Genomic DNA, 72,089 nt, shown 5'->3' on the forward strand with positions numbered 1-72,089 from the left:
ACGCTACTCGGTCCCCAGTCGCCACTATTTTTCCCGGTGTGCCGTCCCAGCCCTACACCAGCATGTCTCCCGCAACATCAATTTTGCCCTCACCAACGCGGTTACTGGGAAGGTCCACTTAACCACGGACACGTGGACAAGTACTGGCGGGCAGGGCCACTATATCTCCCTGACGGCACATTGGGTGAATTTGGTGGAGGCTGGGACCGAGTCAGAGCCTGGGACCGCACACGTCCTACCCACATCCAGAATTGCGGGTCCTTCCTTGGTTCTGGTATCTGCGGCGGTCTATGCCACCTCCTCTAAACCCTTCCCCTCCTCCTCCTCCTATGCAACCGCTACCTCTCAATTAAGAAATGTGAGCAGCACGTTGCCAGCAGTCGGTGTGGTGCGGCGCGGCAGCACAGTGGTGGGCAAGCGTCAGCAGGCCGTGCTGAAACTACTCAGCCTAGGTGACAAGAGGCACACGGACCCCGAGCTGTTGCAGGGTCTGACAGAGCATACCGACATCTGGCTTTCGCCGCTGAGCCTCCAACCGGGCATGGTCGTGTGTTACAACGGCCGTAACCTGATGGCGGCTCTGCAGCTCCGCAGCCTCACTCACGTGCCATGCCTGGCCCACGTTGTCAATCTGGTGGTTCAGCGGTTTCTGAAAAACTACCCGCACTTATCTGACCTGCTTGACAAGGTGCGCCGCATCTGCGCACATTTCCGCAAGTCCACCACGGACACTGCCACTCTGCAGACCCTGCAACATCGGTTTAATCTGCCAGAGCACCAGCTGCTGTGCGACGTGCCCACACGGTGGAACTCTACACTCCACATGTTGGCCAGGCTGTATGAGCAGCGTAGAGCAATAGTGAAATACCAACTCCAACATGGGCGGCATAGTGGGAGTCAGCCTCCCCAATTCTTTACCGAGGAGTGGGCCAGGATGGCAGACATCTGCCAGGTCCTCGGAAACTTTGAGGAGTCTACCCAGATGGTGAGCAGCGATGCTGCATTCATTAGCGTCACCATTCCTCTGCTCTGCCCGCTGAGAAGTTCGCTGCAAAGCATAAAGGCTGACGCTTTGCGGTCGGAACAGGAGATGGGGAAGAGAGTATGTCGCTTGATAGTCAGAGCACCCTGATGTCTATATCTCAGCGCCCACTGCAGAGGGTATCCATGCTGCTTACCTCCCATCTGTTCAGCGTGTATGGCCTGTGGAGGAGGAGGATCCTGAAAGTAATCTTCCAAGTGAGGACAGCGATGTGTTGCATACTGGTACCCTGGCACACATTGCTGACTTCATGTTAGGCTGCCTTTCTCGTGACCCTCGCGTTAGACGCATTCTGGCCACTACGGATTACTGGGTGTACACCCTTCTCGACCCACGGTATAAGGAGAACCTTTCCACTCTCATTCTCGAAGAGGAAAGGGGTTCGAGAGTGATGCAATACTACAGGGCCCTGGTGGACAAACTGATGGTAAACTTTCCATCTGACAGCGCTAGCAGAAGAAGGCGCAGTTCTGAGGGCCAAGTAGCAGGGGAGGCGCGGAGATCAGGCAGCATGTTCAGCGCAGGCAGGGGAACACTCTCCAAGGCCTTTGCCAGCTTTATGGCTCCCCAGCAAGACTGCGTCACCACTCCCCAGTCAAGGCTGAGTTGGAAGGAGCATTGTAAAAAGATGGTGAGGGAGTACATAGCCGATTTCACCACCGTCCTCCGTGATGCCTCTGCTCCATACAACTACTGGGTGTCAAAGCTGGACACGTGGCACGAACTTGCACTGTATGCCCTGGAGGTGCTTGCTTGCCCTGCCACTAGCGTCTTGTCAGAGAGGGTGTTTAGTGCAGCTGGGGGAATCATCACAGATAAGCGTACCCGCATGTCAACTACCAGTGCCAACACGCTTACACTCATAAGGATGAACAAAGCCTGGATTTCCCCAGACTTCTCTTCTCCACCGGCGGAGAGCAGCGGGACCTAAAGATTCTTTTCGCTGCAACCGCAGATAAAAGCACTCTTCTCTATCACCGGGAAAATGGGGCATTTATGTTTGACAATCTGTCTCTGACATTACTCCTCCTCCTGCTACTCCTCCTCCAGAAACAACATGTCATCGCGCTGAACAGCCAAATTTTCTGCGGCCCAAAAGGCTCATCTACCAATGTTTTTACAATTTTTCAAAGTTTCAAAAGCATTGAGACTGCAACATGAACCAATTTTTTCAACGGGGTTGCCTACAGGCTCTGTTACAAATTAAGCAACAGTGAGCTGTATCTTTAAAAAAATGTTTATGGGTTTCACCTGCCCTCTCGGTTGATAAATTTTTCAGAGGTACACTTGTACTCTCGGTACAGTAATTTTTGGGGCCCACGCCTACACTCTTATCCAACTAATTTTTCCGGCCTTCGCCTACGCTCATGGCATCCCACTGTTTCAGAGGTTGGCCTATACTATTACTACAGAAATTTTACTGGGGTATGCCTGCCTATACTTCTGCTACAAGAAAGTTACAGGAGTCTGCTTATACTGCTGCCACTTGAATGTTACAGGGGTCTGCCTATACTTCTGCCACGTAAATATTTCAGGGGTCTGCCTATACTGCTGCCACTGAAAAGTTAGAGGGGTCTGCCTATACTTCTGCCACGTAAATGTTACAGGGGTCTGCTTATACTGCTGCCACAAGGATGTTACTGGGGTCTGCCTATACTGCTGCCACATTAACTTTACAGGGGTTTGCCTATACTGCCGCCACAAGGATGTTACTGGGGTCTGCCAATACTGCTGCCACGTAAATGTTACAGGGCTCTGCCTATACTTCTACAACAGAAATGTTACTGGGATCTGTCTATAGTGTTACTATAGAAATGTTACAGGGGTCAGCGTATACTTCTGCTATAAAAATGTTACTGGGGTCTGCCTATACTGCTGCCACGTAATTTTTGCAGGGGTCTGCCTATACTGCTGCCACAAGGATGTTACTGGGGTCTGCCTATACTTCTGCTACAGAAATGTTACTGGGATCTGTCTATACTGTTACTACAGAAATGTTACAGGGGTCTGCGTATACTTCTGCTACAAAAATGGTACTGGGGTCTGCCTATGCTTCTGCTACATAAATTTTTCAGGGGTCTGCTTATACTGCTGCTACTGAAATGTTTCAGGGGTCTGCCTATGCTGCTGCTACATAAATGTTACTGGGGTCTGCCTATACTGTTACTACAGAAATGTTACTCGGCTCTGTCTATACTGTTACTACAGAAATGTTGCTGGGGTCTGTCTATACTATTACTACTCAAATGTTACAAATACTGGGCTCTGCCTGTACTGCTGTTACTGAGATGTTACAGGGGTCTGCATACACTGCTGCTACACAACTGTTACAGGGGTCTGCCTATACTGCTGCTACAGAAATGTTACAGGGGTCTGCCAAAACTGCTGCTACATAAATGTTACTAGGGGGTCTGCGTATACTTCTGCTACTAAAATGTTACTGGGGTCTGCCTATACTTCTGGCACGTAAATGTTACAGGGGTCTGCCTATACTTCTGCTACAGAAATGTTACAGGGGTCTGCCTATACTTCTGCTAATGAAATGTTACTGGGGTCTGTCTATACTGTTACTACAGAAATGTTACTGGGGTTCCCCTAGACTTCTACAACATAACTGTTACTGGGGTCAGCTTATACCTTTGCTACATGAATATTACAGGGGTCTGTGTATACTATGGGTGCACTAAGTCTTCCCATCGCTGTACCTATCTGGCCCAAAAAAACCCCGACTGACAAGGGCATGGATTGTGGGCCGAGGCCAACATGTATTTCCTCTCACGTAACCTCAGCTATCCGGGGCACTGCAATGGGATGTCTTGATGTACCGTCTGTGTGTTCCTGCTAGCCACCCATGCTGTGGGTGCACACAGACTTGCCATAGTGGAGTTGTACCTGCCTGGCACTTTTGAAAAAACCCAGAATGTCTAGGGCATGGAGTGTGGGCCGCAGCCAAGATATATTTCCTCTCACGTAACCTCAGCTATCCGGGGCACTGCAATGGGATTTCTTGATGTACCATCTGTGGGTTCCTGCCAGCCACCCATGCTGTGGGTGCACACAGACTTCCCATTGAGGTGTTTTACCTGTCTGTCCCCAAAATACTGACAGACTTGGGTAGGGTGCAGAGTGCAGATGGTTTACCCCTTGTGTTGTCGATGAGGTATCCGACACCCAAACAGAATGAGTAGTGTGTGGACACATGGATTCCCATTGCTATGTCACTCGCAGCACCTTGGGCCACACAAGGTGTTTGCTGGGACAGAGGCTGACCCAGGGCCTGCTCACATACTTCCCACACCGAGTATTGCTGCATTGTGGAGATGTGTAGAAGTGCTGGGCTGGCAGCGGAGTCCCCTTTATGCCCATGTTTGCAGCTCCTGACGGAGGAGGCACAGGATTGCAATGAAGATGGAACGTCAATCTATTATCAATTCTCAACAGCATTGTGGGCTATCGCCCCCCCCCCCCCCCCCTTTCAAAGAGGGTCGCTGCCTGGCCCTGCCAACCCTTTGCAGTGTGTGCCTCCGGTTCCTCCTCATCGCGGACGAACGTGGAAATAGACATGAGGGTGGTGTAGCTATGAAGTGAGCGTGTGGCATGAGGGCAGCTGAGGGCTGCGCAGGGACACTTTTGTGTGCGCTGCGAACGCAGGGTCATGCGGGGGGGAGAGGGGGTTAGGCAGCATGTAACCCAGGAGAAGAGGCAGCGGTGTGTCCCGCAGGCAGTGCTTGTGCTTAGTTGGAGGTAGTGTGGTGCTTAGCTAAGGTGTGCCTTGCTAATGAGGGTTTGTCCAAAGTAAAAATTGTTAGGGGGGGGGGGGTCACTCTTGCCGCTATTGTGGCTTAATAGTGGGACCTGGGAACCTGAGATGCCGCCCTGCATGTTGCCCCTCGCCTGCCCTATCCGTTTCTGTGTCGTTTCCATCACTTTCGTAGGTTTTGCAGATTTTCACAAACAAAAACCTTAGCGAGCATCGGCCATATACAAAAATGCTCGAGTCACCCATTGACTTCAATAGGGTTCGTTACTTGAAACGAACTGTCGAGCATCGCGGAAAGCTCGACTCGAGCAACGAGCACCCGAGCATTTTGGTGCTCGCTCATCTCTAGTGAGATTCCCTCCTTTTCTATGTATTCTCATACCGAGTTCAAAGCAATTACACCGTTCATACGCCATGTTTATTGTGTTCCAGCGGCAGGATGCATCCACTGACTTCCATGGAGGCCGTCCGTGTGGAATCTGAGTTAAAATAGAGTATACTGCGATTTTTCCTGTGTTTGCAAAATACACAATTCGTAACCGTGAGTGTGCCTGCGTTTTACCACGTATCCTCAGTGCAGACGGCGATTGCGAAATCCGCAATTGAAATCCTGCCGTGTGAGACCGGCCTGAGGGTCCGTCTATACGGGTCGGGTCTGCTGGGGGTCCGTCTATACGGGTCGGGTCTGCTGGGGTTTTTTTACAAACATCTCACCAAAGCTGTTTGTGATGTTTTCCCGCTGCTGCAGATTTCTGGCAGATATTCTGTATATCCCGTCCTGTATGGACGCTCCCTGAGGAGGGCGCCATTCTGCAGTTCTTACACGCTCTGCTATAATGTCCGTATCTATAGCAGCAGTTAGCTGCAGTACTTGGGTACTGCGGTGTGGTGACATCTCCTCCTACGGCCGCTGCTCTCTGTACAGGACATTACATGGATGTCAGCAGTGATTATACAGTAAATGGCGTCTTCAGCGATGAATATATCTCCGTGGTGACGGCGGTGTCCGTCCGGCTCTGGTCACACCGCTGTCAGGCTTCTGTCCTCACAGATACGTCACATTCATCATCATTCCCCTTTATCATCAGTCAGATATCGCTTGTTGTCGCCGGATGGAACCGCGGAGCTCGCCGCGCCATTCTGTCTTCCACAGAGCAATGAGAAGCTGATGAGGAGAGCGACACAATGGTGGACAGAGGCGTTATTATTACACATCACCATGGTGATCACAGCGGACCCCACAGACAGAGCAGACCTCCCTGCCGGGCTTACTCCTCATTATCAGCTCCTCACACTTCTCTAGAAATCTCCATTATTTCTGGAAAATCCCAACATCTTACTTTCACTTTCTCCGCCGTCTAACCTCTCTGGCCTCACTCTGCCCGGTAACTGATGACCAGCCGCAGATTTATTTTACTATTGGTGGAGAGGGTACCTTCCGTCCAATCAGAGCTGAGCTCTGCCCCCAGTCTGCGGAGTCACTGACTGACTGCACTAGTTGTTTGTCTTGGGAGAAGTTCTTTATGTTCTCGTCACTCGGGGTCTCCAAAGTTTTAGGATGATGAAGATGTTCCCCCTCATTGTGCTTCTCCTTCATTCATCTGCGGTGTATTCTGGTGAGTATGGAGGGTATCAGTTATTATATCACTTATCTGCAGTGTATTCTGGGTAGTATGGAGGGAGATCAGTTATTATACTACTTATACCATTCCAGTGTCTGGCACCATCATAACCCCCAGACGGCATGCCCGATGCCTTGGGGTCACACTGGACTCTGACCTCTCCTTTACCCTCCATATCCAATCTCTGGCCCAAACATGCCACATGCACCTCAGAAATATTGCTAAAATACATCCGTTCCTAACCACGGACACGCTAAAGACACTCGTGGTTGCCCTCATCCACTCCCGGTTTGACTACTGCAACTCACTACTCATCGGCCTCCCCCACACTAGACTCGCTCCACTCCAATCCAATCCATACTAAATGCAGCAGCTAGGCTCATTTTTCTATCCAGTCGTTATTCAGCTGCATTATGCCAGTCGCTGCATTGGCTGCCCATCCACTGCAAAACTAGATTTAAACTCCTCTACCTCACTCACAAAGCTCTGCATGGCGCTGCACCACCATACATCACCTCCCTGCTGTCAGTACACCACCCAGCGCGCTCACTTCGATCGGCTAACACCCTCAGACTAAACACCCCTGTAATACGAACCTCACATGCTCGCCTACAGGACTTTACCAGAGCAGCACCCATCCTCTGGAACGCTCTACCCCGTGCACGAAATTTCAGACGTGCCTTAAAAACGCACCTCTTCAGGGAAGCATACCAAATCTCCTGACCTAGTCCCTCGCCCCTCCCTATGGTGTCCCACCCTGTTTGCCTTATAATAAATGATCTGTACATGAAATTTCCTATTGCCTGTGTTCCCCACCCCCTGCACCTCCTGTACCACCCCCATCCCATTTGTGTCTAACCCAATGTACCTCACATTGTAATTGTTGTATTGTTTTGCATTTATCCATGCCTGAAAGCGCTGCGGAATAAGTTCGCGCTATACAAATAAAGATTATTATTATTATCTGCAGTGTATTCTGGGTAGTATAGAGGGGATCAGTTATTATATCACTTATCTGCGGTGTATTCTGGGTAGTATGGAGGGGGATCAGTTATTATATTACTTATCTGCAGTGTATTCTGGGGAGTATGGAGGATTGTCAGTTATTATATTACTTATCTGAAGTATGTTCTGGGGAGTATGGAGGGGGTCAGTTATTATATTACTTATCTGCAGTATATTCTGGTGAGTATGGAGGGGATCAGTTATTATATCACTTATCTGCAGTGTATTCTGGGGAGTATGGAGGAGGATCAGTTATTATATCAGTTGTCGGCTGTATATTCTGGGGAGTATGGAGGAGAGTCAGTTATTATATTACTTACCTGCAGTGTGTTCTAGGGAGTATGGAGGAGGATCAGTTATTATATAACTTATTTGCAGTGTATTCTGGGTAGCATAGAGGGGGTTAGTTATTATATCACTTATCTGCGATGTATTCTAGGGTATAGAAGGGGATCAGTTATTATATCACTTATCAGTGGTGTATTCTGGGAAATATAGAGGGGGATTAGTTATTATATCAGTTATCTGCAGCGTATTCTGGGGAGTGTGGATGGGATCAGTTATTATATCACTTACCTGTGGTGTATTCTGGTCATTATGGAGTGGGATCAGTTATTATATCACTTACCTGCGGTGTATTCCAGTGAGTATGGAGGGGGGATCAGTTATTATATCAGTTATCTGCGGTGTATTCTGGGGAGTATAGAGGGGATCAGTTATTATTTCACTTATATTATCTCACCATCTCCACTGGAGGCAGAAAACTGTCGCGGCCCTCTCGATGCTGCATTCCTACTGGGTATTCTGGGTAGTATGGAGATAGTTTATTTATTATATCACTTATCTGCAGTGTATTCTGGTGAGTATGCAGGGCGGTTATTATATCACTTATCTGCGATGTATTCAGGTGAGTATGGAGTGGGGGGTCAGTTATTATATCACTTATCTGCAGTGTATTCTGGGTAGTTTGGCGGGGATCAGTTATTATATCACTTATCTGCAGTGTATTCTGGGTAGTACGTAGGCGGATCAGTTAATATATTATTTATCTGCAGTGTGCTCTGGGGAGTATGGAGGAGGATCAGTTATTATATCATTTATCTGCAGTGTATACTGGGTAGTATTGAAGTGATCAATTATTATATCACTTGTCTGCAGTGTATTCTGAGAAGTATGGAGGAGAGTCAGTTATTATATCACTTATCTGCAGTGTGTTCTATGTAGTATGGAGGGGATCAGTTATTATATCATCTAACTGTGGTATATTCTGGGGAATATGGAGAGGAGTTAGTTATTATACCACTTATCTGTAGTGTGTTCTGGGGAGTATGGAGGAGGATCAATTATTATATCACTTGTCTGCAGTGTATTTTGGGGAGTATGGAGGAGGATCAGTTATTACCGTATATACCGGCGTATAAGGCGACGGGGCGTATAAGACGACCCCCCAACTGTCACCTTATACGCCGGTATTCAGTGGAGAAAAAAAAAAAATTTTATTACTCACCTCCCACGGCGTTCTGTCGCGCTCCGGCAGGATGTCGCTCGCTCCGGCAGGCTGTCGCTCGCTCCTCGTCCCCGGCGCAGCATAGCTTTCTGAATGTGGGGCTTGAAATCCCTGCTTCCAGAAAGCTAATACACACGCCGGCAGCCATGACATCATTGAATGGCTGTGATTGGCTAAAGCACACGTGGCTTCAGCCAATCACACTATTCAATGACATCATTGAATGGGTGTGATTGCTAACACGTGCGCCTTCAGCCAATCACAGCCATTCAATGATGTCATTGAATAGTGTGATTGGCTGAAGCCACGTGTGCTTTAGCCAATCACAGCCATTCAATGCTGTCATGGCTGCCGGCGTGTGTATTAGCTTTCTGGAAGCGGGGATTTCAAGCCCCACATTCAGAAAGCTATGCTGCGCCGGGGACGAGGAGCGAGCGACAGCCTGCCGGAGCGAGCGACATCCTGCCGGAGCGCGACAGGACGCCGTGGGAGGTGAGTAATAAAATTTTTTTTTTTTACACTTTTTTTTTTTTTGTATTACCGGCGCATAAGACGACCCCCGACTGCAGAGCAGATTTTTCGGGGTTCAAAAGTCGTCTTATACGCCGGTATATACGGTATATCACTTGTCTGCAGTATATTCTGGGGAGTATGGAGGAGGATCAGTTATTATATCCCCTATCTGCGGTGTTTTCTGGGGAGTATGGAGGACAGTCAGTTATTATATTACTTATCTGCAGTGTGTTCTGGGTAGTATGGAGGAGGATCAGTTATTATATCACTTGTCTGTAGTGTATTCTGTGGACTATGGAGGGGATAAGTTATTATATCACTTGTCTGCAGTGTATTCTGGGGAGTATGGACGAGGATCAGTTATTATATCACTTATCTGCAGTGTATTCTGGGGAGTATGGAGGAGAGTCAGTTATTATATTACTTATTTGCAGTGTGTTTTGGGTAGTATGGAGAAAGATTAGTTATTATATCACTTGTCTGCAGTGTATTCTGGGTAGTATGGAGGGGGATAAGTTACTATATTACTTATCTGCAGTGTATTCTGGGGAGTATGGAGGGGAGTGAGTTATTATATCACTTATCTACAGTGTGTTCTGGGGAGTATAGCGGGGGATCAGTTATTATATCACTTGTCTGTAGTGTATTCTGGTGAGTATGGAGGAGGATCAGTTATAATATCACTTGTCTGCAGTGTATTCTGGATAGTATAGAGGGGAGTCAGTTATTATATCACTTGTCTGTAGTGTATTCTGCGGGGTATGGAGGGGATAAGTTATTATATCACTTGTCTGCAGTGTATTCTGGGGATAATTGAGGAGGATCAGTTATTATATCACTTGTCTGCAGTGTATTCTGGGTAGTATGGAGGAGGTTCAGTTATTATATCTCTTATCTGCAGTGTATTCTGGGTAGTATGGAGGGGGATCAGTTATTATACTACTTGTCTGCAGAGTATTCTGGGTAGTATGAAGGAGGATCAGTTATTATATCACTTGTCTGTAGTGTATTCTGGGTAGTATAGAGGGGAGTCAGTTATTATATCACTTATCTATGGTGTATTCTGGTGAGTATGGAGGGGGGTCAGTTATATCATCACTTATCTGCACTGTATTCAGGTCCGTATGGAGGGGATCAGTTATTATATCCCTTATCTGCAGTGTATTCTGGGGGCATGGAGGGGATCAGTTATTATATTACTTATCTGCAGTGTTTTGTGGTCAGTATGAAGGGGATCAGTTATTATATCCATTATCTGCAGTGTATTCTGGGGGCATGGAGGGGATCAGTTATTATATCACTTATCTGCAGTGTATTCTGCGAATATGGAGGAGAATCAATTATTATATTACTTATCTGCGGTGTATTCTGGGGAGTATGGAGGGGGATCAGTTATTATATTACTTATCTGCAGTGTATTCTGGTCACTATGGAGGGGATCAGTTATTATATCACTTATCTGCAGTGTATTCTGGTGAGTATGGAGGGGATCAGTTATTATATCACTTATCTGCAGTGTATTCTGGATAGTATGGAGGGGATCACTTATTATATCACTTATCTGCAGTGTATTCTGGGGAGTATGGAGGGGATCAGTTATTATATCACTTATCTGCTGTGTATTCTGGGGAGTATGGAGGGGATCAGTTATTATATCACTTATCTGCAGTGTATTCTGGTGAGTATAGAGGGGATCAGTTATTATATCACTTATCTGCAGTGTATTCTGGTGAGTATGGAGGGGATCAGTTATTATATCACTTATCTGCAGTGTATTCTGGATAGTATGGAGGGGATCAGTTATTATATCACTTATCTGCAGTGTATTCTGGGGAGTATGGAGGGGATCAGTTATTATATCACTTATCTGCTGTGTATTCTGGGGAGTATGGAGGGGGCTCAGTTATTATATCACTTATGGCCGCCTGCAGACGAGCGGGTCGGATCCGGCAGCGAGAATTCTCGCCGCGCGATCCGACCCGAGAGCCTGCAGGGACGAGCGCGTACTCACCCGCGCATGGCGGCCTCGGCTCTTTCATGTGCCGGCTGCCGCGCAGCCGCAGACCGGAGCCGGCGGACAGGTGAGTGCGTGCCCCGCAGAAAATTAGGACATGCTGCAGTTTATTTGCCGCGCGAGATTTCGCGCGGCCAAACCGCGTCAGTCTGCATAGGAGTGCGTATTTTAATGCACTCCTATGCAAACTTTCAGCAGCGGAAATCCCGCGGCGGGATTTCCGCTCGTGTGCAGGCGGCCTATCTGTGGTGTATTCTGGTGAGTATGAAGGGGGTCAGTTATTATATCACTTATCTGTAGTGTATTCTGGGGAGTATGGAGGGGATCAGTTATTATATCACTTATCTGCAGTGTATTCTAGGTAGTATGGAGGGGGTCAGTTATTATATCACTTATCTGTGGTGTATTCTGGTGAGTATGGAGGGGGTCAGTTATTATCACTTATCTGTGGTGTATTCTGGTCAGTATGGAGGGGGTCAGTTATTATATCACTTATCTGCGGTGTATTCTAGGTAGTATGGAGGGGGATCAGTTATTATATCACTTATCTGCAGTGTATTCTGGTAAGTATGGAGGGGCCAGTTATTATATCACTTATCTGTGATGTATTCTGGTGAGTATGGAGGGGGATCAGTTATTATATTACTCATCTGCAGTGTATTCTGGTCAGTATGGAGGAGGATCAGTTATTATATCAGTTATCTGCAGTGTATTCTGGTAATTATTGAGGGGATCAGTTATTATACCACTTATCTGCAGTGTATTCTGGGTAGTATGGAGGTGATCAGTTATCATATCATTTATCTGCAGTGTATTCTGGTGAGTATGGAGGTGATCAGTTATTATATCGCTTATCTGTGGTATATTCTGGGGAGTATGGAGGGGATCAGTTATTATATCAGTTATCTGCAGTGTATTCTGGTAATTATTGAGGGGATCAGTTATTATACCACTTATCTGCAGTGTATTCTGGGTAGTATGGAGGTGATCAGTTATCATATCACTTATCTGCAGTGTATTCTGGTGAGTATGGAGGTGATCAGTTATTATATCGCTTATCTGTGGTATATTCTGGGGAGTATGGAGGGGATCAGTTATTATATCAGTTATCTGCAGTGTATTCTGGTAATTATTGAGGGGATCAGTTATTATACCACTTATCTGCGGTGCATTCTGGTCAGTATGGAGGGGATCAGTTATTATATCACTTATCTGCGGTGCATTCTGGTCAGTATGGAGTGGGGTCAGTTGTTATATCAGTTATCTGCGGTGTATTCTGGTGATTATTGAGGGGATCAGTTATTATACCACTTATCTGTGGTGTATTCTTGTGAGTACAGTTAGTACCCGACTTACGAACAGCTTTCGTTCCCGGAGCCGGTTCGCAAGTACATTTTGTTCATATGTCCAAACAAATGCACATTCAAGTAATAGAATCGTTGGGTGTAAAAATAGTAACAAAATTAGGATCTTACTTTGATAAGGTGACACAGCTGGAGTTCATGGACTGGCTTTCTGTGGGAAATTACTGACTGGAAGTGGAGGAGACGTTGGGCGATGGTGGAGCAGCAGAAATGGGAGACCATGATGCATCAACAATTGGAGAGGATGAGTCATCAGCACTTAGTAGTAATGGGACGTCAACATTAGAGGGAGGGTGAGAAGATGTTGGCGTGGATGCTGTAACACCTGACATCGATGGCACTGGTTCAGCGTCATGATGAGACTCCTCGCATCTCTCCATCCTCCTAAAGAACTGGTCTAAGGATGCCTGGGTGGTAGCCGCCTTTTCTCATCGTATATGGCGCGGTAGCAATGAAGTGCATCATGGACAGATGCTGCAACCTTGCTGTACCGTACCACATTTGGGTCCTGTGATTCAAAGAGTGCCAGAGAGTCTTCAATCATTTGAAATGCCTTTGCCATCATCTTGGTCTGGAAATGCTTCGGTGCTGGTTCCACTTCCAGTTCGTCCTATTTTTCTTCCTCCTTCCTCTGGTTGTCCAGTTCCATGAGATCTTCATTTGTCAGCTCCTGCTTATGCACAGCAAAATATTTATGGAAGTCCTGTTCCTCAAGATGAAGGTCAAGCTTACTAAGTTGTCGACTACATTTTGTTCTTCTGCCTGTAGCTTCGCTAAACTAGGGGAATCGTGGACAAACATGGGGCACAGTTTCTTCCAAACCCCATTCATGGTGGCCGTGGAAATTTCATGCCATGAAGCATCAATGTTCTTTATGGCATTATAGATAGTGAAGTTCTTCCAAAATTCACGCAATGTCATCCCAGACTCACCCTCAGTTGCCTTCAGTGCCTGACGAAACGTGCGACGGAGATAGTATTTCTTGAAGGTTGCAATGGCCCCCTGGTCCATTGGCTGGAGTAGGAAGGTAGTGTTGGGTGGCAGGAAAACTACCTTCACATTTGCATGAAAGTCATCTAGAAAAGGGGGGTGGCCCGGTGCATTATCTAAAAGGAGAAGAATGTTGAAGGGAATGTTCTTATCCCGGCAGTACCGTTCCACCTCGGGGATGAAATGGTGATAAAACCAGTCTTGAAACATAGCAAGAGTGACCCAGGCTTTTCGGTTACTCTTCCACACAACAGGAAGTGAGGCCTTAGCTATATTTTTCAGGGCTCTTGGGTTTTCAGCATGATACACTAACAATGGTTTGATCTTCATATCTCCTGCGGCATTTCCACCAAGCAGTAGCGTCAGTCTGTCCTTTGCGGGTTTGAAGCCAGGCATAGACTTCTCTTCCTTACTGATGTAGGTTCTGTCTGGCATCTTTTTCCAATAAAGGCCTGTTTCGTCAACATTAAATATTTGTTGAGGTGAAAACGCACCTTCTTTGATAATTTCCTTAAGTGTGGCAGGGAACTCCTGGGCTGCTACCGTATCTGCACTTGCCGCCTCTCCTGTCACTTTTATGTTATGGAGGTTATTACGTGCCTTGAAGCGGTTAAACCATCCATGACTTGCAGTAAAGGTCACATCTGCTGCTTCTTCCCCATATTTTGTCTTTACATCTTCAAAAAGACTTAAAGGGGTTGTCCCGCGAAAGCAAGTGGGTCTATACACTTCTGTATGGCCATATTAATGCACTTTGTAATGTACATTGTGCATTAATTATGAGCCATACAGAAGTTATCAAAAGTTATTCACTTACCTGTTCCGTTGCTGGCGTCCTCGTCTCCATGGTTGCCGTCTAATTTTCGCCGTCTAATGGCCAAATTAGACGCGCTTGCGCAGTCCGGGTCTTCTTCTCTTCTCAATGGGGCTCCGTGTAGCTCCGTGTAGCTCCGCCCCGTCACGTGCCGATTCCAGCCAATCAGGAGGCTGGAATCGGCAATGGACCGCACAGAAGAGCTGCGGTCCACAGAGGGAGAAGATCCCGGCGGCCATCTTCAACCGGTAAGTAAGAAGTCACCGGAGCGCGGGGATTCAGGTAAGCGCTGTGCGGTGTTCTTTTTTAACCCCTGCATTGGGGTTGTCTCGCGCCGAACGGGGGGGGGGTTGAAAAAAAAAAAACCCCGTTTCGGCGCGGGACAACCCCTTTAAAGCCTTCTCTTGAATCAGCATTAAGCTTAGTGGCTTTCTTTTCTGATGACAATCCTCCATCCAAATGCTCAGAAGATTTAGAAGTTCTTCTATCACTTTTCCACGTTTCTTACTAATAATAGTAGAGTGCCTAGGCACCGAACTTCTCACATGTTCCATGATCCTATCCTTGTTCTTGAGAATGGTACCGATGGTAGAACGATTCATCTGGTATGAGCGAGCAACATTGGACATCTTCTCACCACGCTCCACTCTTTTTTATGATGTCAACTTTTGTTTCTATCGTGATGGCCTGGTGTTTTTTAGAAGTTCCAGCATCACCACTTCCTTTGCGCTTGGCACCTGACATGTTCACAACACGCGTTGTACTGAAACCACGTGGGCACAGTAAGAGAGAGCTACTGTTTGCGACAGCCGTGGCTCCTGCTCGCTGCTGCCACCACTCTGCCGCCATGCGAATTAGCCTTTGGCGCTTGAGGACGACCTTGTTCTTATGTACCGAAATTCATAACTCGAATGTTCGTATGTCAGGGACTATCTGTATGGAGGGGATCAGTTTTTATATCACTTATCTACAGTGTATTCTGGGTAGTATGGAGGGGTCAGTTATTATATCACTTATCTGCGGTGTATTCTAGGGAGTATGGAGGGGGATCAGTTATTATATCAATTATCTGCGGTGTATTCTGGTGAGCATGGAGGGGAGTCAGTTATTATATCACTTATCCGTAGTGTATTCTGGGGAGTATGGAGGGGATCAGTTATTATATCACTTATCTGCGGTGTATTCTTGTCAGTATGGAGGGAATCAGTTATTATATCACTTATTTGCAGTATATTCTGGGGAGTATGGAGGAGGATCAGTTATTATATCACTTATCTGCAGTGTATTCTGGGTAGTATGGAGGTGATCAGTTATCATATCACTTATCTGCAGTGTATTCTGGTGAGTATGGAGGTGATCAGTTATTATATCGCTTATCTGTGGTATATTCTGGGTAGTATGGAGGGGATCAGTTATTATATCACTTATCTGTGGTGTATTCTGGTGAGTATGGAGGGGGATCAGTTATTATATCACTTATCTGCTGTGTATTCTGGGAAGTATGGAGGGGGGCAGTTATTATATCACGTATCTGCTGTGTATTCTGGGGAGTATGGAGGGGGTCAGTTATTATATCACTTATCTGCTGTGTATTCTGGGGAGTATGGAGGGGGTCAGTTATTATATCACGTATCTGCTGTGTATTCTGGGGAGTATGGAGGGGGTCAGTTATTATATCACTTATCTGCTGTGTATTCTGGGGAGTATGGAGGGGGTCAGTTATTATATCACGTATCTGCTGTGTATTCTGGGAAGTATGGAGGGGGTCAGTTATTATATCACGTATCTGCTGTGTATTCTGGGGAGTATGGAGGGGGAAAATGCAGCTATTTCCTGTGAACTCGGCGTTTGTTCTTCTGTCACTAGAGATGATGCAATCACTGTGTGACAGTATGGCGGTGTCAGGGCTCAGTCATACGGGCGTTTCTCCGCATGTAAAAAAGATCACACTAGATAGAACCAATGCTCTTCAATGTCAGCGGTCACATGTGCGAATTTTACATGCGGAAAACGCCTGCAGCAAGAATTATAGCACACCGGTTCGCAGAACACATGTAAGTGCGGCAAACCTGTGTTCTTGTGTTCTTTGTATGTGAAACCCCTGGATGCTGTCGCATCCAGGGGTTTCACCTTGCGCTCAATGGGGCCCGCGGCAGCAGCGCTGACCCCATTGAGAACATATACTTAAGATCGTTCTCCTCTGCCACAGCTGTGGCAGAGGAGCACAATGTTCTCCCAATAAATTTAATGGAGACGACAATACAGCCGGCTCCATTGATAGCAATGGACTGCCAATAAGCCCTTCACTGAAAACCATCCTAAAAATGTGTCAAAATTGAAAATAAATCTATACTCCCCTCTCTGCAGCTGCCGAAGCTCAGCCGCGTCCAGCCGTCTCTTCTCCTGCAATGCTGTGAGAAGCTTTCAGCAGGCAGGGATTTAAAATTCCCGCCTGTTGAAAGGGCTACCTATGATTGGCTGAGCACTGTGACCAATCAGAGGCAACTCTCAGCTATTGAATGACTGCTGAGAGCTGCCTCTGATTGGTCCTTGCGCTCAGCCAATCAGAGGCAGCACTCACCCATTCATGAATTCATGACAATGTTGTCACAGTGTTCAGTAACAAAGGGACTCCCCGCGGAGATGAAGAAATCCTCTGTCACAGCTGTAGCAGAGGAGAGCAATGTCTTCTGTATGTCAACTGGGCCGCCGCAGCTGCAGCCGGCCCTCTTGACCACAGGGGAAACCCCTGGATGTGACAGCATCCAGGGCTTTCACATCTAAGGAATCCCTTGCTGCAGCTGTCACAGCGGCAGCAGGGGATAGCAGCAGCACTCTTTTTGAGCAGATAAACGCTGCTAGGTGCATCAGTTATGCGCACAAAAATTTGCGTGTCAAAACCGCCCATGTGACTGAGCGCTTACTGCGCTACATGTAAATATTTGGAAAACACTGTGGGAGATTTACTGAGGAAAGGGAGGAAAAAAAATGGAGCACATGACGTGCGCCAAATATATTATATATTACAGAACATAGAAAATAGGGGAGCAGCTGAGAGTCATAAAATAAGCTAAATTTATTAAAGACGTGTGTCAGTTTGTGGTGCGAGTTATTGGTGTGTATGTACACCCGCTATGAGGGTGGCTGCACACAACCATGTGCGTACATAGGTGCGCAACCCTGTACGCGCAAAAACACATGTGTGTGCAGGTCCGCACATTGTCTTCAATGAAGCCGCGGCTGCTGACGCTCTTCCCTGAAAAACAAACATTTTAGTGTAAAGAAAAAAAAAAATATATATATATATTTAGATATATATATATAACAATATACTTACCTGTCCGCTGCTGCCGTGTCCCCCGGGGGGTTTATGAACACATCTGCCGCATGCGACAGATGTTTTCTTCATCCCCGCTAGGAATAAAGAATTCCCTACTGCACCTGTCACAGATGTGACAGATGCGGCAAAGGAATTCTTAATCCCCGCATGGAATAAAGAATTCCCTACCACAGCTGTAACAAATGACAGCTGCGGTAGCGGATCCAGCTGCTAGCACCTAGTAATTGTTTTTCAGGGAAGGGCTTAATTATAAGCCCTTCCCTAAAAAATAATGCAAATTAGTGTAAAAAAAAAACATACTCCCCTTCCATCAGCTGTGGGGGCTCAGCCACGTCCTCTCTGCGCTGTCCCCGACTCTTCAATGCAGTTCTTTGAGCGCTTAGCCAATCACAGGCAGCTCTTGCCTGTCATTCATTCAGCAAGAGCTGCCTGTGAATTGCTGAGGTGCTCAGTCAATCAGAAGCAGCTGTCTGTGATTGGCTGAGCACCTCAGCCAATCAGAGGCAGCTCTTTCAGGAGGCAGAGATTTTAAATCCCCGCCTGCGTAAAGAGCTGCTTTGAAGACCTGGGGACAGCGCAGAGAGGACACGACTGAGCCCCGGCATCTGAAGAAAGGTGAGTATGTTTTTTTTCTACACTATTTTGCTGTTGTAGGGAATTCTTTATTCTCTGCAGGGATGAAGAATTCCTTTGCTGCATCTGTCACAGATGTAGCAGGTACAGCAAGAAAACATCTGCCGCATGCAGACTGTAGCGGCGGACAGGTAAGTATATTTTTATTTATTTATTTACACTAAAATGTTTCTCTTTTTTCATAGAAGAGCTTACATTTAAAGCTCTTCGCTAAAAAATAATTTAGGGGTGCCGGCAGACCATTGTCTTCAATGTAGCCGCCGGCAGCAGCTGTGGCTCCATTGAAGACAATGCGTGCATTCCTTATGGTGCACGCAGGTCTTATCTTTACAGGCACACGTCTGTAAAGCACGGACATGTGCACACACCATAGGGAATGCATTGAGGCTAATAGACGTGTGTTTTTGTGCTCGTGTGAAGAAACCCTAAGGCTGTGTGAGGGGAGAAATGTATCTAACATGTCTAGCGACCTGCGCCAATTATATCAGATGCGCCATATCCTCTGCCGTATAACGTCATGTATCGTATAAGACTGATGATATCTCTCATCCGTACCCCACAAGTCCTACACGGCTGCGTCCTCCCCTCATCATCCTCACAGACTGTACATTATATAATGGCTGATTGATAGTTTGTTATATAAATGCCACAACTGGCGGTCCGTACCGCTCAGACCCCGGATGTAATGATCACAGCATCGGCCGCTGTGTGAGCTGACACTGGGGTCCAGCTGCTGCAGAACATCTTGTTGATGAAGCAGACAGAGGCTTCTTGTAAATCATTGCAGTTTGATATGAAACTTTCAAAAGAGGTTCTGCAGCAGGTGCAGTGTGTGCAAGACAGTAAATAATCCCAGCTGCCTCAGAACCTCTTTGAGGAGCTATAAGGTACAGTGGAGCGCACATTCTATCACATACAGAGCCCCCTTGTAGTTCTTCCTGGCAGCGCGGTGAGACGAGAACATAACATGTACAACAAGCAGAAAACTACATCATGTAACATCTGCTGCATCTCACATACATGACTGAGACCATGTAACCTACATGCTGTACATACATACATGACTGAGACCCTGTAACCTACACGCTGTACATACATACATGGCCGAGACCCTGTCCCCTACATGCTGTACATACATACATGACCGACACCCTGTAACCTACACGCTGTACATACATACATAACCGAGACCCTGTCATCTACACGCTGTATATACATACATGGCCGAGACCCTGTCACCTACATGCTATACATATATGACGGAGACCCTGTCCCCTACACGCTGTACATACATACATGACTGACACCCTGTAACCTACATGCTGTACATACATACATGACCAAGACCCTGTAACCTACACGCTGTACATACATACATGACCAAGACCCTGTAACCTACAAGCTGTACATACATACATGACCGAGACCCTGTAACTGACACTCTGTACATACATACATGACCGAGACCCTGTCACCTACATGCTGTACATACATACATGACTGACACCCTGTCACCTGCACGCTGTACATACATACATGACCGAGACCCTGCAACCTACACACTGTACATACATGACCGAGACCCTGTCACCTACACTCTGTACATACATACATGACCGAGACCCTGTAACCTACCTGCTGTACATACATACATGACAGAGACCCTGTAACCTACACGCTGTACATACATACAGGACTGAGACCCTGTCCCCTACACGCTGTACATACATACAGGACCAAGACCCTGTCACCTACACGCTGTACATACATGACTGAGACCCTGTCACCTACATACCATACATATATACATGATAACTCTTCCTGTGATTGTAGTATATGGCGGCTTCACATGAGTGTAAGCGTGGTGTATTTGAGTGTATCTTTCACATGCGTCATTCCACATGCACACGGGTCACGACCACTCCCGGATTCACATGGCTATTTAGCCTAATGAGGTCCAGATGTGTTCTTTCTCCCTCAAAAGTATGCTCAATCACGAATTTGCGGAGCTCTCAGACTTCTGTGGGGCCTTCGGTGCGCAAATGTGCACAAAAATACAGCGTGGCGCCAAAACGAGTAATGAGAATGAAGCTATTGGAATCAGTGGGTTCTATCCTCTGTGTATTGTGTGTGAACACGCTGGTGTGACTCCGCCCCGTGTGTGATATGTAACACTCTGTATCTCTCAGACAGTCACTCTCTGCGCTACTATCACACGGTGGTCTCAGCTCCGGGGCCCGGGATACCGGAGTACTCTTATGTTGGATATGTGGATGATCAGGAGATTACGAATTATAACTCAGTCAGCCGGAGGATGTTACCGCGAGCGGAGTGGATAAAGAAGGAGGAACCCGAATACTGGGAGAGAGAGACACAGATTGGTAAAGGAGCTGAGGCTGTATTCAGACATAATGTGAGGACACTGATGGAGCGCTTCAACCAGACCGGAGGTGAGAGACATATATACTGTATATACTAGTATACACCCGGCTGTATTTACACTGTATACACACAGTATACGCTATGTGCACTGATATATACACACTAATGTATACACACTAATATACACACAATATATACTACACTGTATACAGACTAATATATGCGCAATATATATACTACACTGTATACACACTAATGTATACACAATATATACTACACTGTATACACACTAATATATACACAATATATACTACACTGTATACACACTAATATATGCACAATATATATACTACACTGTATACACACTAATCTATGCACAATATATACTACACTGTATACACACTAATGTATACACAATATATACTACACTGTATACACACTAATATACACAATATATACTACACTGTATACACACTAATATACACAATATATACTACACTGTATACACACTAATATATGCGCAATATATATACTACACTGTATACACACTAATATATGCACAATATATATACTACACTGTATACACACTAATGTATACACAATATATACTACACTGTATACACACTAATATATGCACAATATATATACTACACTGTACACACACTAATATATACGCAATATATATACTACACTGTATACACACTAATATATACACTATATATATACTACACTGTACACACACTAATATATACGCAATATATATGCTACACTGTATACACACTAATATATACCCAATATATATACTATACTGTATACACACTAATATATACACTATATATATACTATACTGTATACACACAGAAATGCAGAATGAAAAAAACATCCCTCCTGTGAATACATTCATAGTAAATAATGGCTCCTCTCACTGTACGAGTTCCATCCGTGTCGCAGTCGGACAAACCCACGTGATAACATCCCCCTGTGGGGTGTGACCTCCGAGCGCCTCTGTGACTCTGGTTTACAACAGTTTCCCCCCAGTTTCCTGAGTGTGAATGGCGGTGAGCCGCTGCCGCCTGGTATAGTCACATGACATTCCCAGCGGTAACCGTAACGCGGGGGTCCTAATGTGAGCCGAGGGAGGAGAGAAACCTCCTGGAGCGGAAGGACGTGTATTCCCCACCACTACAGAAGGATGGCGCTATGTGATGACGCTCCCCTCCGTCTGGACCTCCTGGGGTTTGTGTTCGGGCAGGAATTCAGCTGTTTTAGAGTCGTTGCTAAACAAAAACAGTTCCCAGCGGTGCTCTGCGCGAGCCGCCTCATGTGTCTGTATCACCACTAACTAGAAGGTGGGAGGTCCGATGACATGACTTGGTACAACGGAGTCGTCTTCTGTAGCCCATTACCCCCGTTTTTCCCACTTATCTAAAATAACCACTGACAACTTCTTTTTTGGATTAATTTTTTTGGCCACAGCAGCCAATTTATTAAAACATAACAATATAACATAAATACACTTTTAAAACCTATTCCTAAACTATTTTGGAGAGATCCTTGGAGCTCCCAACTAAAAACTATCTGTCGCCTCACCAACCAAGGAAAAATAGGTGTAACTGTCTCCCTTCTCCTAAAACCTGACTCGGGAGACCCTATTTTCCTAAACCACGCCTCCCGTCTCTAATCACCTGACTCAGGAGACTCGCCACTTCGCCTCGAGTCGCCTACCTCCCGACCCCGGGGCTATCTAGCCATACCCCGGCTAGCAACAACAACCACTTTTGCAGGGAACCCCCTGTCAAACCAAGAGGCGACAGACCCACCTACTACTTAATCCAAACCGGAGGGGGGAGGAGGTAACTCTACTACCCCTGCCTCCCCCCCCACCCCCCACCTATATTGACTCCAAGGACCCCTCCCTAACCGCCACAGCCAGCACGGCTTGAACCCTCAAGCCTGCGCCGCCCTCCACAAGACCAAGGCGCGCTCAATCCCCTCCTGCACTGCCTCTAGCCACAAATCCAGCCCAATTTTGTTCAAATGAACCCCGTCCTGCCTCCAATAATTCCCAGTGCCAGCCTCCAAATCTATGTGTCGCACTGCCACTCCCCCATTCCTACCGACAAAGCGAGAAACCTCCCTATTGAGTTTGATTCTCGCCTTGTCCAAACCTTTTGCCGACCGTACGAATTTCCAAATCATCCTTGGCACTATCTCCGACCAAACGACTACCATTTTACGATGCGACGCCAATAGTCTTAAGATATCGTACCTGATATCTCTCGACAAGTCCCTAAATGGTCTCTTACCCAAATCATTGCCCCCGGCGTGCACCACAACTATGTCCAGGACCCTGTCTAGGCTAACCATCCTCTTGAATTTGTGCAAAACCTTGCACCCCGACATCCCTCTAATACCCATCCACCTCAACACCGCCTCCGACCTAGGGAACCTCAACTGCCTCCCATCTTGCCTAACACTGGCTCTCTCTGCCCCCCAATAAGAGTGCCCCATAATCCACACTAACGCCGATTGTGGACCTGCAATAAAAGAAAACAATATTGAACAGCTCCCCCTTTTAAAATTACCCCCCCCCCCACAATACTTTACAACAACTGAGGGCGCACATACAATTTATACCGCCCTGATTGCCACCTGCCTATCCTCCTAATAGATTCTCCCGGTAACCCTTGTAACCTTGCCTCCGTAGCTGCCCCCACTCTAAACGAGTGCGTCCCAAATTGTGACTCATCCAGACCCAACTGTAGCAGCGCCTTCTTAAAGACCGCTGCAAACTGGAATCGTGACAAAAACTGACCCCCCTCGTGCTGTAGCAACGGGCCTAATCTCTCGCCCGCTACCCTCATATAATTCTTCCACGCCGTCACAGGGCACATTGTTGCACCATGAACCCTCCCCAACCTAACCAACTGTCCCCGCCCAGCCTGATCTGTTTTTGATCGCCGAATAAACAACTCCAGATGGTCATCAGCTTCTCTTACGTCCGCCATCTGTAAGCCCCCCCCCCAATTAGTTTACTGGGTGAAACCAACTCACCCACCCTTAATGCCCCAAAAAAGGCTAATGAAAAAGCTAACCTGAATAACAATCTTTCAAATAATTTGTTACAAATGCCGTCCAGCACCAACCCAATCTTTTCTAATAATTCAAACGAAACTGGCCTCCGTGAATCAACTCTTCCCTTTCCTTTCTTAAAACCCTTTAACGCTTGCTTAACTAAAAAGTTCTTAGTTATATCCCCCAAGCCCCTTAATTTACACCCAAACGCCACCCCTGCCATAAAGCGATTAACACACGACACCGAAATATTGTCCTGCTCTACCTTTCCCAACCAACACAACAACGCCCCCACTCTATCCTCCTCCGATTCTCCTGACCTAAGATGACCCAGCCAACCTTCACACTCTTGCCATACTGCGATATAAGCAGCTCTCGTACCCTGAGCCAGTGACCTCTCAATCAGGTGCCCCACTGCTCTCTTACCACACTCCAGAGATGAGACGGGCACGTCCTCCCCTGCTCCTCCGCTTCCGGGGCCAGGGTCCTGAATCGCTCTCACTGAAACCGAGAAAGAGCATCCGCAATTGAATTCTTTATCCCTGGTACGTGCACCGCCACTATCCAAATATTCAGCTTCAGGCCCTCCAATACCAAGTGGCGTAACAAGTTCACCACCGGGGGGGATGAAGCAGTCAGGGAATTAATCACCTGCACCACCCCCATATTGTCGCAATGGAACCTCACCTTCATATTCTGAAGCCGAGCGCCCCAAAGCGCAATAGCCACCACTATTGGAAACAATTACAACAGCACGAGATTCTTTGTCATACCATCTACCTTCCAACTCTCTGGCCATTCCCCAGTGCACCATTGCCCTTGGCAATATGCCCCGAATCCTGCACTCCCCGCCGCGTCCGGAAAAGCTCATAGTCCAAGTTCTCACTCACCTCTGAGATGATCATGGACCTCCCATTATATTCCTTTAAAAATGACGCCCACACTGCCAAATCCCCTTTTACATTCCTCCCCAATCTAATGTAGTGATGCGGGGCTCGAACCCCCGCTGTGGCTGCCGCCATTCTGCGACAAAAAATTCGCCCCATAGGCATTATCCTGCAAGCAAAATTCAACTTGCCCAATCATGACTAGAGCCCTTTCAGCGTAATCTTCTGCAATCCCCGGGCTCTTTCCACCTCGCTTTTTAAGTCCTTCAGCTTATCCTCCGGTAACTGGCACACCATAGCCTCGGTATCAATCAAGATACCCCAAAACTGAAGGGAAGTCGTTGGTCCCTCCGTCTTCCCAGGTGCCAATGGCACCCCAAACTGCTCGGTGACCCACTGTAATGTTCCCAGCAAAGTCGCACACACTGGCGACTCCCCAGGCCCAATACACAAGAAGTCATCCAGGTAGTGAATTACTGACTGCAACTCTGCAGTGTCCTTCACTACCCATTCCAGAAATGTGCTGAAGGCTTCAAAGTAAGCACACGAGATTGAGCATCCCATGGGCAAACACCTTTCCATCCCAAAAGCAGCCCAGTAAGCGAATGCTATCTGGGGCCACTGGCAAGAGGCGAAAAGCCGACTCAATGTCAGCCTTCGCTAACAGCGCCCCTCTCCCATATCTTCTCACCCAGCTTACGGCCGCGTCAAACGATGTGTAAACCACCGAGCAAAGCTCTGGGTCTATGCCATCGTTCACCGATGCCCCTTTTGGATAAGAAAGATGGTGTATTAACCAAAACTTGTTCGGTTCCCTCTTGGGGACTACCCCAAGAGGAGACACCACAAAATCCGGCAAGGGAGGCTCCTTAAAAGGACCTGCCATCCTACCTAAACTGACTTCTTTTGCGAGTTTTTTCGAGACCACCTCCGGATTCCTCATAGCTGAAAGCAAATTTCTCGTTGAGAATGGAATTTTGTGCAACGGGGGCGGAATGTAAAACCCGTCCCGAAAACCCTCCAATAGCAAAGTGGCCTTCTCTCTGTCAGGATACCTATTTAGGAACCTGACCATCCCTTCCAGTTTCACCGGCGTCGTCCCTTTTTCCAAACCCCCCTGGGGCTTTTCCTTTCCCTTTCTTGAAGCATTTTGATGCTCCATGCGACCCGGCGTTACAATGGGAGCAGATATGCTTAAATCTGCAACCTTGCCCGAATTTGCATTGGCCATCATTAAATTGCCAACACAAACCGACCCTGTTACCCCCTGACTGCCCCCCTTGGTTTCCTCCTTGAGAGGTAGAGGCCAGGCCTGACGGCCCGGCTCCCCCGTGAAAGGACTGGCCATAGCGACTTGGCGCCATAACCCTTAGCCATAAACCGATGTCCTTCTGGTCCCATCGGATTGACGGCCTTATCGCCTTCCTTTGCCTGAACTGCTCATCGTATCTTAACCAGGTTTGACCCCCATAAACCCGATACGCTTCACCTATTGAATCTAAATAGCAGAAAAGGCCCGAGCAGTTATCCGGCGCCTTCTCTCCTATGACACTCGCCAAGATTGCAAAGGCCTGCAACCAGTTATTGAAAGTCTGAGGAATTAAACGCCACCTGCGTTTTTCTTCCTCCTCCTTTTTGTACTCCGTTCTTTTGCCTTTGTCCAAATTGAATTTTTCCAAAGGCAGGAGAGAGAATATTTCCACATATTCGTCCCTCCAAATCTTCTCCCTAACCTCCTTTTTTAAATGGGCCCCTAGGGGGCCCTCGAAGCACACATACACTTCACCCTTTGCCTTATCGTCCAATCGCACCACTTCCCCGTCTTTTTCTGTTTGCACCGCTACCCCCGACGCCGACTCCTCTACCACTACCAAGCTCCCACACAGAGTACTTACCCTACTGGATGCCACTGGCAGCGAGCTACTCCAAGCCGCAACCGGCGACGGTCCAATGCCTGGCCCCCCACTACCTCTTGCCTGATCTCCCCCAGTCCCCCCGGGGGGCCCTCCGTCACTGAGACCCCCCTTCCGGACGACTCACTATACGGCGTATTATACGCCGAAACAGGCAATCCGGCAGGCCCAATTTCCTACCTACGCAAAAATTCCCACATACAACCTAACAATGCCCTCATCTCACTTTTCCCCCCACGTGCCCCGGAAAAACCGACGCCACCACTACCTACCCCCAAAATCTCCCCGGCGGGCACAAATCTAGTAACCACATTACAAGTGTTTTGTAGAATGGGTAACTCACCGGGCTGCATAGGTGCTGTGGGCGAACCAGCCGCCGATCCGTCTTCCTGGCATCTCGTCCTGGAATCCATCTACGTCCCGCTTGGTCCATCTGATTCCTCTGCCGACTGCCGCCTCTCTGCTGCGCGCGCAGCCGCCGCGCTGAAACTCAAAAGACTGGCATTAGGCACATCTCCCGGACCAGCCTGACGCTTTCACCCTCTGCACTCCATCCTCTGCTCACCACGCTCCCTGGCCTCCTGGCCGGACCCCCCACGGAGTCCACACTGCTCCTCACCTGCAGCTCTGGACCCCCTGCTAACTACTTCCCCGGATTCTCTCGACGAGCCGGGGCAGGGGCGCTCCTCTCTGCTAACGGCGATGCTGGAACGGCCCCCCCCTCTCACTGCTCCTGGAGCCGACTGTGCAGCCGCAGGCCCCGCCCCCCTTCCAGCACGGGCACCTGAGCTGAACGCTGCGCCACGCCGCTGGGCAGGATTCCTCCCAGCCCTGCTTCCCCGCCTGCCGTTGCGGGGGGCAACACGGCTGGAGGTGCCATTGCTGGGATCCTAGTGCGGCGCCGGCGCACGGGCGCGTGTCCGGGGCTAAGCCTCTCCGGCGCACGCGCCCGACGCGGCCTCCTCTTTCTCCCTGGAACTGCTGCCGCTCGCACCTCACTGTCACTTGCCATCCTCTCCAGTCACCCGATGCCTCTCTCCGCCGCCGCCACCCGGATCCTCTCCAGCAAAGCCTCCATTGTAAACCCCGTCCTCTTCAGGCTCTTCCTACTCCCTTCTCCCTCAGGTCTTCTTCCAGGAAATCTTCTTGTTCCGGTCTTCTCTAGTACTTCTTCTTCCTCCGGTCTTCCTCTGTAAATCTTCTTCCTCCGGTCTTCAACTGCTGCCCTTCTCGCTAGTCCCGCTGGTCTTCTTCTCTTCTCTTGCGTCTGGTCTTCACTCTTCTTTCTGTCCAGGTCCAGGTCCTTCTTCTTCCTTTGCTGCACCCGGAATGACTCCACCCCCTCCTTTCGCGCTCTTTTTTACCCATAATCCTTCACTGCCCCCTTTCTAGCCCCTCCCCTTTTACCTCATACTCTCCTGTTTACTTTTAAAACTATTAACCCCTTCCTCCCCGTTAACCCCGTCATGTCCGCCTCCACCTATTGCCCTGCAGGCTCCAGTTCCGGCCTCCCTTCACACGTGATGTCACCCTGCAGTCTGATGACATCACTTGGTCACTGATATAGTGGAGTGTGAAGACCCGGCCGTTGGGTGGCTGTACACATAGCGGATGGTCTGTGGTATCTGCATGCAGGTCTCAGCACAGGTGGGGGGGCACCCGGACCCGTTGTGGTGATCTCACAGGGGGCGTAATTTTCACAGTGGATTTAACAGAATGTAAACGTGTATTTGTGTCGGGATAAAACCCACAACACGTCCGTGGAAGCATCTCCGTAGTGAGAATACCCCCCACACCGTTCTCTGCTTGTGTTGTGGATTTTGCGCTGTTTTTAGGCCCCGCCCACACTGGCAATGTCAGCTACATTTCTTGCAAGCGGAAAACGCACAGAAAGTGTAAGGGCTCATGTCCACGGGCAAAATGTGATTTAAAATCCGCAGCGGATCTCCCGCGCGTGGATCCGCACACCATAGGGATGCATTGACCACCCGCGGGTAGATAAATACCCGCGGATCGTCAATAAAAGGCATTTAAAAAAAAATGGAGCATGAAAAAATCTGGACCATGCTCCATTTTCATGCGGGTCTCCCGCGGGGACGGCTCCCGCGGGCTTCTATTGAAGCCTATGGAAGCCGTCCGGATCCGCGGGAGACCTAAAATAGGAATAGCATTTACTCACCCGCAGCGGGCCGCGAAGCTCTGCTCTTCCTCACGGCCGCATCTCCCTTGCTTCGGCTCGGCGGATGTGCCCGGCGCATGCGCGCGGCACGTCGACGACGTGCCGGCGACGTGCCGCCGGCGTCAGGAATTCATCCGCCGGCCGAAAATGAAGATCCGGCCGTGAGGAACAGCTGACCTTCGCCGGCCGCTACGGAAAGGTAAATGCTTTTAAATTCTTATTTTCAGCGCTCATGTCCGCGGGGCAGGAGGGACCCGCTGCAGATTCTACATGGAGAATCTGCAGCGGATCTGATTTTCCCCGTGGACATGAGGCCTAAACAACGCATTTTATAGGATACATTCGCATTATTACATCCTATGTGTGATATACATTAGAATACGCTATAAATGAGCAGCGTCCGTATTTACTGCAATCCTCATAAAATGTCAGGAAAGTTCTGGAACTAAATACAGAAAAACTGAAATCCCAGATAAACGCGCCGCGAGACGAGCGGAAACTAAACCCATTGGCTGCAACGTAAACAACAAATCGTATCAGTTATTATCCGCTGTATTTGCGGACAGAACGCGGCGCTTCAATCCCACAAAAATAAGAAACGCACAGAAACGTTCGCACGGCTTCACTACATTTAACCCCTTATGGCCTGCGGGTCAGTGAGACGCTACGTAATCAGACACTTTTTGGACTAAACCGCGTGCGTTTCCCGGATGCCCATATGGCGGTGAGGACGGGCGCTGACGCTACATGTAATCCACCATTATTGTATCAGTCGGTAGGTCCAGGCGCAGCGCAGATCCGTATGTGGTGACCGCAGATCGTCCGCAGCGAGTCCCGGGCCCTTATAGTTAGTGATCGCCGCCATGATTCTGCAGATTTCCTGCGTACGATGCGCAGTGATAGGTGTGAGGACATGGGGCATGTAATAAGTCTCCTTACAGTATTACGCTCCTCCTCAGACTACAAGGAGCCGGTGAGGCAGTTATATAATAATGTACAGAGAAGTGCAAATATGGGGGCATTAACCCCTTCCTCCCCCTGTTTCTCCATTACATCTATCAGTTAGGGTGACTACCCACTACAGTTGTTTTTCACTGCGAAATTCGCAGCATTTTCTTTTCTGCAGGGGTCTCTGGGGCTTGTAATGTTAAAATCGCGATTTCGCGGTAAATTGCGATTTTGCGTGAAAGCGATTTTAACATTACAAGTCCCATAGACCCCTGCAGAAAAGAAAACGCTGCGAATTTCGCAGTGAAAAAAAACTGTAGTGGGTAGTCACCCTTATAGACAACATGACGGTTACCTGCCCAGGTGCTGTATGTGGGCGGAGCCATCCACTATTACTCTAGCCTGTCAGTCACATGACTAGGGATGATGTAGCAGTACATACTGTGTTCAGCTCACTGAACTACAACCAGTAGCTGGCGGGGCATGCTGGGAACTGTAGTTCACACACAAGTGTTCACACCCGGCTGTTAATAAGCCGTGTTATAGACTGTATATAGTACATGTGAAGGACACGTATAACATCACATGAGGGACCTGTGTATATACTATGTACAGTATGTGTCATACACCTGTATATTACATGTCACACACATACACTGCACATATGACCCGTACATAACATACGTGTTCTGTATAACATGTTCTGTGATGTCTGCAGGTTTCCATTCCGTCCAGTGGATGATTGGCTGTGAGCTGGATGATGACGGCAGCATCAGAGGATATGATCAGCACAGATATGATGGAGGAGAGTTCATAGCGCTGGACACACAGACCTGGACATACACGGCCACCATGAGCCAGGCGCTGATCACCACACAGAGATGGAACAGTCCGGAAGAACGAGCGGGGGAGACAGTGAGGAATTATCTGGAGAATATCTGTATGGAGGGGCTGAAGAAATATGTGGAGAACGGGAGAGAAGAGCTGGAGAGGAGAGGTGAGGCTCATCATCATGTCATATGTGTGTGTGATGTATGATATGTGTGATGTATGATATGTGTGTGATATATGTGTGATATATATCTATGTGTGTGATGTGTTATATATGTGTGATATATGTGTGTGTGATGTATGGTATATGTGTGATGTATGATATATGTGTGATATATATGTGTGTGTGATGTATGGTATATGTCCCCTAATGAACTTTAGAATATTCTTCCTGCGCTAACATCGTCCTGTTCCTGCACCGCTGATCTCCGGATAAGCCGCCCGTCCTCAGGGTGATAGGCCGCCTGCAGACGAGTGGGTCGGATCCGGCGGCGAGGATTCTCGCCGCGCGATCCGACCCGAGCGCCTCCAGGGACGAGCGTGTACTCACCCGCGCCCGGCGGCCCCGGCTCTTTCATGTGCCGGCTGCCAGGAAGCCGGCGCATGCGCAGACCGGAGACGGCGGCCGGGTGAGTGACGTTTCTGTGCGAGGCTCTGTGAGCCCCGCACAGAAATAGGACTTGCCGGGGTTTGTTTGCAGCGCCAGATTTCGCGCGGCCAAACCGCGGCCGTCTGCATAGGAGTGCGTATTGTAATGCAGGCGGCCATAATGTGGATTATGATACGAGGCTCTTTTCTGCCTCTTGTGGCTTAGATACGGAGCTGCAGTGTGATTTATATATTAGTTTAGCAGTGTATTTATTATATAGCGATATTACAGTCCGGCCCCCCCTCTCTGCACTCAGTACAGAATACAGCCGGACTCTATCATAGCGCCATCTGGTGGTGCAGTATGATATATTCCGCTATTCTACTTTTATGGTAGTAACAGAACCGCCTCCATGCTCTCTTTACTGTAACTGATGTAGGCGTAAGACCAGGACACATTCTGACTTTTCTTCTGTTCTAGGCAAAAAGGTGAAATGACGCCCCACTAAGGCTGCCATCTTTTTCGCCAAAATGTCTGTCACCATTCTTATATTCCGGCGCTGTACTCTAAGGTCCATTGTATTAAAGTGCCAGCTGCCAAGGCCTCCTGTATTGTGTCACCAGTTCACCTTGTAGTGAGTCACGAGCAACAGACGCCCCTCATATTGTGGCTCTAGCTGCTGACACCTACATAATAATGTACAGGTAGTCCAGGGGCCCCCCATGACCTACTATAGTCAGGGGTATTACAGAATTCATGGGGCCCCTCGTGACCTACTATAGTCAGGGGGATTACAGAACTCATGGGGCCCCATTACAGAACTCCGAATCATTACCAAATAAAGCTTTATATATTTTTTCTAGTAAACAAGTTGTAGAACCCAGCAGACATAGCAGCTCAGCTCTAGTAGACCCAGTCAGATCCCAGCTCTACACAGTGATAGTGATTACAGTGCGGTTACCTCCAGTGGTTATAGGGGACGGCTGGTTTAGTTTTTCTTTCCTATATAGGATTACCATGAAGATTTCTCTGTAGACTCTTCCTGTTGTGTCGCTACTCCCTCCTCTCAGTATCCATCATAGTAATAGTGCCCCCACTAAATAAGTGCCCCCTCTGTGGCCTCATTTAGTAATTGTCCACACTCCCAAACCTCTGGTTGGACATCACCATTCTTACAAGCCACTTCTTTCTCACTCATGCTGTCAGTAGTGCTGGACGCAGTGCGAACCATGAAGAGGATAACCTGACTCTTCCCCCATGTATTAGTGCAGGAGACGGGGGAGGGGATGACGCTATCCTCTTCATAGAGCGCCTTGTGTCTGAAACTATTAGTAGTGTAGGAGGAGAAGTTGCTTGTAAGAGCATTGACTGGACATTCGGGAGTGGGTCTTGGCAGTTCGGTGGTAGGGTGGCACCATTCAGCCCCGTGCCCCACCCCGTCATAATTATTTTTTATTGGCAATTCATATTTTTGGTAAGACACAATTGCGGCCACTGGAGGTTTATGTCCGGCACCCCTGACACTTCCAAGCTGGATCCGGTGTTTGTTGCAGGGTCTCCAAGCCGTTACTGATCCAGATAGTCCCGGTAGTCTGGCTGCTGATGCTGCACTGGGCCGAGTCGCAGTACCCAACAGTCTGAACAGGAGTCTTGCAGTAATACAGGCTATAATCAGGGCCGGCAGCACAAGTGTATTAACGAGGTCCGGGCTACAATCAGGTCCGGCAGCACAAGTGTATTAACGAGGTCCAGGCTACAATCAGGGCTGGCAGCACAAGTGTATTAACGAGGTCCAGGCTGAACATCAGGGCCAGCAGCACAAGTGTATTAACGAGGTCTGGGCTGAACATCAGGGCAGGCAGCACAAGTGTATTAACGAGATCCAGGCTGAACATCAGGGTCGGCAGCACAAGTATATTAACGAGGTCCAGGCTGAACATCAGGGCCGGCAGCACAAGTGTATTAACGAGGTCCTGGCTACAATCAGGGCCAGCAGCACAAGTGTATTAACGAGGTCCAGGCTGAACATCAGGGCCGGCAGCACAAGTGTATTAACGAGGTCCAGGCTGAACATCAGGGCCGGCAGCACAAGTGTATTAACGAGGTCCAGGCTACAATCAGGGCCAGCAGCACAAGTGTATTAACGAGGTCCGGGCTGAACATAAGGGCCAGCAGCACAAGTGTATTAACGAGGTCCAGGCTGAACATCAGGGCCGGCAGCACAAGTGTATTAACGAGGTCCAGGCTACAATCAGGGCTGGCAGCACAAGTGTATTAACGAGGTCCGGGCTACAATCAGGGCTGGCAGCACAAGTGTATTAACCAGGTCCAGGCTGAACATCAGGGCCGGCAGCACAAGTGTATTAACGAGGGCAAGGCTGAACATCAGGGCCGTCATCACAAGTGTATTAACGAGGTCCAGGCTGAACATCAGGGCCGGCAGCACAAGTGTATTAACGAGGGCCAGGCTGAACATCAGGGCCGGCAGCACAAGTGTATTAACGAGGTCCAGGCTGAACATCAGGGCTGGTAGCACAAGTGTATTAACAAGGTCCAGGATGACCATCAGGGCCGGCAGCACAAGTGTATTAACGAGGGCCAGACGGAACATCAGGGCCGTCAGCACAAGTGTATTAACAAGGTCCAGGCTGAACATTAGGGCTGGCAGCACAAGTGTATTAACAAGGTCCAGGCTGAACATCAGGGCCGGCAGCACAAGTGTATTAACGAGGGCCAGGCTGAACATCAGGGCCGGCAGCACAAGTGTATTAACGAGGTCCAGGCTGAACATCAGGGCCGGCAGCACAAGTGTATTAACAAGGTCCAGGATGACCATCAGGGCCGGCAGCACAAGTGTATTAACGAGGGCCAGGCTGAACATCAGGGCCGGCAGCACAAGTGTATTAACGAGGTCCAGGCTACAATCAGGGCCGGCAGCACAAGTGTATTAACGAGGTCCAGGCTGAACATCAGGGCCGGCAGCACAAGTGTATTAAGGAGGGCCAGGCTGAACATCAGGGTCAGCAGCACAAGTGTATTAACGAGGTCCAGGCTGAACACCAGGGCCGGCAGCACAAGTGTAGTAACGAGGTCCAGGCTGAACATCAGGGCCGGCAGCACAAGTGTATTAACGAGGTCCAGGCTGAACATCAGGGCCGGCAGCACAAGTGTATTAACGAGGTCCAGGCTGAACATCAGGGCCGGCAGCACAAGTGTATTAAGGAGGGCCAGGCTGAACATCAGGGCCGGCAGCACAAGTGTATTAACGAGGTCCAGGCTGACCATCAGGGCTGGCAGCAAGCAGTACTACTGTCCAGAGTCAGAATGGTCAGAGTCAGGCAAGGATCAGCACCAGGATATACACAAATGGGGGCTTTACAAGAAGTGGCAGTAAGAGAGCAACTGATTAGGCATTCTCCATAAGGGAGAGGATGTATAATATAACAGGGAATGGCTGGTGATTGGTGGGGGATAGGATTCAGGAGCGCATATTACCCCTTTAAGAAAGGGGAAGGTAGGGTGTAGCAGCCCTATGGGCAGAGGACTGGGAGGTGGAGGTGCAGCATGGTGCATGCAAAAGTTTGCCGGACTGTAAACCTATGAATAGTTGAGCAGCAACTATTGGCCGCCATGACAGTTTATTACCGGCCAGGTAACAAGCCTACCTGCCATCGTGAACTCCCTGTTCCAGATGTTACAGTGCTGGAGGGGGTTCAAAGAAGGGCAACTAAATTAATACATGGAATGACGGGACTGGAATACCCAGAGAGGCGTCAAAATTGGGATTATTCACTCTGGAAAAAAGACGGCTATGGGGCGACCAAATAACTATGTATAAGTACATGAGGGGACAATACAAGGATCTCTTCCATGATCTGTTTATACCCAGGACTGCATCGGTAACGAGAGGACATCCGCTATGTCTAGAAGAAAGCAGGTTTCATCACCAACATAGAAGGGGGTTCTTTACTGTAAGAGCAGTGAGACTGTGGAACTCTCTGCCTGAGGGTGCGTTCACACGAGCGTAGGCGTATTTACGTTCGCACGAGCGCAGCGTATAATCGCCGGAAAGAACGTTTTTCGCCGATCACGACCAGAGCTAGAAAGCGTATTTTTGTTTGTTCCTACTTTTCAAACAGTCTTTTCGGCCATCGAATATTCGCCGACACGTATTTCGGTCGCGTATGTCCGTTTTTCCGCGGGTTGCCGTTTTTACGCGCTGTAAAATCGCTCATGTGAACGAATACATTCGGAACCATTGCCTCAGATGGTCACGTATATACGTTTGGTCGCAAAAACGTGCCGTTTATGCGCTCGTGTGAACGCACCCTGAGGACGTAGGGATGGCAAAATCCATAGAGGAGTTTAAGAGGGACTAGATGTCTTTCTCAAGCAGAAGGTCATTGCTGGATATAAACATTAGGTGACCAGCAGGTTGTTGATCCGGGTCTTACAGACAGGCGGGAACTATCAGAGGTTGATCCAGGGATTATTCTGACTGCCATTATGGAGTTGGGAAGGATTTTTTTTTCCCCGAAAGGGCTAATTGGCTTCTGCCTCTTGGGGTTTTTTGCTTTCCTCTGGATCAACAAGGAGGTTGAAACAGGCTAAATAAAGACAGTGTCCATCTAGTTCAGCCTAACATACTATGTTACTATGTAAGTTCTAAATCTGCGTGGCCCAACATGGTATTAGTGTAGTATTTAGAAAAAAAGATTTTTATCCCACCTTAGACGGCTTCTAGCTCCTGGTTCCATGCAGCAGGTGCGTCTCCAAGTGCTTGTACAGCCTTGCGGTCACTTTGGCTTTCTTTCACAAGTAAGTTCCATAGAAGGGGAGGCACTGGTATGACAAACTTGCTGCTTTATTGTTTAAAATATGTGCATATTCACAGAAAAGGAAGGACCGGTTTCAACTCTGTCAAGAGCCTTGATCACCTCATACCAGTGCCTCCCCTTCTATGGAATTTATTAGTGTAGTATGTCTACACCGGAATTGTAGGTGTGACCAGGCTGAGCTAGAGGTAATGCCCAGGTTACGCCCAGAGCTCCCGATTGGCTGTGGGATACATACACCTTCACCGAGCTGCTGAGAGATAGATCCGGTGCCTTGTTGCCATGGCAACTCACTGGCCCCGCCGTGATTTTTATTGCGGTGGACCGATGACCTCACAGGGGAAGCACGGTCCCTCTGTGAACCCCTTACATGCCACGATCTACATAGAGGTAGGGGTTAACTGCAGGGGTTGCTGCTCTGATGCACTCCCAGCTGATGCAGCAGGAGACCGACTATCACTGACAGCTGGCTCCCGCTGCCGGAGCTCGTCAATGTCGGGACTGATGGCAAAGCAGGACGCCTGTATCTGGCGTCCTGTTGCCATGACAGGACTAGGTGCACACGGTGCGATCCGAGGTTTCCCCATTGGAACCAAAATGAGAAACTCTGCAGTCCTCTGCTGCGGCTGATCACTACTTCCCTGAAGGGATGTGAGGCGGTTTTGAGCTAAAAATATCTCACATCCGAGGGAATATCGCATGTTGGCGAGCGCAATATCAATGAATGGCTAAGCGCTGCCTGTAATTGGCTGAGTGCTCAGCCAATCAGCACAGCCCTTTCAGGAAGCGGGGATTTTTAAATCCCCGCCTACTGAAAGAGCTTGACAGCAGGGGAGCCAGCTGGAGGACGCGCCTGAGCGGTGGAGAGGTAAATATATAATTTTATTTGTTCACCAGCTAGGGATGATTTTTAGGGAGGGCTTATATTTCAAGCTCTTCCCCGAAAATCATGCTGTGGGGGTTGCCTACAACCTACTGCTTTCAATGAGGCCGACAACAGCAGCGCTGACTCCATTGAAAGCAATGGGATAGCATCCTGGATTTCTGCCACAGCTGTGTCAGAGGATTCCTTCATCCCCGTGATCCCTGCAGGCATGAAGGAAACCCCTGTCATGGCTGTGGCAGAAGTCCACGATACACTCCCTATTTTTTCAATGGGGCTGGCGCTGCTGCTGCTACTGCCGGCCTCATTGAAAGCATTTAATGTTTTCACTCGCTCTCACAGCGCAAAAAAAAAATAGTGGGTAAAAGCCCTAACAATGCTTCATCCAACACAATGTTACTGCTTCCACCATGAAGACAAAGTGGAACAGAGTGGCACTAACCTCTCCGCTTCCCACCAGCCATGGGGTCACCTAAGGTTCCTGCAGCGCCTCCAGTGGGTGCACGGGGAGAGGGTGGAACTTGTCCATGTTCCCGCATGGCTCTTTATAGGTCAGCTGCTCCAGCCATTCCCTTTGTCCTGCGGTCGCTAGTGGACCCACCTCCAGCTGGGTTACTCTCACATCGAACCACCAGCTTCTAGGCTTGTATAGGCCATGATTGGAGGCGGGCTTCTGGAGCGCAAGGAGAGGGAGGAATGATCCCCTTCTGTGTGTTCTCTGTATAGGACATTTACCTGGCCTGGCATCTGCATGCAAACCTCCGACGGAGCTGTTCTTGGCCGGACAGAGCTTCAATTGAGCTCCCGGCTTCCAGGCCTATATAGGCCACAAGAGGGGCTGGACCTTTCATTGATGCAGGAAAGAAGTGAAACTTCCCATGCTAAGTGAGTTTGGTCTTTAACCCGTTAATGACTCAGCCCTTTTTTTTTCATTTTTGTTTTTTCCATCGCCCTTATAAAAAATCGTAACTCCTTTCTTTATCCATCAATGTCGCTGTATGAGGGCTTGTTTTTTGCAGGATGACTTGTATTTTTTAATGATACTGTTTACTGTACCATATAACGGACTGAAAAACGTAAAAAAAAAAATTTTAAGTGGAGTAAAATGAAAAAAAAAATTGCGATCTTTTGGTGCGTTTTGTTTCTACGGCGCACAAACTGCAACAAAAACGACATGATAACTTTATTTTATGGGTCAGTGCGATTACTGCGATACCAAACTTGTATCGCTTTTTCTGTACTATTATTTTTTTCAAAGACATTTAATTTTTTCTAAATTATTTTCTGCCGCCATCTTCTGCGCACAATAACTTTTTTATTTTTCCATCAGCATAGTTGTGAGGGCTCATTTCTTGTGAGACATCCTGTAGTTTATGTTGGCACCGTTTTGGAATACTAATGACTTTTTGATCACTTTTTATTGCATTTTTTTCTGGGAGACAGGGTGACCGAAAGTGCATTTCTGGTGTTCTTTAGTTTTTTTGGACGCCATTCACCGTGCGGGGTATATAATGCGTTACTTTGATAGATCAGAGTTTAACGGACGTGGGAATACCAAATATGTATTTTTTATTATTTAGATTCGTTTATTATAGATTAATGGCAAAAGGAGGGGAGTGATTTAAACTTTTATTACTTTTTTTTTTACAATTAGCAAAACTGGTTAGTCTTCTCGTGCCGGAACTAGCCATAAGACGAGGGTCCAGTACTTCACCACTTCCACCAGCTTCAGTAGCCTTCATCAGAGTGATGGTAGCTCCACGGGGTACAGCAGGATTCGCATTCCATTTACACCTCCCATCATAAACAACCATCAGCATTTCGATGATCACTGGCCTAAACTGGGTAACCTCTACCCTAACGGGCATTTGAGAGGAGCAACACAGAGCTAGACCATCAGATGTGCCCAGGGCCTGGCGGGTAGGTGTCCCCGTACACCATAATTACCTTGGACTACCACACATAGACGTTACCCTCACTACTAGTGGGAATAATAGTTGTACAGCCAGTATATGCCTACCAGCAATGCACTGTTATGGCAAGCATCAAGCAGCCACATTACTCCCATAGGAGAAGTAACTGAATTACAGCGAGACTCCAGATCCTCCATGACTATACAATTATACTTCAGGGGACAAGTAGTTACCAGCTGGTCATGACAATCATCCTCGATCTCATTACCCTCTTTTACAGGAGGAGTATTCAGTATGATTGGTCAATGATGACCACCGTCATTCATCACATTTCCCCCAACCATAGGAGGAGTAGTAGTAAGCTGTGTGACTATTTCACTATCAATCATAACAAGCATCCTCTATCTCATTACCCCCTACTATGGGAGGAGTAATGGTAGGACTGCGGGTCTGGATTTTGCATGATTATTCAATAATGACTACTGTCTTTCTCCACTTGACTCCCTTCCATAGGAGGAGTAATAGTAAGACGTCTGACTCTCCATCTCCGTATCACACAGGTTCAGTCAATAATGACAGCCATTCTCTATCTCATTACCCCCTTTTACAGGAGGAGTAATAGTAGGACTGTGGGTCTCCATGTTCTGCATGATTACTGGATGAGGTCTACTAGCATCCACCATATTACTCTCTTCCATAGGAGGAGTAATAGTAAGCTGTGTGACTCTTCCTCATATCGTGGGCATCGCACGGGTCCGGTCACTAATGATCTCTATCCTCTATACTATTACCCTCTCTTATATGAAGACTAATACTAGGACTGTGAGTCTCAGGTCCCCCATAACTACTCCTTCACGACTGCCGTCTTCCACCACATTACCCCATTCCATAGGAGGAGTAATTTTAGTGATGGCTGACTCTGTCTCTCCTGCCTCGGTCTAGCACATATCCAGTCTATAACAACAACTATACTCTATCGCATTACCCTCTTCTGAAGGAGTAATGGAAGGGCGAGGGGTCTCAGTTCCCTTGTGGCCATGGCTATGAAGTTCATCCGCCTTACACATCCCTTGTATGGGGAGAGCGATGGTAGTTCTATAAGACATTGTATACCTCATGACTACCCTCAAAGAAGAGCAACTAAACTAATACATGGAATGAAGGGACTGGAATATCCGGAGAGGCATCCAAATTGGGATTATATACCCGGGAAAAAGGATGGCTAAGGGGTGACCAAATAACTATGTATAAATACATGAGGGGACAATACAAGGATCTCTCCCAGGATCTGTTTACACCCAGGACTGCAACGGTAATGAGAGGGCATCTGCTACGTCTAGAAGAAAGCAGGTTTCATCACCAACACAGAAAGGGGTTCTTTACTGTAAGAGCAGTTAGACTGTGGAACTCTCTGCCTGAGGAAGTGGTGATGGCAAAATCCATAGAGAAGTTTAAAAGGGGACTAGATGTCTTTCTGGAGAGGAAGGATATTATAGGTTATAAATATTAGGTTAAGTGTCAATCCTGGTATACAGGCAGGTAGGAACTATTAGGGGTTGATCCAGGGAACAGTCTGATTGCCATTAGGGAGTCGGGAAGGAATTTTTTCCCCAAAAGGGCTAATTGGCTTCTGCTTTTGGGGATTTTTGCCTTCCTCTGGATCAACAACACAGGAGAGACAGGTTGGACTAGATGGACTTTGTCTTCAATCGGCCTTACGAACTATGTTACTATGTTACCCAGTGTTACAACCATCCTCCGCCTCATTGCCCATGACTAGATGGGGTCAAATTATTACTGCATTAATCCTATGACTCTCATGTCTATATCATCGTGAAGATGGAACAATACCTTTGCAGCGCCACCTATTGGTTGGCAGCATTCTTTTAAATCAATGTCAGACCCTTTAAACAAGTCTTTAAAACAATGATTGGGAATTGAAAGCCAAGCCAGAATCTATACACAGACAGCTGTTTCAGGATTTTTGCCCCTCATCAGTGTGCAGTAGGATCCTGGTTTGGCTAGTGAGAGGCCTGTGATGCGGGTCGGGAAGGTATTATCTATCCTTAAGGAGAGCCCCAGGTGTGTGAAGACACCTAGGAGGTGAGTCAGGGACTTAAAGGCCATGCATGCTTCTCTGGGAAATATATGCAAATAAGGAAGATGGAACAGCAGGTGGCGCTGCAGAGGTATTCACACACCTAGGGTCCCTCCTTAAGGAGAGATGATACCCCTCCCGATATACAATCATGACAAACAGCGGCTATCACATTATTCCTCTATGGCGGTGCTGTACAATGCTGTCTCAGTCATATATGATTACAGCAGATGTCGGGTCCCCTCAATAAGTATTCACTGGGGCAAAGTTATAGAATGTCGGCCATCATGACCATAACTGCCCGGTTATCGGCTGCCATCTAATCATCCTTTAGAATAAGATACATAAGGGCTCATGCCCACGACCATGAATTACACGTGTGTTGCACGCATGATACATGGTGAATGGAGGCAATGAAAGTCAATGGACCCTCATTGCTCCATGTACACCGGCGTGTGGGCACTGCGGATCAATACACAAGAGGAATGAATCGCAGCCAGCCTATTCTCTGCGCATCGTATGCAGCCCTTGTATGGGCTGCCTAACAATACACTGTCCATACAGAATACATTGTGTACAGCCAGCGTTTCCATACGCATGTTCAGAGCGGGGAATTACTTTTTTTTTTTTTTAAATACTGCGCATGTCTCTGATTTGTGGGCATGCGCAGTGCCATACTCTGTACTCTGCTGGACTGCGTATGTGTAAATCGCTGCAGCATGAGCCCCTATAGCTCCTCTGTCCCTTATGCATCGCAGTGTGAGACGGCCGCTCTTCTCCCTCCTCCTGAGGGGCACCTTGGTGTTTTATAGAAGCTACTGAGGAGCAGACCCACAAATATTGGGGATGAAGATATTTAGGAGCAGAGGGGGTGTAGCAGAGGGTCTCCTGGAGGCAGATGATGTCACGTTCCTCTGCCCCCCACCCTGGTGCATTATACAAATGTATGATGTAGAAACTAGAAAACCCAACAGACTACCGGGATAAGGGGCTAACTCACCTCTTGTTCTAGGGGGGGCCGGGGGGCATAAGTACCGTGTCCCCTTAGTGATAATGACATCAGATACTTAGAGGCCTGTAACTAGTCCAGATCTAGTGAGTTATATATCTCTGTGAGATCCATATGACTAATTATGATAAGTGTAACATTAAGTCCATCAGTCTAATAGGCACTGAGTATATTAACAAACACAATCACAGGAAGCAGCCATATAATGACCAATGTACTAATACAAGAGGGCAGGTAGAAGCACCACATCCCTCAACATGCAGACAGCCAGACTGCTATATGGAGGAGCCACCGCACAGGTGAAGGTACTGATGAGCAACCACTCACACCCCTCCTTATACTGAGGGGGGCGCTGCTGAGTACTATACCTGCACACAGATATGGCATACACTGGTCTGGTGCACTACACGTACTATGTGGCCTGACACAAGAAAGAGTCCCCAGAATGTCAGTGACTCAGTACTGCCCCCATGCATGTTATTCATATGCCCAGCTACTGGAGGGTCGGCTCTCGTTCTTACCGAGTGAAGATGTTTAGATGCGTCATCTTAATTCTTGTCATTCTATATTCTTCATTTTCCTTTCAGTTCGGCCAACGGTGAAGGTATCCGGTCAGCATAAAGATGGCACCTTGATGCTTCACTGTCAGGTGTACGGATTCCATCCCAGACGTGTGGATGTGAAGTGGATGAAGAACGGGGTGGACGACATTCCCACATATGAGACCACACATGTCCTCCCCAATCCTGACGGCACCTATCAGATCAGGGTCAGTGCGGATGTGATGCCCGGCGAGGACGACAGTTACTCCTGTTATGTGGATCACAGCAGCCTGGGGGCGCCGCTGAACATTGTGTGGGGTGAGTTGTATCCTTACTGGCTGGATGACAGAAGACTATGGAATATGTCATGACTGGCGATCACTACTGTGATATATAATTGTATGATCTATTGATCGATCGCCGGCATCTTAGTAAAGGGAATAACTTAGTTTGTGGTGATCAGAGGTGATGGGTTCCCTTTAACCCCTTGAGTGGTGGGTTTCCTACCACCCTGCCGTGCCCACCAGGGCAGGTTTTTTAAAATGGTCTAATCATTGAATTTCAACTAATTTTGCAGTTGCGTCCCAAGAGCCATAACTTTTTCATTTTTCCATTGACACGGCCATATAAGGGCTTGTTTTTTGCGGGACAAGTTGTGATTTTTTTAAACAGGGGGGAGGAAAAAAAGAAATGGGGAAAAAAGAAAAAAAGGGGCCATGTCATTAAGGGGTTAAATAATGTATTAACTTCCTTCTCTGGGTCATTATGACGCATGGATACCACATGTGTGATTGTATTTTTGATTTTTTACAAAGTAAAGGGAAACAAGTGTTTTTATTTTTTTTTTTTATTATTTTTTTACTTTTTTTTTTTGTCCCTTTAGGGGACTTCCACAGGGACCCATCAGGACCCCTGATCACATTTCGGGGGTCCGATGGTGACAGCCCTTTACATGCTGCAGTCACATAGACTGCAGCATGTAAAGGGTTAACACAGCAGAGATCGGAGGTTTTCTCTGATCTCTGCTGTAAGAGCACCAAGCTCTCCTTGCCACAGAGACCATCGGCTTGCTTCTGACAAGCCGATGGTCTCTATGGCAACCTGTAAACGAAGCAGGAGATTGCCGGCAGATCGGCAATATCTTCTGCTGGTTTTTCAAAGCCCTTGCTTTGTTCTCTGTGGGACTGTGCAGGCAGAGCACACTGTCACAGCTTGTGGCATTGTGCTCTGCAGCTCCCATAGTGATACATAGCCCGGAAATCTTCCGGGCTATGTTGCTATGAGCTGTGGAGCTTGTCCCGGAAAATTTCCGGGCGTGCCACTCAAGGGGTTAAAGGACCGTCTGGTCACCTAAAAAGATTTTTTTTTATATGGGCAGGAGAGAAACAGATTACCCACTGGAGGCGAAATCTACAACAAACCCCGAGGTCCGCTCTCTGTCTTGGTGACATAGCCAGAAGAATGCATCACTTCCTGCTCTTCGCCCCATGGGTCACCCTCCGTCTCTCCCCGGCTGCTTTGTAACATAGCAGTCGTATTGCCGCACATGTCATCTGGATCTGTTGTGGGTGCTTTGATCATTAGTAAGGATGTTTCTAGAGCAGCACTGATGGTTACGGTACCAGCAGCAGTGTGTAATGACATGTGGGGGATAGGACTGGTGTTGGGGGAGAAGGACCTGCGAGGAGACAATGCAGCGGTCAGACATCCCATTTAATGGGAAACAGCTAAATAGTTCCACTACTGATCCCTCCCCCATTTTAGGGGTCCGATAATCCCCTGAGCTCTAGACATACAGATGTGACACATTGTACCCTGATTGTGAGATCATTGCAGAAAGTTATCTTATCTTAACTCATTAAGGCCCATTTACACGTAACGATTATCGCTCAAAATTTGTTCGAATGATGCCTTTTGAGTGATAGTCGTTGCGTGTAAATGCTGCCATCGTTTGCTTTTCAGCCAAACAATGATTTTTAGTTCAGCATGAAGACCTGCTTATAGCAGGGACCGCAGGCTGTGTTCTCCGCGGGCAGCGCTGATAACATTGTTATTAGCTGGCAGCTCTCAGCAGAGCAAAGGGCATGTAATTGAAGAACAGACCGCCTGCTGTTCTGTAATTACATCTCCTGACGGATCAGTAACATGCAAATGATGTTAATTAGCTGCTAATGGACATTAGTGCTCATTAGTAGTTATGCAAAATGATCACTCAAACTGTTTTTTTAAACAATCATCTTTACGTGTAAATGGGGCTGATCTCTTATCATAACAAAGTCCATTGTAAAGTAATTCAAAGTTGCATTAAGAGTGAAGCTAAAGAAAGACCCGTCTGTATGTATATCCCAATGAATCTGTTCTTGTTGAACGTGTTATTGACTCAGGATCTAGTAAACCAGTCACAGTTTAACCCCTCACACCCCATGAGATACATGTACAGTAGTGCTCAAAAATAGCATCATAAACCTGATAAATCCCTGTTTTTACCCATTACTACCGCTCCTCCCTGTATCCACACAGCATATAGCAGCGCTGGATTTTCCTTTCTCACTTTGTGAATTATAACTCTGTTCACCCTGTGATTATCCCGCTGTCTACAACCGAGGTCCCACAACCCGGGTATTTCCATTGACGCTCTCCCGGTCATCTTCCTTGACAGGATTATCTCTGTGAGGTTTTGTGACTGCCTACATGGACCATAGGTGAGGTCATCCAACAGCCCCCACACCAGATGAGTCCATCTGCACTTTATATTTAAACTATTCATTACGTATTCTTACTTCTCCTCCTTGGAGCGCAGGCACTACTTTAACATGATGTTACAGCGAGCTTTCAAACCTACTCAGGGTTCTTCCTCAGGCAAATGGAACAGATCTGAAGATGCAGTTATATAAATAGATATACACATGATCACATGGGAGGGCACAGACATGGTGTGATTAATTTGCACTTAGATAAATACCAGAAAGGGATGAGCAGAACAGTAAATACCTAGTCCAGTGACAAGGGAGAGGAAAGTTGCCTGGCCTCTAAATTGGTGTTAGGGGGTCACCAGGCCAGTGTGTTACCTCTGCTCATATTCTCCACTGAAGCAACCCCCCCCCCCTCCCCTCCGAGATTCATTTTGTTTTTGATAGTATCAAACATGGTCATAAATTTGTACTCCCAAGTTCTTCCATGATGTTGGAATTTGAAATTGTCTTTAAGTATAATAACTTGCATATATTCTATGTTGTGTCTGTGACTAGAATAATGTGGCTGAGCGCCCCTCACATGTTGTCCCGGAAAATAGTCATGTGAATGGGCCATAAGAGGGAGTTATGTGAAGAGATCTAAACCTAGATCCTGCACATGTATGTGATACTATTACACTACACGTATGTCGTTACTACAGCGGGGGAGACTCTCGTGTGGATCTCTGATACATGAAGCTCTCAGTATAATCCGCAGCTCATCGTTACCCTTCTGTTTTCTAACCAGAACCTCCGAGTTCCTGGGTGACACCGGTGGCCGTCGCTGTGGTGGTCGTCGCTCTTCTTGTTGCTGCGGTTGTTGGATTTCTCCTATATAGTAGTAAGTATCAGTATAGCGCTATATTCACACCGCCGGATACATGTTGTGCTGAAGAAAAACCGGGAGCAAAACCCTTTAGAAGCCCATGATGATCACGGATCCCTCACATTGTGCGCTATTCAAGGCTGTGGAAATGGATGAGAATACAACAAGCAGATGGATTTCATGTAGATCATCAGTCCGTGTGAAACATCAGCCTAGTGAATGGCCTCATGGACTGTTATGGAGATTCTCATTTACAGGAGCGGACGAGCCGGTGACGTCATCAGTTCACACTCAGGCAGTCTGTTTAGACAAATTACCGTTGGGAATCGTGAACTTCTCGTTCACTTATCGTTTAGTGTTTTCTCATTCCTGTGAAACATAATGACTGATCGGTGTTTAACCGCAACGAGAAGCCAACGAGCCGACGATGATTTTATGTCGGCTGAAGCTGAATGATGAATGAGAAGCGCACAACTCTGATTTGTTGTTCAATTATATGATTTTTAATGTTAGTCTTTCCGTCTAAACGCACCTTAAGGCTGGGTTCATACGGGGCGGAATCTCCACCCGCGGCTCCTAAACCCGGGATTAGTCAGCAGACTGGACGAGATTTTGCAAAAATCTCGTGCACACGCTGCGGCCAATCCATTGCGGCAAAGGCGGGCGGACACGGACATAAGGGTGCGGAATTCAGTTCCGCGTCATGTCAATTCTTTTTTCGTTTCTGCTGTGGCCTCTTTCCTTTCCATGGGGAGAGAGAACCGCAGTGGAATGCCGATGGCGAAACCGCTCCAAGTCTTCTAGAATTCTGCCTAAAGGGGTTCTGTCAGTAAAAAAAATAAGAAAATTCTACACTCGCCTATTCCTCCCCCATCAGTCTTCTTACCAGATCTTCTCTTCGCTGAACTTCTCTGATCTCCTGCAGTCCCCCCTGGCAATGTACGTTATGTCACTAGTTCACAGCCTAGCAGGGAGTGCCGAGCTGTTGCAGATACCGTGCATGCGTACTGTCTCTGCAATAGATCAGCATTCCTTCCTAGCCAGTGAATTCTGAGTCACAGACACGTGACCTTCACTGACCTGCAGGGAGAGGAATGCGAGGAATGCAGGCTTCATAACAAGGAGAAGAGGATTCGAGCGGCCGGAGGTGAGATGACCCGGGGGGGACTAGAGAAGATCAGCGAGGAGAAGATGGTGTAAGGAGTCTGGTTGGGAAAGAATATGTCAGTATAGATTTTATGATAAAACCCCTTTAAGCCAAAATAAGTGTTGTAAGGTCCGTCAAAGGAGTCTAAAGATGAGCCAGATTTCTCACCCATGAGCCACTATGATAAATCTGCCCTCCTCAGACTCCGGTGCGCACATCAGGCTTAGTTTGTACTTCATTCCTCGGGATCAAGATAATCAGCACAATATCCAAAACGAATAAAAGCCCCATCAGTCCCCCAACATGGGGGGGGGGGGGTGACTGGACATTTCCATAAGAGTCGGCTGATTGTTCCCAGAATTCCTCTCTCATCTGTCACCAATTATAATGGACTCTTCAGGTTTCCTAATTTCATCTCCTCTTCTCATTTTAGGAAATAAAGCCGGCTACAGGACGGCCAGCAGTGAGTATTCTGTGTCTGCGGCTCCGCTGGGGGGTCTCACTATTGGTGACGATGACTAATGTGCTGTTAGTGATGGAGTATGGAGGACAGTATATGATGTATATGAGAGCGGCTGTGACTGCGACTCCCAAGTTGTGGAGACAGTGAAGTGTATTGTTGGCTTCCATTCATGTCTATGAGAGATACAGAAAGACATCGAACATCCATCCTGTTACTGTAATCTGATTCATCTCTGGCCGTGGCATACAGATGGGTATTCCCATATCCGCCAGGGCCGACTGAGATGACAATACCCCTTTAAGTGAAGTTTTATAATAATCCTCAGTTTAAGGCCATTTTCACATGGCTGAGAAAATTGTGCAAGATTTGTGCTTTGTGAGACGCACAAATATTAAGCCCATTCCTTTGATTGGGGTTATACACATGAGTGACTTTTCTTTTTTTTCCCGCATCGCGGTGCAGGAAAAAAATAAATCGCAGCACATCCTATCACATTTTCCTATTGTTTTCAATGCGGCCGATGGCACCTTCATGCAACGTGCGATAACAGGTCTTCCCCATTAAAAACAATGGGAGACACTCTGCGATCCTCCACAGCTGTCAGCCACGGCGGAGGATTGCTACTTCTCCAATGTGATGCAAGGTGGGTTTGATATAAAAACGCCTCGTATCTGCGGTGAACTTGCATGTTAGCGAGTGCGATATGGGCTGTGATTCAGGGATCGATATCGCACTCGCCCATGTGATATTAGCCCAAAGGTATTGCTCCACCATGGACATCACTGTAATATGGGAGCCGCCTTGGCAGATTTGTTGGGTAAAGTCACGGCCGGCCAGATATTTTCCCACTGATGTCAGGAAAATACTATGCATGTGAAGTCACATGACCGTCCGCAGAACGGAGATAATCGCTGTCTGGACGAAACTAAATCAGAAGGATTTTCTGCCATCCATGAATGAGGAAAAAATAACAAACAATCTGTACAAAAACTGTAAAGCAAAGAATTTACAAAGTTCCTAAACTTTACATTTTAGCTTAAAACATTAATGTGGAATGTCGCTTTTACATCATTTCCTATTTTTGCAGCTTCAGAAACATCATCTGACTCTAATAATACCGCCAGAGCCTAAAGGTGAGTGATAATGTCTTATATAAGCGCTGCCGCCATGTAATGAGATGTGGAATGTGCTGCTGCGTAGGATATCCAGGAAAGCGCTGTATGTTTGTGACTGAAGTATAGAAGTTCAGCTGTTGGAGGCGTCTGCTGACAAGATTGTTGACCGTTTCCAATGAAAACCAGCTTAGTGTGATAACAGCTCAGGACCGGTGCGAAGCATGTGATATAATTCTATCTACAGCTCTGTCCATTATATATAAGCTATATACAGTGCTGCTCCGAGCCGTCGGGTCCTTTACAATATGTTGGTTCTCACTTCCTGCTGTAATAACACTCATGTAATATTATACTGTATTGTCTCCTGTTCTAGAAGGTTATTGAGCATTTAGGGTATTATCAGCCCCGTACAATGACCTCTGATGGGAATGTTCTCTACTATTCTCTCATTACAGAACCGGACAAGTTTTCTTCTGGGATCCAACAATTCTCCCCTATAAATCTGTCATTATTTCCTTGTGTGATATAAGAGGATCCTGCGGATACAAGAATCTCAGTCTGTTCAGCCGAATCCTCGTATATAACAGCCTCTCTGGCAATATCACCCACAGGAACATCTCCCAAAGCTGAAGAGAGTGGAAGTTCCTAAGTTCTGCCACTTCTGTTCCCCATAGAGGTTACTCTACTGCTGGGATTTGTAGTGTTCACTGAGCGTCCAGCCGGCGCCTGACGGGTCATTGATATGATGGGACACTGATGGAAATATTCATCTGATGACTTCCTAATAATCACTATGTGCCGTCAGGGTGTCACCGGAGGTCCCCACTACATGGGTAATAAGGTACATTTACACACAACGAAGATCGCTCCTAATTCGCTCAAAAGCCATCTTTTGAGCGATAATCGCTGTGTGTAAATGTGTTCCCATTGGGCACTTACCGGGCAGGTCTCGTCCATCGCTGAGTTCAGCTCTGCATAAAACCCATCCTCGGATCAAATGCTGAGTTCTCAGCGGGCAGCGCTAATAAGTGCTGATAACATTCTTTCAGCTGCTGTCCCACTGGAGAACAATAGTGATGTATTTAGAGAACAGACCACCCACTGTTCTCTAAATACATGCAAATGACGCTGCTTGTTGTCTAATGGGCTGATTAACCCATTAGTAGCTAATGCAAAATGATCGCTCACAACTGTCAGTTTCTGACGAATTCTGAGCGATCATCTTTGTGTGTAAATGGATCTTTATCCATTTTGCTCTGAGGACATATTAGAGGGAGGGGGATTTTCTGTGTGTGGAAAGGTCTTTAACCCCTTAATGATGCGGCCCTTTTTCTTTTTCCATTTTCGTTTTTTCCTCCCCCCATCGACGTCGCTGTATGAGGGCTTGTTTTTTGCGGGCCGAGTTGTATTTTTCAATGGTGCTATTTAAAGTACCATATAATGTACTGAAAAACTTTTAAAAAATTCTAAGTGGAGTAAAATGGAAAAAAAAACAACGACATTTCGCCATCTTTTAGTACGTCTTGTTTCTACGGCGCACAAACAGCAAAAAAAATGACATGATAACTTTATTCTATGGGTCGGTACGATTACTACGATACCAAACTTGTATAGTTTTTTTTTTATATACTCCTCTTTTTTTTTTTCAAAGACATTTAATTTTTTTCAATTATTTTCTGTGGTCATTTTGTGCGCGCTGATAACTTTTTTATTTTTCCGTCGACATAATTTATCAAGATCTCATTTTTTGCAGGATGTTCTGTAGTTTCTGATAGTATCAATTTGGAATGCATACGACTTTTTGATCGCTTTTTATTGCATTTTTTTCTGGGAGATAGGGTAACTGAAAAAGTGTATTTCTGGTGTTCTTTATTTTTTTTTTTCGGACGACGTTCACCGTGCGGGAAAAATAATGCACTACTTTGATAGTTTGGACTTTTACGGACGCAGCGATACCAAATACATATTTTTAATTTATTATTTAGATTTTTTCATAATAGATATGGCAAAAGGGGGGTGATTTAAAACTTTTACAACTTTTTTTTTCAATTAAAAAAACTTTATTGTTTTTTTTTTCACATTGCTTTGAAGTCCCCCTGGGGGACTTTAATATGCGATGCTTTGATCGCTCCTGCAGTATGACGTAATGCTATAGCTGACGCCCGCACTGTATGAAGAGAGGTTGCCATGCAACCTCTCTTCATACATACCCCGCGACTCAATGACGTACCTATACGTCATTGGTTGTAAAGGGGTTAAAGAGGCTGACTTAAAGGGGTTGTCCCAACTTGACAACCTTTGACCATGTGCTCTGCTAGAACATATGGATGTCACAGAAGGCGTCCTCTTAGGGCTGTGGAGAAAACATCAGGTTGTGGGTGAAGTCAATAAAAATATGCCAGCTCCAAATAAAGATGTTATATATTAGCGTACAATAATCCTGATGTCACCATTTACTGCAGTACATGTATTACTGTTTATTATACATGAGCCATTTATGAAGGAGTCAGAGGTTCGGCTTACTGACTCCTCGGCTCTTACTTGAGATGCCCCTTTATCAGCCATAAAGGAAAGCTGCTGGAAAGAGCTGCTGCAGGGAATGTGTGCCCACCAGCAGGTCCCCAGCCATAATGACTGATCAGCGGTAGTTTCAGCGGTCGGACCCGGGAGATCAGCTTTCCTGGGAGAACTATTAAGAGGATCCAATAGTAAATGACATTTGTGATACATTTGTTATCCGGCCGGTTCTCTTCTGATCGGACCGTCTCACGTTCTGCTGATGTTTCCTTTACATTCCCTTGATAATTACAATAAGGTTTCGGGGTTCAGGCTTTACAGTTTTCACTATCTTACACTAATTTACCATAAAAGTGCCTTACAGCTTATAACATGGGGGACAGGATCGGCTTATATAACATTATATCGCTTTATTTCAGGCTCTTCATATCTTCAGTAGGGATTTCAGTTACATTTTATTGTATTTCATGATTTGATGTAATTTAGTGGATTGTTTTGTGTTTGTACCACGTGATATCAGCGCAGGAGACGTCACACCGCACAGGTAACAGTTGTATCTGATGTAAGGCACAGTTATCCGTTCCTCCATATTACAGGGAGATGTCTGCTGTAAATAGACTAAAGAATAGTTCTTAATCCCTCCAGTCCTCACACTGCAGACCCCATACAAGATCCAGCTCAGGAGCGCCCCCCGCTGGCCGCTCTGCACGGATTAGTCATATCACATCTACAATACAGGGAAACAACGCTCCCTGCACCTTACGTTCCTGCGTGAAGAGGGTGAGTGGGGGTTGGGTTACTTGGGGACCCCTGATAGTGATGCCAGGAGACCATGAGACTAATGAGGGGTCAGTAAAGGCCCATTTAGACACAACGATTCTCGCTCGAAAAAACGTCTTTTGAGCGATAATCGTTGTGTTCATGTACATGGCAAGATGATTGCTCAAACTGTAGTTTGAGTGACACTTTTGAGCGTTCAGTTTGCATAAGTGTGTAAAAGAAGGCTCACGGTGTATTGAGAAGACAAGCGGGACCGCTATCTTCTGCATACAGCAATTGTTTTCTCGGAGCGCTCAGCTGGTATACACCTGAGAGTTCTCCATAAGCCCCCTTTAGATCTCATCTCGGCCACCCATGTGTCTATATAGATGCACTAACCAGTTTATTGTATGGATGTATAGGCTTGCTGAGATGTAGTTTTGCCTACAGAATGGGGGTAATTATTACTGTGTGAACAAGTACAGATGGAGCAAAGTTTTACTTGATTTACCTGTTATGACTTTCTGTGCTGCAGTTTGTTTACACTTAAATTGCTTTACAATGGCTTCTGTTATGTTAAGAGCAAAATAAGTTTTGAATAACATAATCTAACTTGTCTCAGAAAGGAATGTCAGTCAAATTAAACCTTGCTACATCTGTAAACAGGATGACAATGTAAGCGCTTCTACTGTCTGAAATAAATCCATCTTGCACTTTTTTCTGTTTACTGACCTTTTGTTGATTAAATCTATCAATAAAGTACATTTGTACAAAGATCACATCTGTTGTCTTCCTGGCGCTGCATGGTGACTAATGATAGAAGTCTGACCAAGAAAGTTGATGAACTGTAAGTAATAATATCTAAGAAACTACAACATAGTGGGAATAACTGAGACCTGGTTGGGTGAAAGCTGGGACTGGACGGTGAACTTACAGGGTTACAGTCTGTTCAGAGGAGATTGTAAAGACTTGAAAGGGGGAGGAGTTTGTCTTTATGTTAATTCCTGACTATACTATGAAAAGATATATGCGAGACAGATGAACATGTGGAGTCTTTATGGGTAGAAATAAATGGGGGGAAACAATAATATAATCCTCATATGGGTTTGCTATATGCCACCAAATATGACAGAATCCACTGAAACCCTATTACTAATGCCCCTTATAGACAAGACGATTATCATTTGAATGAGTGCTAACTCTTTTGCACTCGGGGAGCCTGCTTAGACAAGCAGATCATTGTTGAAAATCATTCACATCTCATTCAGTGTTTCACATTCCTAATTAAATTAAATTAAGCTGGATTAAAGTTTTGTATCACCAGTCTTAATTGAGAATTTTAGGGGAAGTGGGACTCTACTCCATATTAGGCAGGGATCATTAAAGCTGGCCTTGCGCATATATAATTATTGTGGTGAATTTCACATATATCATGCACTGCAAGACCAGAGGATTGTAGATTCAGTTATACTTGATCCTTGTATCTTGATCCACATAGCAATAGGCAATATTAATAGAAGTGGATCTTACTGAATTGCTGGCAAACTGGGGAAAGGAAATGAACTTTTGGAATTAATCCTCAACAATGTTTGTAGATCAGCAATTTGAGTGATATCAAATATTACTTCTAATACTGACCATGATTCAAATATACAGGAGTAGAGGCCAGCCCACATTGTCTCACACATTGGACATACCCAAGAAGCAATCAGTGAGAGTGATAGTGATCACCCAGTTGAAATATTTTTAGATTTATCTATGCACGCAATGTTCTTTTAATTATTTCATAATAAAAGTTATGTTTTAGACTTAGTGGTTTCCTTCGGTGACACTAAAACAAGAAGGCAGTGAAGAAGCAATAAAAATCTAGAGACTTCAACTTTACCAAGGACCATAATATTGATTCCACTTCCCCGGTCCCTCCCACAAGAGACAGAGGACTGAGAAACAGGTTCAAGGAAACCTTCCAGCTATTAACATTAGCAGACACCTGGAGGGAATTCAATCAGACCGAGAGAGGATACACCTACTTCTCACCAGTACACAAGCACCACTGGAGACTGGACTGGATCCTCACTAATTCACTGACCCTCCCCCTGCTATCTTTTTCTCGTCATCTGGTAAGCACATGGTCAGACCATGACGCAGTCCTCGCCGAGTTTCTATTATCTCCCCAAACACGAATCCCATATACATGCAGACTAAATGAAGCCCTCCTCACCAACCCCATACTAACCACCACGCTACAGCAGAAACTCGAAGAGTACTTTCACCACAACACTCCTGAAGACACAGAATTAGACATCCGCTAGCTAGCCCACAAACCTGTGATACGAGATGTTCTGATAGCTATGGCCTCACGGAAGAAAAGAGAGAAAACCAGAGCCCAAACTACTCTAGAACACAAAATTCACAAATTAGAAATAGTCTACACGCAACACCCCATCTCTTACCTAAGAAAATCCATTCAGGACACCAGACTGGAATTAAACGTACTATTGTCTCATAAAACAGAAGGAGCACTGGCCTGGACGCAGGCAACGTACTTTCAATATGCGAACAAACCGGACAGACTCTTAGCGAGAATACTCAGGGAAAAACAAACCGTTAACACAATTCATAAAATTCAGACTGGGCGGGGCCAACTCACTTCCAATCCCGCTAAGATCTACAAAACCTTCCATCAATACTACCAAAAACTATATAAAGACCAGCAAACCCCATTGGAGAACCACATCACCGACTTCTTCTCGCAACTTAAACTACCCCATTTGTCATAATCCGGCTTATCGGATCTCAACGCCAACATAACCGAAGAGGATATTGACTGGGCAATCAAACGCCTCAAACGAGGCAAAGCCCCAGGACCGGACGGATTTACGCCTCTATATTATAAAAAATTCGCCCCAATATTAAAACCACAGTTAACCGCACTTTTTAACTACATTCTCCGCAAAGTCCACATTCATCCAGACTTTTTACAAGCCCTTTTTCACAACCATCCCAAAACCAGGAAAAGACCACACTCTTCCCTCTAATTACAGACCCATTACCCTTCTTAATGTAGACCTAAAACTATTCACTTCTATAATAGCTAATAGGGTTAACAGGCTACTCCATTCACTAGTACATCGGGACCAGGTAGGCTTCATTCCAGGTAGACAAGCCCCCGACAATGTAAGAAAAATTCTTAATCTCATTTATATTGCAAACACCACCAAAACCCCCATGTCGGTATTAGCATTAGATATAGAGAAAGCCTTTGACTCCCTCTCTTGGTCCTACCTTCAATTAGTCCTTAACAAATTGGGATTTACTGGCCCATTCCTAATAATAATCTCAGCGCTCTACTCTAAACCTACGGCATACCTTAAAATTCCATCGACCCAGCCATCTCCAATACAAATCATGAGAGGCACCTGTCAAGGATGCCCACTCTCACCCCCTATATTCGCACTGGCAATGGAACCACTGGCAATTGCTATCTGAGAAAATCCCAATATCACGGGAATACAGGTAGGTACCACCAACAATAAGCTGAGTTTATTTGCTGACGACCTACTCCTAACTTTAACTAAACCACTAACATCCCTACCTAATCTGCTAGAGTTATTTAAAAAAATTCAGTCTCATTTCGGGACTTAAAATCAACCAGACAAAGTCAGAAATCCTCCACTGCAATACCCCCCTTAACACACAAAAACTAATCGAAACCAACTTTCAATTTAAAACTCAACGCCATTATCTACCCTATCTGGGGATCAAGCTTACAAATACACTAGACTCTCTATACAAGTGCAACTACGATCCACTCTTCCGCCAACTAGGACTAGATCTAGAGAGATGGGATTGCCCATATCTCTCATGGATTGGTCATATCCATAACATCAAGATGACCCTACTACCTAAACTGCTTTACCTGTTCAGAACCCTTCCCAACCCTGTCCCAGCCTCAGACCTCCGAGCGCACATAAACGACCCAGAATCTCTAAATCCATAATGTGTCTGCACAAGAAATACAGTGGCCTTTCAGTACCTTGCATTCTGAAATATTATAAAGCTGCCCGCCTGGTGCAGATCCCACCCATCTATGCTGGTCACCAGTCCCCATTGTGGACCTCTATTGAGGAAACCCAATTCTCCCCGCACACCTGGCCAGCCCTACTCTGGACAAAAGCCCCTCTCCCATCCAGTTTCAGAACGAATACACCTTTCACCTTTTTCTCCTTTCTACTATGGAGACAAGTTAGATTCAAGCTTAACCCCACAACCACCCCATCCCCACTTACCCCCCTACTACACAACCCAGAATTCCCACCTGGCCAAGACGCGACTCAATTTACATGGTGGAAAACAAACAACCTGACGTCTTTGTATGATTTCCTTATACACGACAAACTGATCTCAATGTCTGCCTTCACTAATCAGTATAGGCCACCTCCACAAGAATGGTGGAGAAAAATACAAGTCTTCCACTACTGGTCCACTATTTTACCCTCCTCAACCAAGACTGAAATGACCCACATGGAGGCCGTGTGTAAATTCTGCCCCACTCACTCAGGCACTCTTTCCCATTTCTACAATATGCTGAGTAAATCACAACAAAACAGTCCTTCATGTTACAGTGGGAATCCGACCTACACTCCGAGACCATAAGCAAATACAGCTGGCAAGTCTCTTTGACAGAGACATCCATAAAAGTCCTACATAGGGCATACCTAGTACCAGAGAGATTGAATGCAATCTACCCTGAGGACTCTAATCTGTGCTTCCGAGGATGTAATGATGTGGGCTCTCAACTCCACATCTGGTGGTCATGCCCAGTGGCGCAGGCCTTTTGGAAAAGGGTCTCCCACCATATAGCTTCTGTGACCAGGACGACCCTCAGACCTGACCCCTTTGTACTACTGCTGGGAAACAAACCAGCCAGAATGTGCAACGCCCCCTTCAAACTACTACAATATATTACAATGGCAGCACGAATTTTGATAACACAGCAGTGGCGCAAACTAACACTCCCATTCGAACTCCTAGTAACCCGCATCAACAAAACCCTTTTAAATGAAAAACTCATAGCCATACGACAAGACAAACTCCAGCAATTCGAAAAGGTGTGGAGCCCCTGGATAGCTTAAGAATTGACTATATCCCCCTGCGTGGGGTCTTTGAGGCAGAGTGTTACCAACTTTAAGTTTAAACCCAATAAAACTCTTTGAACCATAAAAATCTAGAGACAGTTACTGACAAAGAAAATAAAATGAACCTTAAACTGTTCTTCAATTATATAAATAGTAAAAAGATAAATACTGACAGCATTGGCCTCTTGAAAATAATGTAGGAAACATTGTAGAGGGTATTGAGAAGAAAGCAAATCTATTAAACTGTTTTTTCACAAGTATATCACTCAGGAAAATAAAATGTCAGGTGCAATGCAGAGTGATAAAGTATACTCTCCTTTAAATGTCACCAGTCTAACCCAAGAAGTGCAGCGCAGCCTTAAAAGGATCAAAATAGACAAATTGCCAGATCCTCATGGCATACACCCCTGGGTTCTAAAAGATTTAAGTAATGTAATAGATAGACCATTGTTTCTTATATTTAAGGACTGTATAGTGATGGGGTCTCTTCCACTGAATTGGTGCATAGCTAATATGATGCCGATATTCAAAGAGGGGTTAAAAAGTGAACCAGGAAGCTATAGGCTGGTAAGACTAATTTCTGTTGTGGGTGAAATGCTTCAAGGGTTTCTAAGAGATGCTATCCTAGAATGCCTCAAGGAAAATAGTTGTATAACTCCCTATCACTAGGGGTATAAGAGTGGTCGATCCTGTCAAACCAATCTAATCAGCTTCTCCAAAGAAGTAAGTTCTAGACTGGACCGGGGAGAATCACTGGATGTCATATACCTTGATTTTTCCAAGGCACTTGATACTGGGCCATACAGAAGGTTGGTATATAAAATGAGAATGCTTGGTCTGGGCGAGAATGTATGTAAGTGGGTAAGTAACTGGCTTAATGATAGAAAGTAGAGAGTGGTTATTAATGGCATACACTTTGATCAGGTCACTTTTACTAAAAAGGTACCAGAGGGAAGAGTATTGGGTTCTCAATAGCAATATTTGAGGATGATACAAAACTATGTAATTAGTAACATAGTAGGTTAGGCTGAATGAAAACAATGTCCATCTAGTTCAGCCTGTTTCAACCCCCTGTCTTGTTGATCCAGAGGAAGACAAAAAAGCCCCAATGAGGCAGATGCCAATTTTGCTCATAAGGAGGAAAAAATTCCTTCCCAACTCCATAATGGCAGTCAGAATAATCCATGGATCAACGTTTCAGTTCCTACCTGACTCCAAGAACCGGATCAACAACCCTGCTGGTCACCTAAAGTCTATATCCTGTAATATCATAGCGCTCTAGAAAGACATCTAGTCCCCTCTTGAACCCCTCTATGGATTTTGCCATTACCTCTTCCTCAGGCGAAGAGTTCCACAGTCTCACTGCTTTTACAGTAAAGAAGCCTTTTCTGTGTTGGTGATGAAACCTGCTTTCTTCTAGACGTAGCGGATGCCCTCTTGTTACCGTCGCAGTCCTATGTATAAACTGATCATGGGAGAGACCCTTGTATTGTCCCCTCATGTATTTATACATGTTTATTTGGTTTCCTATTAACCATCTTTTTTGCAGGGTGAAGAATCCCAATTTTGATAGCCTCTCTGGGTATTCCAGTCCTCCTATTCCATTTATTGATTTAGTTGCCCTTTTTTAAACCCCCTCAAGCACTGCAACATCATTCCTGAGCACCGGTGTCCAGAACTGTATGCGGTATTCCATGTGAGTAGAGATGAGCGAGCATACTCGCTAAGGCTAACTACTCGAGCGAGTAGTGCCTTATTCGAGTACCTGCCCATTCGTCTCTAAAGATTCGACTGCTGGCGCGGGTGAGAAGTGAGTTGTGGCGGTGAGCAGGGGGAAGCGGGGGGGGTAGAAAGGGAGAGAGAGATTTGCCCTCGGTTCCTCCCCGCTCTTCCCCGCTGCTCCCCGCCCCCGCCGGCAGCCGAATCTTTAGAGACGAGCGGACAGGTACTCGAATAAGGCACTACTCGAGTAGTTAGCCTTAGTGAGTATGTTCGCTCATCTCTAGATGTGAGGTGTGACAAGTGCCTTATAGTGGAAGAATAATATTCTCGTCCCTCACCCCTATATGTCTTTTAATGCACCCCAAGACTTTATTTGCTTTTGCAGTAGCTGACTGGCATTGATTGCTCCAGTTAAGTCTACAGTCCACTAGTACCCCCAGGTCTTTTTCCATCTCACTTTTCCCTAGCAGTACCCCATTTTGTGTATATGGGTGGCATCCACTTCTTCTGCCCCTGTGCATAACCTTACATTTATCAATATTGAACTTCATTTGCCATTTTTTAACCCAAGCCCCCAATTTATCTAGGTCCGTTTGTAGCCGTATATTGTTCTCCTTTGTATTAATTATTTTGTATAGTTTTGTATCGTCTGCAAATATTGATATTCTACTGTGTAGTCCCTCTATAAGGTCATTAATAAGTATATTGAACAGAATGGGGCCTAATACTGAAGCCTGTGGCAACCCACTAGCAACTGTGGCCCAATCAAAGTACAAACCATTCATTATCACCCTCTGTTTTCTGTCTCCGAGACTGTTCTTTACCTAGCTACACACGTTTTCGCCCAGTCCGAGCTGTCTCATTTTATATATCAGCCTATTAAGCGGCACGGTGTCAAATACTTGATTGATCTAGTATATCTAGATTTTTCTAGACTCTCCCAGGTCCAGCCTAGAACTTACTTCATTGTAGAAGCTGATCAAATTGGTCTGACATGAAGTGAGCCCGTGCTGATGAGGAGTTATGCTGTTGTTCTTCTTGAGGCATTCTAGGATGGCGTCTCTCAGAAACCCCTCAAATATTTTTCCAAGTGAGACTTACCGGCCTGTAGTTACCAGGTTCTCTTTTAAACCCCTTTGTGTATATTGGGACCACACTGGCAATGCACCAATCTAGTGGTACAACCCCGGTCTCAAGGGTGTCCCTAAATATAAGAAAGAGCAGTCTATCTATCACGTTACTTAGTTCTCTTAGAACTCTTGGGTATTCCATCTGGGCCCGACGATTTGTCAGTTTTGAATAATTCTTAACCAGCTCTGCCCTTCCTTCTGTGTTAGGGCTCATTTAGGCGGAAAGATCGCTCAAATGACAGTTTGAGTGACAGTTTTGAGCGATCACTTTGCATAAGCTCTTAAGTTGCCAATCAGCTACTTAAGAGTTTATTAGCATGTAAATTAAGCAGTCTGCTGTATGCAGAAGTCAGCGTGAGCGCTGTCATCTGCATCCAGCTGCTTTGTTCCCCGAAGCTATCAGCTGGTATCCCTCTGAGAGCTCCGAGTGGGATACCAGCTGAAAGAATAGTATCAGCGGTATCCAGCTGAGAATTCAGCGCGCAGCGCTGATAAGAGTCATCGCTGGCTTTTAGCTTGCTAAAAGTTAGCGATGAATGAATAGTGCACAAAAAGTGCACGATGGGCGCGCGTTTAGAAAGCCATTATTGCTCAAAAGATGGCTTTTGAGCGATAAGCGTTGTGTCTAAATGGGCCTTAAGGCATGCAACACTTAGTTAGAGGTTCGTTTTATTCCTCTGCGTCTCTTGTGACATTTCTTTTTCATTCGTGAATATACTTGAGAAAAAACTTTAATAGATTTGCCCCCCCCCCCCATCATCTTCTATAGTTTCTTCTGCATTATTTGTTAAGGGGCCAGTACTCTCAGTGCAAATCATTTTACTGTTTATGTAATTGAAGAATGGTTTAGGGTTATTTTTCTCCTCCTTGGCATTTTTGATCTTTTCCTTAAATAATTAGTTTTTTTCCTTTTATGATTTTAGCGCTTCTTCGCTGCTTTCTTGATTTAGTAATTTACATGCTTTCTTTTTTTTTCGCTTATTGCCCCACTTGTCTAGCCACATTGGTTTCCTTCTACTTGTATTTCTTTTATTTTTAAAGTATATGAACTGCTCACATGAGGTGTTTAGGATGTTTTTAAACTTCTACCGTTTGTAATCTGTACGGTTATTTTTGAGGACTTTGTCCCAATTAATGTCCTCAAGAGTAATTCTGAGCAGATCAAATTTTTCTTTACTGAAGTTTAGTTTTATTTGTCTCTCCCTGATAAGGCTTCTTATTGAATGACAGCTGAAATTTAATTATATTGTGGTCACTATTTCGCAAGTGTCCCTCAACCTGCACCCCCATTATTTGGTCCGGTTTGTTAGGGCCACTCTGGACTTAGTATTAACTATCAGGATTTTGCTATTTTTCTCTCCCTGTATTTCTACCCACAGAGATACCACGTGTTGATCTCATACAACTATATCTTCTCGGAGCTTCGGCATGAAGTACGATTTAACATACAGACACACCCCTTCCCCTTTCTGCTTCCCACGATCTTTTCTGAAGAGATTGTAACCCTGTAAGTTCACTGCCCAATCGTACTTATCATCAAACCATTTGTAGTGTCCCAAAAAGTCATCCTGGTCCCCTTAATAATTGTCATACATGTATTGTCTTATGTAGATGTACTTTGCAAATCTGTTATGTCAATCTTCTGTATGTGTGTTGCACAGCTGCAGTGTCTGAAGGGTTAACTCTCATAAAATCATTGCCTGTTAGCTCTGTCTACATGTAAATGTATCGATCTTACTGTGTCATGTGGTACAAGTGAGGTGATAAACATGAGTGTCTGAGAGTGGAAAAGGAGTTCCGAGTTCTGGGTTGTCTTTACCTTGAGTGCTAACACATAGCCACATGGAAGCACCATCAGCTTCCATGTAGGCGAAGATGGAAGAGGAGGAACAACATCCCGCAGCGCATGGAGAGTGGATGTGAGAGGAATAAGTCCCTGCCAGAGAGAGAGAGAGAGCTTAACAAACCCCAGTTCTCTTAACCAGGTACCCGTTCACACTACAAGCCTCTTTTTCTTGTGTCGCCGTCCGCTGTTAGGATCACCACACAAAGGTACGTGATTGTGATACCCACACAGATGCTGTGCGGGGTGCATCTAGGCTAAGCCTTTCTTCAGTAATTGTCTGCTAGAGTGTATGTGGAGCGACTCCTACCTTCTACCTCCTCCGGAATATACTTAATTTCCAGGACCGGTGACATATAGATAACGTGGACTATAGAGCCTTCTTGTTCCTGTGTTTTCCTCTCAACCTCTGAGCTTCTGACTGTAATTTTATTCAAGTGAACTGTACCTGTAACTGCCTGTCATTATTAGTTTATTTCAAGTAAAGATATACAACACACAAGCCTCTGTATTTATTACTCCGCCGTATAGAATAACGGTGAGGGAACGGTGGCGTCACGACATGACAAATATACCTTTACAAATATCCACCTCGTATTTCCATTAGGCAACACCATGACAAGGATTAGGCCTCCAGCCATATGTATTGTGAGTGTATGTGTATTGGGGGTATTACAGGCTCTGATAATTTTTGGCATCTCTCACAGGGCGTTACACATGTTTCCGTTGTTCCACTACATCGTAATTTTCTTCAGACATTTTTGCTTCGAGCTCACCCATTTTACTGATCAGACTTCTTGCATTTGTTGCTATACAACTTATATGGTGGTTGTGATTCTTTATTTTCATTGTTCTATCTCTGGTCCTATTAGCTGTTCTGCCAGTTCTAGCTTTACTTACAGCTGCACCCTCTTCATCGAGATGCAGGCCATCCCTACGGTAGAGCCTGTAGCTGACAGCAAAGTCGGTCCACTTCTCCAGGAACCCAAACCCCTCCTTGTTACACCAACTCTGGAGCCACTTGTTTACCTCCCTAAGATCCTGCTGCCTTTCTAGTGTGGCTTGTGGTACAGGTAGTATTTCCGAGAAAACTACCTTGGAGGTCCTCACCCTAAGCTTGGATCCTAGGTCTGTGAAATCATTTTTGAGGGTCCTCTATTGACCTCTAATTTGTTCATTGCTGCCAATGTGCACCATGACCACTAGATCCTCACCAGCCCCTCCTATGAATCTTTCAACCCAATCCGCGATGTGTCAAACTTGAGCGCCAGGAAGACAACACACCGTTATAAGGGGGACAGATAGGGAAATCTGCCATAAAGACCGGTATCATCGAACAGTGTGTTGTCTTCTTGGCGCTCGAGTTTGACACATCGCGGATCGGACTGACAGATTGCTGGTGAGGATGCAACGGTCATGGTGCACATTGGCACCAATGAACAAATTAGAGGTCAATAGAGGGCCCTCAAAAATGATTTCAGGGACTTAGGGTCCAAGCTTAGGGCGAGGACCTCCAGGGTAGTTTTCTCAGAAATACTACCTGCACCTAAAGCCACACTAGAAAGGCAGCAGGATCTTAGGGAGGTAAACAATTGGCTCCGGAGTTGGTGTAAGAAGGAGGAGTTCGGGTTCCCGGAGAACTGGGCTAACTTTGCTGTCGGCTACAGGCTCTAACGTAGGGACAGGTCGCATCTTAATGGGGAGGGTGCAGCTGTGTTGGGGGAGAAGATGATTAGAAGGCTGGAGGAGTGTGTAAACTAGGGACTGGGGAGAGGGAAAAAAGAGAAACAAGGGGGTAGTTAGTGTAGCTAGCGAACCAGGTCCAAGTAGTGAGAATGGGGGTTGAGCAGGGGGTGGGGTTAGTACAGTTAGAACTGACAGAACAGCCAAAAGTACCATTAGTACCAAAATGAATTTAAAGAACAAAAATACCCATATAAATTGTATGGCAACGAATGCAAGAAGTCTGATCGGTAAAGTGGGTGAGCTTGAAGCGAGAGTGGCCGATGAAAACTATGATATAGTCGGAAAAAGGAAACATGGATTGATGATAAGTGCGATTGAGCGGTGAATTTACAAGGTTACAATCTCTTCAGAAGAGACCGTAGAAACCAGAAAGGGGGATGGGTATGTCTGTACGTTAAATCCTACTTAATGCTGAGGCTACGGGAAGATATAGGTGCAGGAGGTAAACCATGTCGAATCCCTGTGGGTAGAAATACAGGTAGAAAAAAATGACAAAATACTGATAGGGGTTTTCTAGAGGGCACCAAAAGCAACAGAAGAAACTGAAACCTTACTACTAAAGCAGATAGAAGAGGTGTCAAACCATAATGAAGTTATTATTATGGGGGACTTTAATTATCCGGATATAACATGGGATAACAAGACCTGCAAATCTCACAGGGGTGATAAATTCTTGAGAACAATTAAAGATAACTACTAGAGATGAGCAAGTATTCTCGCTAAGGCACATTACTCGAGCGAGTAGTGCCTCAGCTGAGTATCTCCCCGCTTGTCCCTAAAGATTCGGGGGCTGGCGCGGGTGACAGGTGAGTTGCGGCAGGGAGAGAGAGATCTCCCCTCCGTTCCTCCCCGCTCGCCGCCGGCCTCCGAATCTTTAAGGACGAGCGGGGAGATACTCGGCTAAGGCACTACTCGCTCGAGTAATGTGCCTTAGCGAGTATACTCGCTCATCTCTAATAACTACCTTACCCAACTTCTGCGGGAGTCAAATAGAGGGAGGGCCACTCTCGACTTAGTATTAACTAACAAACCAGACTGAATAATGGGGGTGCAGGTTGAGGGGCACTTGAGGAACAGTGACCACAATATATTTAATTTCCAGCTGTCATTCAATAAGAAACCTTATCAGGGAGCGACAATAAACACTAAACTTTAGTAAAGAAAAATTTGATCAGCTCAGAACTACTATCGGTAACATTAATTGGGAGAACATCCTAAAAAATAACAGTACAAAGGACAAATGGGAAAAGTTTAAAAAGATCCTAATCACCTCATGTGAACAGCTCATACCCTTTAAGAATAAAAGAACTGCAAGTTGAAGGAAACCAATGTGGCTTGACAAGACTGTAAGGGGGGTAATAAACAAAGAAAAGAAAGCATTTAAACTACTAAAACAAGAAGGCAGCGAAGAAGCGCTAAAATCATACAGGGAAAAAAACTAAATATGTAAAGAAAAGATCAAAAGTGCCAAGGAGGAGGCAGAAAGACTGATCGCCAAAGAGAGCAAAAACAACCCTAAACTATTCTTCAATTATATTAACAGTTAAAGGATTTGCAGGGAGAGCACTGGCCCTATATCAAATAATGCAGGAGAAATCATAGAAGACGATTTGGGGGAAGTCAAACCTATTAAATAGTTTATTTTCAAGTGTATTCACGAACGAAAAGGAAATGTCACATGAGATGCAGGGGAATAAAATGAACCCCCCGCAAAATATCTCATACCTAACGCAGGAGGAATTACGGAACCAGTTAAAGAGGATTAAAATTGATAAATCGCCAGGCCCAGATGCAATACACCCAAGGGTTCTAAGGGAACTAAGTGATGTGATAGCTAGACCGCTATTTCTAATATTTATGGATACTATCAAGAACGGGGTTGTACCACTGGATTGGTGCATTGCCAATGTAGTTCCAATAAACAAAAAGGGGTCCAAAAGTGAGCCTGGTAACTACAGGTCGGAAAGTCTCACTTCAGTAACTGGAAAAATATTCGAGGGGTTTCTGAGAGACGCCATTCTAGAATACCTCAAGGAGAACAACAGCATAACTCCTCATCAGCATGGGTTCATGAGGGGTCGATCATGTCAGACCAATCTGATCAGTTTCTACGATGAAGTAAGCTCTAGGCTGGACCTGGGAGAGTCTATTGATCTCGTATATCTGGACTTCTATAAAGCATTTGAAACCGTGCCGCATAATAGGCTGATATATAACATGAGACAGCTCGGATTGGGTGCAAACATGTGTATCTGCGTAAAGAACTGGCTCACAGATAGAAAGCAGAGGGTGGTTCATACTCTGGTAAATGGTTCGTACTCTGATTGGGCCACCGTTGCTAGTAGGGTGCCACAGGGTTCACTATTAGGCCCCATTCTGTTCAATATATTTATCAATGACCTGATAGAGGGACAGCACAGTAAAATATCAATATTTGCAGATGACACAAAATTATACAATATAATCAATGCAAGCCCAAGCTGGGGGCTTGGGCAGAAAAATTACAAATGAAGTTCAATATTGGTAAATGTAAGGTTCTGCACATGGGCAGGAAAAATGGATGCCACCCATATACACTAGATAGGGTACTGCTAGGGAAAAGTGATATAGAAAAAGATCTGGAGGTACTAGTGGATTGTAGATTTAACTGGAGCAATCAATGCCAGTCAGCTGCTGCAAAAGCAAATAAAGTCTTGGGGTGCATTAAAAGAGGTATAGGGGCGAGGGACGAGAACATTATCCTCCCACTATATAAGGCACTAGTCAGGCCTCACATGGAATACTGTGTACAGTTCTGGTGACCGGTGCTCAGGAAAGATGTCACAGTGCTGGAGGGGATTCAAAGAAGGGCAACTAAACTAATACATGGAATGACGGGACTGGAATACCCAGAGAGGCATCAAAACTGGGATTATTTACTCTGGAAAAAAAGACGGGTAAGGGGCGACCAAATAACTATGTAAAAATACATTAGGGGACGATACAAGAATCTCTCCTATGATCTGTTTCATCACAAACACAGAAAGGGGTTCCTTACTGTAAGAGCAGTGAGACTGTGGAACTCTCTGCCTGAGGACGGGCTGACTCCACAGTTTTTGAATGAACATAAGCAAAGCAAAAGGAAAAATTACAATTTTAATTTTTTTTAGCAATCGTGTCATTTAAAAAAACATTATTTTTGTACAGCGTACATATGAATGAAGACTTGGGCCCCAAAATTAATACCCCCGTTTGTCATGTGTTCAGAAACATACCCATTGTGGCCCTAATATGTCCGTATGCACAACAGGGCCCAAACCGAAAGGAGCAGGCAGGGGCTTTCAGAACAGACATTTTGCTTGAAGGTGATTTAGCCCCATTGCCCACTTGTAGAGCCCTTGAGCGGCCAAAACAACAGAGAACCCCCACAAATGACCCCATTTTGAAAACTAAACCCATCACTGAATTCATCGGGGGTGTACTGTGTATTTTGAAGCCACAGTTTTTGAATGAATCTAAGCGAAGAAGAAGGAAAAAATTACGATTTTTTTTGGCAATTATGTCATTTTAAAAACAGGTTTTTTTTGTACAGCATACATATCAATTAAGACTTACACCCCAAAATGGATCCCCCTGTTTGTCCTGTGTTCAGAAATATACCCATTGTGGCCCTAATCTTATGTCTGGCTGCACAGCGGGGCCCAAACTGAAAGGAGCATTGAAGTTCAACTGTTTATAACTTTTATGTGATTGCCGTTATCCGTTGGCTAACTGACTGGGGACCGCGGCCCTTGGTCACTGCTCCAGGCTCTCAGCTACCGCCATTTTGCCAATGGGCGCATGCGCCAAGGTTGGGGAAAGGTCAGCAGATAAAGATCCCATCGAAGGACATCGCCGGAGGCCTTAGGTAAGTAATTTCACCTCCCCTCATGAATTGGATCCATGATGGGAGGTGAAATTTTAACTTTTATGTTTACGTGATCGCCATTATCCATTAGATAGGGGCGATCACATGACCAGGGAACGCATATCATGGCACCCTGTAAAATCTCCAGGCTCTCAGCTACGTTTGGTAGCCAGGAGCAATCTGCGGCTTTTGTGCATGCGTCCGCCACTTTGGCGACGGGCGCATGTGCAGAAGCGGGGGTAAGGTTTACAGATAAATCCGGGGCCTTAGGTACATCATTTCATCCACTCTCACGGATATGATCCGTGACGGGAGATGAAACTTTAACTTTTTGAACTTTTTTTTTCTACACTTTTTTTAAACTTTACACGATCACTGTTATCCTTTGAATAACAGTGATCTTGTGACTGGGAACTGCATACAGCGATCCCCGGTAACATCTCTCTGCTCCAGGCTGCACATGCTGGCCGGAAGCAGAGGGATTTTAAACCTCCTGGGGGCGCGAGCCCTTCTGTGCACACGCTCGGCGTTTCCGTCAGGCGTGCATGTGCAGAAGGCGAAGCGAGGTCCTGGAAGAACCAGATCACTGCGGGACATCCCGGAGGATGGGAAGGAGTATTTTCACTTCCCCTCTTGGTTTTCGATCCATGAGAGGAGGTGAAACTTTAACTTTATTTTACTTTTTGGCACTTTTCCGTGATCGCCATTATCCATTGGCTAGTGGTGATCACGGACCCAGGGACCAGTCTCATCAGTCCCTGGTGACATCTTCTGCTTTCCAGCTACCTTCATTATAAGAACGGCCTGATAAGAACGGCTCCACTGTCGCTAACGGAATACAGGAGAGAAGCAGAAACCAAAATGGCAACAGCAAGCAAAATAAATGTACTATCAGAGGTATAGATACCTATAATCAATACTCTAACCACATTAAATAATGCAAGGTTCTTGGTATATAATGTGATCGAATTACATTGGCCCGTCTACCAACGTCCAGGTGACCAAGGTCTCAGACGGGTCCTAACACTAATACCAGGTGGTTTAATAATAGCCTGGGAAAGTTGGGTTTCTACCTCTCAGAATGCTCCTCTCTAAGTTTCCAGTTGTATTGTATGTTGCAGCCATGGTTTAACATGCACCTATATATTTCTATATATTTCCATTTGGTAGTGCTGATCAATTTTATCTTTTTTTTTGTACAAATATTGTGGAGTTTTGGCTGCCCCCACCTGGTCGTGCACACCTGCCGCCCATTTACCTTCTGTCCCTCCTACTGGAGCATATGAATGGTATCCTACCTTCCCTGGTTTAATTTGTAGGCTTAGTCCCAAGAGAGGAGCATTCTGAGAGGTAGGTACTCAGCTTTCCCAGGTTGAGATTTCCCAGCTGGTATTAGCATTAGGACCCATCTGAGAGCTTGGTCACCTGGACGTTGGCAGATGGGCCAATGTAATTTGATCGAATTATATACCAAGAACTAGAGATGAGCGAGCGTACTCGGTTTGGGTGTTTTTGAACTCGAGCACCGCTTTTTCCAAGTAACTCACTACTTGGATGAAAAGATTCGGGGGGGGGGGGGGAAGAGAGCGAGAGCTCCCCCCTGTTCCCCACTGCTACCCCCCGCTCCACCACGTAAGTGTTTGATCCGTAGTAATAAGCGAATCAATGAAATGCATTAGATTACACGTTTCCGCTCACATTAGCTGGTCATAGAAAGCAGAACGCAGCATGTTCTAATTTACCACGGATATCCGCAACATAGGGCCGCTTCTCCATCAATAGTGTCACGTGTCATAGAAGGCGTTACCACCGACAATGGGACAGCACAGTGGTGCCCATGGGTGCTCAATGACCATGACCAGCGACATCTCATTAGAATTGTCAGTGTGAACAGAAAAGCGACTCTGGCAGAAATCACATTCACATTCAGTGCAGGAGCCCCCCATGTATATCCCACAGGTCAGTGCAGGAGCCCCCCATGTATATTCCACAGGTCAGTGCAGGAGCCCCCCATGTATATCCCACAGGTCAGTGCAGGAGCCCCCCATGTATATCCCACAGGTCAGTGCAGGAGCCCCCATGTATATCCTGCAGGTCAGTGCAGGAGCCCCCCATGTATATCCTGCAGTTCAGTGCAGGAGCCCCCAATGTATATCCCGCAGGTCAGTGCAGGAGTCCCCCATGTATATCCCGCAGGTCAATGCAGGAGTCCCCCATGTATATCCCGCAGGTCAATGCAGGAGTCCCCCATGTATATCCCACAGGTCAGTGCAGGAGCCCCTCATGTATATCCTGCAGGTCAGTGCAGGAGCCCCCATGTATATCCCGCAGGTCAGTGCGGGAGCCCCCAATGCATGTCCTGCAGCTGAGTGCAGGAGACCCCACATGTATATCCCACAGGTCAGTGCAGGAGACCCCCCCATGTATATCCCGCAGATCAGTGCAGGATACCCCACATATATATCCTGCAGGTCAGTGCAAGGGTCCCCCCATATATATCCCGCAGGTCAGTGCAGTAGCCCCCCCACGTATATCCCGCAGGTCAGTGCAGTAGCCCCCCCACGTATATCCCGCAGGTCAGCGCAGGAGACCCCACATGTATATCCCACAGGTCAGTGCAGGAGACCCCCCGTGCATATCCCGCAGGTCAGTGCAGGAGCCCCCACGTATATTCTTCAGATCAGTGCAGAAGACCCCACGTATATCCTGCAGGTCGCCTCTTTATTAAGTTCCACTGGAAAACATAGACACCATTTCGGCTGGACACCCAGCCTTTTTCAAGCCGTACTAACACTGTTATAAGGAGGCGTCCTCGGTGCTTTGCGGATGTGAATTTTTACTTTTGCCCCAGATTGCTGCTCCATCTATTTTCTTTGGAAGTGTTTGAAGCTTGGATCCGTGGTCGGGGTCTTTTTGGAGCGTGCATCAGCTGTTCGCTTCCCACTACGTGTGTGGTATAAGTGTGTGCTGCTTCTCACATATAGTCTTTGGACACCCTATAGGACCCAATCAGGCATTTATAGGATGTGGTGGAGAAGTCCATTTATACCCAAGATCCTGCACCTACAAATACCCCGCAGCAGTGGGGGGCATCCAGACGGCTCAACATCCCTCCAGACGGCTCAACATCCCTCCAGACGTCTTCCATCCACTTGTGGAGTCGATGCCATATCGAGTTGCTGCACTTCGTCGGGCTACAGGGGGTCCTACATGATATTAGTTCCTGTCCCAGGACTTTTGACATGTCAGTGTTTAACCCCTTTTTCATCTCAGATTAATGGGACCCAACAACTCGCTTGAGAATAGAAGAGAGAATGTTATTTTCAGCCTTCTCCACCAGGGGGCGCTCTTGCTTTACCTACGATAAATGTTGGGTCTTTTAAAGTGCATTTCCTGAATTAAATTACATTTCATTTCTTTACATTCATATTATTTATTTATTTTTTGGAAACATGAACCTTCAAAGACCAATCACCATGTATGGGATCTAGGGGGGGAATTACTGCAGAGAGAAGGGCAGTGAGCTGCATATTCTAAACGATCATATGGGTTTAGGCCGCTTTCAGACCTGCGTTAGGGCACTTTTACATGTCCGAGAAAATCGTGTGAGATTTGTATGTGACATCAGTCCTCGGCTCAGTCCGGGGTTTCCATCTCTCTGCTCCATTTTTGGAGGAGAGAAACTGAAATCAAACTGAAAAAAAAACAACAGATCAGTTTTTTCCCCATTGATTTCAATAGGTATTTTAACAAAAAGAAAGACTTCCGTTCCGTCAGGACTGCGGACTGCGCTATTTTTCTGTCCAAAAAATGTAAACCTGACAGGATCAAGATGCTTGATAAAGGCGTCGCATGACGCAGAAACGCGTTGCATATTTTATTGTACGGCTTAAGAGGTCCGGATTACCTGGTATTTTTTTTATATCTATGTTATTAAATAATTTTTTTTTAAAAGCAACACTTGGACCGAGGACCTTTATCCCTTTCTATGGTCTGTGAGGCTAATCCATTGTAGCGCAAGCATATAAGGGGGCTTTTTATTATTTTCTGTTATTGTTTATACCCAAATTTTTTGCCAAAAAATTGGAGTCCCGCCCCAATGCTGCAGCTCTCCAAGCAATTGGATAGGATGGAAGACTCCTCTAAAGAAACCTGCTTAAGGCTTGCTTGGACTTCAGGTGCAGGCGGGACGCATACCATTTGTGTCCGGCCTGACACCGGCTAAGTTATACTGCCTTTTGGACCACATTGTGTATACATATAGTGTGAGGCGCTCTCCCCGATCATCAGGTGTGCTTGAGATAAAACACATCAAATACCTGGACTGGCGAGAGCTTTGACTGTGATGCTTGATTGTTACAAACATGGCAGCCAGGA

At 46.3% G+C, this 72,089-nt stretch overlaps 2 protein-coding genes across 3 annotated transcripts; one reads left to right on the top strand and one right to left on the bottom strand.

Moving 5' to 3' along the window:
* Window positions 1-6,286: 6,286 nt before the first annotated feature.
* LOC136620518 (class I histocompatibility antigen, F10 alpha chain-like) lies at window positions 6,287-53,026 on the top strand. 2 transcript variants are annotated; one of them, XM_066595350.1, is made up of 7 exons: window positions 6,287-6,418; window positions 20,794-21,054; window positions 30,707-30,985; window positions 42,734-43,006; window positions 46,163-46,261; window positions 47,827-47,856; window positions 49,427-53,026. In XM_066595350.1, exons 1-7 carry the CDS (start codon window positions 6,361-6,363, stop codon window positions 49,498-49,500), a joined length of 1,074 nt encoding a protein of 357 aa, XP_066451447.1. In that variant the 5' UTR covers window positions 6,287-6,360; the 3' UTR covers window positions 49,501-53,026. The 2 variants fall into 2 exon arrangements, with proteins under 2 accessions (XP_066451447.1, XP_066451448.1); XM_066595351.1 differs by having other exon boundaries at window positions 46,169-46,261.
* Window positions 13,438-15,260, bottom strand: LOC136619654 (tigger transposable element-derived protein 1-like). The gene is made up of 3 exons (XM_066594423.1): window positions 15,019-15,260; window positions 13,560-14,505; window positions 13,438-13,497 (listed from the first exon to the last, which is right to left on the bottom strand). Exons 1-3 carry the CDS (start codon window positions 15,258-15,260, stop codon window positions 13,438-13,440), a joined length of 1,248 nt encoding a protein of 415 aa, XP_066450520.1.
* Window positions 53,027-72,089: the final 19,063 nt, after the last annotated feature.

Source organism: Eleutherodactylus coqui, chromosome 3 (assembly GCF_035609145.1).
Source record: "Eleutherodactylus coqui strain aEleCoq1 chromosome 3, aEleCoq1.hap1, whole genome shotgun sequence".
Taxonomy (NCBI): domain Eukaryota; kingdom Metazoa; phylum Chordata; class Amphibia; order Anura; family Eleutherodactylidae; genus Eleutherodactylus; species Eleutherodactylus coqui.

Coding starts and splice junctions, on each gene's coding strand:
- LOC136620518 (XM_066595350.1), top strand. CDS start 6,361: ATGATGAAGATGTTCCCCCTCATTGTGCTTCTCCTTCATTCATCTGCG. Junction 6,419..20,793: donor TTCATCTGCGGTGTATTCTG/GTGAGTATGGAG, acceptor TGTATCTCTCAG/ACAGTCACTCTCTGCGCTAC. Junction 21,055..30,706: donor GCGCTTCAACCAGACCGGAG/GTGAGAGACATA, acceptor TGATGTCTGCAG/GTTTCCATTCCGTCCAGTGG.
- LOC136619654 (XM_066594423.1), bottom strand. CDS start 15,260: ATGTCCAATGTTGCTCGCTCATACCAGATGAATCGTTCTACCATCGGT. Junction 14,506..15,018: donor CAAGAGAAGGCTTTAAAGGG/GTTGTCCCGCGC, acceptor AACCCCTTTAAG/TCTTTTTGAAGATGTAAAGA. Junction 13,498..13,559: donor AAAATGTAGTCGACAACTTA/GTAAGCTTGACC, acceptor GTGCATAAGCAG/GAGCTGACAAATGAAGATCT.